Raw genomic sequence first — 72,049 nt, forward strand, 5'->3', positions numbered from 1 at the left:
ACAACATTGACGAATACGCTGATTCGGTGAGCGAGTTCATTAGCAAGTGCATCGGCGATGTCGTACCCACAGCAACTATTAAAACATTCCCCAACCAGAAACCGTGGATTGATGGCAGCATTTGCGCGAAACTGAAAGTGCGAACCGCTTTTAACCAGGGCAAGGTGACTGGAAACATGACCGAATACAAACAGTGTAGCTATTCCCTCCGCAAGGCAATCAAACAAGCTAAGCGTCAGTATAGAAACAAAGTAGAGTCGCAATTCAACGGCTCAGACACAAGAGGTATGTGGCAGGGTCTACAGTTAATCACGGATTACAAAAAGAAAACCAGCCCCGTCGCGGACCAGGATGTCTTGCTCCCAGACAGACTAAACAACTTCTTTGCTCGCTTTGAGGACAATACAGTGCCACTGACACGGCCCGCTACCAAAACCTGCAGACTCTCCTTCACTACAGCCGACGTGAGTAAAACATTTAAACGTGTTAACCCTCGCAAGGCTGCAGGCCCACACACTGGCTGGTGTGTTTACGGACATATTCAATCAATCCTTATTCCGGTCTGCTGTTCCCACATGCTTCAAGAGGGCCACCATTGTTCCTGTTCCCAAGAAAGCTAAGGTAACGGAGTAAACGACTACCGCCCTGTAGCACTCACTTCCGTCATCATGAAGTGCTTTGAGAGACTAGTCAAGGACCATATCACCGCCACCCTACCTGACACCCTAGACCCACTCCAATTTGCTTACCGCCCCAATAGGTCCACAGATGACGCAATCGCAACCACACTGCACACTGCCCTAACCCATCTGGACAAGAGGAATACCTATGTGAGAATGCTGTTCATCGACTACAGCTCAGCATTTAACACCATAGTACCCTCCAAACTCGTCATCAAGCTCGAGACCCTGGGTCTCGACCCTGCCCTGTGCAACTGGGTACTAGACTTTCTGACGGGCCGCCCCCAGGTGGTGAGAGTAAGTAAACGCATCTCCACTTTGCTGATCCTCAACACTGGGGCCCCACAAGGGTGCGTTCTGAGCCCTCTCCTGTACTCCCTGTTCACCTTCGACTGCGTGGCCATGCACGCCTCCAACTCAATCATCAAGTTTGCAGACGACACTACAGTGGTAGGCTTGATTACCAACAACGACGGGACGGCCTACAGGGAGGAGGTGAGGGCCCTCGGAGTGTGGTGTCAGGAAAATAACCTCACACTCAACGTCAACAAAACAAAGGAGATGATCGTGGACTTCAGGAAACAGCAGAGGGAGCACCACCCTATCCACATCGACTAGACAGTAGTGGAGAGGGTAGAAAGTTCCTCAGCGTACACATCACGGACAAACTGAATTGGTCCACCCACACAGACAGCATGGTGAAGAAGGCGCAGCAGCGCCTCTTCAACCTCAGGAGGCTGAAGAAATTCGGCTTGTCACCAAAAGCATTCACAAACTTTTACAGATGCACAATCGAGAGCATCCTGTCGGGCTGTATCACCGCCTGGTACGGAAACTGCTCCGCCCACAACCGTAAGGCTCTCCAGAGGGTAGTGAGGTTTGCACAATGCATCACCGGGGGCAAACTACCTGCCCTCCAGGACACCTACACCACCCGATGTCACAGGAAGGCCATAAAGATAATCAAGGACAACAACCACCCGAGCCACTGCCTGTTCACCCCGCTATCATCCAGAAGGCGAGGTCAGTACAGGTGCATCAAAGCAGGGACCGAGAGACTGAAAAACAACTTCTATCTCAAGGCCATCAGACTGTTAAACAGCCACCACTAACATTGAGTGGCTGCTGCCATTCATGTAAAAAATGTAAATTCATGTAAATTCTTGGGACGACTATCTTCTATGTATACATCAATGATGTCGCTCTCGCTGCTGGTGATTCGTTGATCCACCCCTACGCAGACGACACCATTCTGTATACATCTGGCCCTTCTTTGGACACTCTGTTAACCTCTACTTCCTCAGAAACCCGGGTCCGGGAGCACCCCCACCAGTAAAAAAGCTGACTAGCATAGCCAAGCATAGCGTCACAAGTAAATAGTAGCATCTAAATATCATTAAATCACAAGTCCAAGACACCAGATGAAAGATACACTTCTTGTGAATCCAGCAATCATTTCTGATTTTTAAAATGTTTTACAGGGAAGACACAATATGTAAATCTATTAGCTAACCACGTTAGCAAAAGACCCCATTTTTCTTACTCCACCATTTTTAACTCCATCAGTAGCTATCACCAATTCGACCAAATAAATATATAAATAGCCACTAACCAAGAAAAAACTTCATCAGATGACAGTCTGATAACATATTTATTGTATAGCATATGTTTTGTTAGAAAAATGTGCATATTTCAGGTATAAATCATAGTTTACCATTGCAGCCACCATTACAACTCGACTAGAATAACTACAGAGAGCAACGTGTATTACCTAATTACTCATCATAAAACATTTCTTAAAAATACACAGCGTACAGCAATTGAAAGACACAGATCTTGTGAATCCAGACCATATTTCAGATTTTCATAGTGTTTTACAGCGAAAACACAATATAGCGTTATATTAGCTTAGCACAGTAGCAAACCAAACAACAGCATTGATTCCAGCCAAAAATAGCTATAACGTATAAACCACCAAAATATATTAATTTTTTCACTAACCTTCTCAGAATTCTTCAGATGACAGTCCTGTAACATCATATTACACAACGCATATAGAGTTTGTTCGAAAATGTGCATATTTAGCGGCACAAATCGTGCTTATACAATGAGAATAGTTGCCAAGCTGCCCAGAAAATGTCGGGCGCCATCTTGGAGAGTCACCTAGTCTAATCAATAAATAATCATAAACTTGACTAAAAAATACAGGGTGGACAGCAATTGAAAGACAAATTAGTTCTTAATGCAATCGCTGAATTACATTTTTAAAATTAACCTTACTGCGCAATACAGGGTGCAATACAGGGTGCGATAACACAATGCTACACGGCAAATAATGGCGTCTTATGCATTTTACTTTTTCAACAGAACAACGAATTATCAGCATAAATAGTTCTTACTATTAGCTGAACTCCCATCAGAATCTTGGGAAAGGTGTCCTTTGTCCAAAAGAATCGTTGATAGGTTGGAGAACGTTGTCTTCAGAGTTGCAATTAGCACTAAACATTAGCACGAAAGAGAGAAATACCCAAGTTCCTACAGCGCCAAGGAAATAAATACCCGAAAATCGCAATATACTGACATAAACTGGTATAATTCGGTTCAAAATAACAAGATTATGATGTCTTTAAAGCCTATATCGAATAAAAACATGACCGGAATTATATAAGTAGCTAAAACCAGAGCTTCTACAAGGACATGGCAAGCTCCTCTTTGCGCCCAGTTGAAGATCCAAAAGAACGTACACCGTGGTTCCAATCAATTTATAACCTCTGGGAACTACGTAGAAACTCCATTTCAAGTCTCCCTATTTGCTGACACCCAGGGGAAGGCGTATGCAGTGCATCTCAACCAATAGAGGACAGGCATATTAATACACAGATCTCAGAACAGTTTTGGAAAAATCAGCATTCTCAACTCTACATAGGGAAATTGCTCTAAGTCCAGTTCTGTTTCACTTACAGACATAATTCAAACGGTTTTAGAAACTAGAGAGTGTTTTCTATCCAATAGTAATAATAATATGCATATTGTACGAGCAAGAATTGAGTACGAGGCAGTTTAATTTGGAAACACCAGGAAAAAAATAATGCTAACAGCTCCCCCTATTGACAAGAAGTTTAACTAACCTCCAGATGAGCTTCAATGCCATACAACTCTCCTTCCTTGGCCTCCAACTGCTCTTAACTCTACGGACCACCCATCCCGGATCCGGGATCATTCTCATCAGAAACGCTGACTAGATTAGCCTAGCCTAGCGCCACAGGGATATAATATAATATAATTTCATGAAATCACAAGTCCAATACAGCAAATCAAAGATAAAGATATTGTGAATCCAGCCAACATGTCCGATTTTTAAAATGTTTTACAGCGAAAACACAACATATATTTATGTTAGCTCACCACAATATCCAAAAACACACCGCCATTTTTTCACAGAAAAGATAGCTTTCACAAAACCCACAAATAGAGATAAAATTAATCACTAACCTTTGAACAACTTCATCAGATGACAGTCATATGACATCATGTTATACAATACATTTATGTTTTGTTCGATTATGTGCATATTTATAGCCACAAATCGTGGTTTACATTGGCGCCATGTTCAGAAATGGCTCCAAAATAGCGAAAGTAATTACAGATAGCAACGTGAAATACAGAAATACTCATCATAAACTTTGATGAAAGATACATGTTTAACATATAATTAAAGATACACTGGTTCTTAATGCAACCGCTGTGTTAGATTAAAAAAATTACTTTAGTAAAAAGCACAGCATGCAATAATCTGAGACAGCGCTCAGCCATTCTCCGCCATTTTGGAGTCAACAGAAATACGAAATTACATCATAAATATTCCCTTACCTTTGATGATCTTTCATCAGAATGCAGTGCCAGGAATCCTAGTTCCACAATAAATCGTTGTTTTGTTTTATAATGTCCATTACTTCTGTCGAATTAGCAACTTTGGCTAGCATGTGTAGTACACGTGTCCAAACACTTGCGCAATTGCACGAAAACGTTGAACGAAAACTTCAAAAAGTGGTATTACAAGTCGAATAAACTGGTCAAACTCAGTTGAGAATCAATCTTCAGGATGTTGTTGTCATATATATCCAATAACGTCCCAAACGGAGCATTTCTTCATGTCTATCTAACGCAGTGCAGACAAAGACATCACATGCCCTCTGTGCGTGGCCAAGAACTGGCAATCTGCCTGACCTGTCACTCCAAAGGCTCTCATCCGGTCCCACATGAAGCTATATGCTTCATTCCACGTTCTACTGCCTGTTGACATCTAGTGGAAGGCGTATGAAGTGCATACAGATCCATAAATATAAGGCAATTGAATAGGCGATGCCTTTCACAGCGACCCATTTCAGAATTTTCACTTCCTGTTTGGAAGTTTGCCTGCCATATGAGTTCTGTTTTACTCACAGATATAATTCAAACAGTTTTAGAAACTTCAGAGTGTTTTCTATCCAATATTAATAATAATATGCATATCATATGATCTAGGACAGAGTACGAGGCCGTTTAATTTGGGCACAAATTCATCCAAAAGTGAAAATGTCGCCCCCTCTCCCTATGAAATGCAAGTAAAACTAAATGCATGCTCTTCAACCGATTGCTGCCCGCACCTGCCCGCCCGTCCAGCATCACTACTCTGGACGGTTCTGACTTAGAATATGTGGACAACTACAAATACCTACAGTGGGGCAAAAAAGTATTTAGTCAGCCACCAATTGTGCAAGTTCTCCCACTTAAAAGGATGAGAGAGGCCTGTAATTTTCATCATAGGTACACTTCAACTATGACAGACAAAATGAGAAAAAAAAATCCAGAAAATCACATTGTAGGATTTTTAATGAATTTATTTGCAAATTATGGTGGAAAATAAGTATTTGGTCAATAACAAAAGTTTATCTCAATACTTTGTTATATACCCTTTGTTGGCAATGACAGAGGTCAAACGTTTTCTGTAAGTCTTCACAAGGTTTTCACACACTGTTGCTGGTGTTTTGGCCCATTCCTCCATGCAGATCTCCTCTAGAGCAGTGATGTTTTGGGGCTGTTGCTGGGCAACACGGACTTTCAACTCCCTCCAAAGATTTTCTATGGGGTTGAGATCTGGAGACTGGCTAGGCCACTCCAGGACCTTGAAATGCTTCTTACGAAGCCACTCCTTCGTTGCCCGGGCGGTGTGTTTGGGATCATTGTCATGCTGAAAGACCCAGCCACGTTTCATCTTCAATGCCCTTGCTGATGGAAGGAGGTTTTCACTCAAAATTTCACGATACATGGCCCCATTCATTCTGTCCTTTACACGGATCAGTCGTCCTGGTCCCTTTGCAGAAAAACAGCCCCAAAGCATGATGTTTCCACCCCCATGCTTGACAGTAGGTATGGTGTTCTTTGGATGCAACTCAGCATTCTTTGTCCTCCAAACAAGACGAGTTGAGTTTTTACCAAAAAGTTCTATTTTGGTTTCATCTGACCATATGACATTCTCCCAATCTTCTTCTGGATCATCCAAATGCTCTCTAGCAAACTTCAGACGGGCCTGGACATGTACTGGCTTAAGCAGGGGGACACGTCTGGCACTGCAGGATTTGAGTCCCTGGCGGCGTAGTGTGTTACTGATGGTAGAATTTTGTTACTTTGGTCCCAGCTCTCTGCAGGTCATTCACTAGGTCCCCCCGTGTGGTTCTGGGATTTTTGCTCACCGTTCTTGTGATCATTTTGACCCCACGGGGTGAGATCTTGCGTGGAGCCCCAGATCGAGGGAGATTATCAGTGGTCTTGTATGTCTTCCATATCCTAATAATTGCTCCCACAGTTGATTTCTTCAAACCAAGCTGCTTACCTATTGCAGATTCAGTCTTCCCAGCCTGGTGCAGGTCTACAATTTTGTTTCTGGTGTCCTTTGACAGCTCTTTGGTCTTGGCCATAGTGGAGTTTGGAGTGTGACTGTTTGAGGTTGTGGACAGGTGTCTTTTATACTGATAACAAGTTCAAACAGGTGCCATTAATACAGGTAACGAGTGGAGGACAGAGGAGCCTCTTAAAGAAGAAGTTACAGGTCAGTGAGAGCCAGAAATCTTGCTTGTTTGTAGGTGACCAAATACTTATTTTCCACCATAATTTGCAAATAAATTCATTAAAAATCCTACAATGTGATTTTCTGGATTTTTTTTTCTCATTTTGTCTGTCATAGTTGAAGTGTACCTATGATGAAAATTACAGGCCTCTCTCATATTTTTAAGTGGGAGAACTTGCACAATTGGTGGCTGACTAAATACTTTTTTGCCCCACTGTAGGTGTCTGGTTAGACTGTAAACTCTCCTTCCAGACTCACATTAAACATCTCCAATCCAAAATGAAATCTAGAATCAGCTTCCTATTTCGCAAACAAGCATCCTTCACTCATGCTGCCAGACATAACCTCGTAAAACTGACCATCCTACCGATCCTCGACTTCGGCGATGTCATTTACAAAATAGCCTCCAACACTCTACTCAACAAATTGGATGCAGTCTATCACAGTGCCATCCGTTTTGTCACCAAAGCCCCATATACTACCCACCACTGCGACCTGTATGCTCTCATTGGCTGGCCCTCGATTCATACTCGTCGCCAAACCCACTGGCTCCAGGTCATCTACAAGTCTCTGCTAGGTAGAGCCCTGCCTTATCTCAGCTTACCGGTCACCATAGCAGCACCCACCCATAGCACGCGCTCCAGCAGGTATATCTCACTGGTCACCCCCAAAGCCAATTCCTCCTTTTGGCCGCCTCTCCTTCCAGTTCTCTTCTGCCAATGACTGGAACGAACTGCAAAAATCACTGAAGCTGGAAACTCATATCTCCCTCACTAGCTTTAAGCACCAGCTGTCAGAGCAGCTCACAGATCACTGCACCTGTACATAGCTTATCTGTAACTTATTGTCAATAGGGGGGCGCTGTTTTCACTGTGGAAAAAATCGTGCCCAAATGAAACGGCCTCGTACTCTTTTCTAGATCATACAATATGCATATTATTATTACTATTGGATAGAAAACACTCAGACGTTTTTAAAACTGTTTGAATTATGTCTGTGAGTAAAACAGAACTCATTTTGCAGGGCAATTTTCAGAAAAATCTGAAAACGAGGTTCTGTTTCAGGGCCTGCCTATTCAATTGCCTCATATTTATCGATATGCATGCACTTCATACGCCTTCCACTAGATGTCAATAGGCAGTGGAAGGTGGAATGGGGTGTCTAGCTTGATCTGAGGCCGAACAAGAGCTTTTGGAGTGGCAGGTCAGGAATTTTCTTTGTCTACCAAGGCGCGCCGGGGACCTCGACATTGCCTTCTGAAAAGCGTTCGGTTTACACGGCGAATATCTCCGGCTCTGAGTTTATTTGATACATGTGATAATAACATCATAAAGTAGGTTTTTTCAACCGAGTTTTATCAGTTTATTCAACGTTTATTGGGACTTTTGGAATTTTCCGTTCTTTGCGCCAAGAGTTGATGGGTATGTTCGCGCCACATGGCTAGCTAAGGTTGCTAATTCGACAGAAGAAATGGACATTCTAAAACCAAACAACGATTTATTCTGGACCAAGGACTCCTTGTACAACATTCTGATGGAAGCTCAACAAAAGTAAGAAAACATTTATGATGTTATTTCGTATTTCTGTGTAAAATGTTGAGTCCTATTCTCCGCCGTTTTGGTGAGCGCTGTCTCGCTATAATGCAAGCTGTATGGTTATGGTAAAGTTATTTGTAAAAATCTAACATGGCGGTTGCATTAACCTGTCTCGCCCCCCCGTTCCGCTAGCGGAACTCCTCCCACATTCCACTGAAAAGGCAGAGCGCGAAATTCAAAAAATATTTTTTTTAGAAATATTTAACTTTCACACATTAACAAGTCCAATACAGCTAATGAAAGATACTCATCTTGTGAATCCAGCCAACATGTCCGATTTTTTAAATGTTTTACAGGGAAAACACAATATATATTTATGTTAGCTCACCAACAAATAGAAAAAAGCACAGACATTTTTCACAGCACAGGTAGCAAAATCAAAATCAACCAAACTAACCTAGAACAAACCAAAGAAACCAAGAAACAACTTAATCAGATGACAGTCTTATAACATGTTATACAATAAATCTATGTTTTGTTCGAAAAAGGTGCATATTTGAGCTATAAATCAGTTTTACATTACTACTACCATCATAGCTACAGTCAGAAATAGCACGGGAGTAGCCAGAGTAAATACAGACACCAACGTCAACTACCTAATTACACATCATAAAACATTTCAGAAAAATATATGGTGGATAGCAAATGAAAGACAAAGATCTTGTGAATATAGCCAATATTTCCGATTTTTAAAATGTTTTACAGCGAAAACACCACGTATATTTATGTTAGCTCACCACCAAATACAAAAGACAGACAGACATTTTTCACAGCACCGGTAGCATGCAGGTAGCATGCACAAAGCCAACCTAACTAATCTAGAACCAACCTAACTAACCTAGAAACAACTCCCTCAGATGACAGTCCTATAACATGTTACACAATAAATCTATGTTTTGTTCAAAAAATGTGCATATTTGAGCTATAAATCAGTTTTACATTACTGCTACCATCATAGCTACAGTCAGAAATAGCACGGGAGTAGCCAGAGTAAATACAGACACCAACGTCAACTACCTAATTACTCATCATAAAACATTTCAGAGAAATATATGGTGGATAGCAAATGAAAGACAAAGATCTTGTGAATACAGCCAATATTTCCGATTTTTGAAGTGTTTTACAGCGAAAACACAATATATCGTTATATTAGCTTACTACAATAGCTATCACACAACAGCATTGATTCAAGGCAAACGGTAGCGATAGCACAGTTCGACAGATATATGAAATAACATCCCAAATTGGGTCCTTATCTTTGTTGATCTTCCATCAGAATGTTGTACAAGGGGTCCTTTGTTCAGAACCGTCTTTGTTTGGATCCAGAACGAACTATTTCCCTCTTGAATTAGCAAGCACACTGGCCGTGCGGCGCTAACCTCTCCTTCTTGAACAAATTCCTCCAACGCATCACGTCTAAAGTCCCGAATAAATTTCAATAATATAATTAAACTATATTGAAAAAACATACTTTAGGATGATATTGTGACATGTATCAAATAAAATCGAAGCCGGAGATCATATTCACCTATAACGACGGTTTTCCAGGAGGCGATTCCAGGTCCAACTTCGCGCCTTCCAAAAAAAAATAATGGCGGACCTCTCACTCCAAGAGGTTGTATTCAATCCCAGAACGAGATAATCAAGTCATTTCTGCTCTCACTTCCGCATGACACCCAGGGGAAGGTGTATGACGTGTTTCTACAGTCATAAGTGACATGCCCTTTTATAGACAAGCTCTTGAAGAGAGACCTCGCTTTTGGAAATCTCACTTCCGGATAGGAAATGGGCTGTAAAAAGAGTTCTGTTTCACTTAGAGAAATAATTAGAACGGTTTTAGAAACTAGAGAGTGTTTTCTATCCAATATTAATAATAATATGCATATTGTACGAGCAAGAATTGAGTACGAGGCCGTTTAAATTGGATACGATTTTCCCCAAAAGTGAAAACAGCACCCCCTGTCCTTAAGAAGTTTTAAGAACCAGTGTATCTTTCATTTGCCATACAACAAGTATTTTTATGTAAAGTTTATGATGAGTTCTTTGGTCAGATTAGGTGAGTGTCCAAAATATCTCCGGACATTCTGGGGAATCGATGCTACGTATTCACAATGTATAATCAGGATTTGTAGCTCTAAATATGCACATTTTCTAACAAAACATAATTGTATTGTATAACATGATGTTATAAGACTGTCATCTGATGAATTTGTTCAAGGTTAGTGATTAATTTTATCTCTATTTTGTCGGTTTTGTGCAAGCTATTTTTGCGGGGAGTAAATTGCGTTGTGTGTTTGGCTACTGTAGTGAGCTAATAGAAATATATATTGTGTTTTCGTTGTAAAACACTTAAAAAATCGGAAATATTGGCTGGATTCACAAGATGTTTATCTTTCATTTGCTGTACACCATGTATTTTTCATAAATGTTTTATGATGAGTATTTAGGTATTTCACGTTGCTCTCTGTAATTATTCTGGCTGCTTTGGTGATATTTTTGATGGTAGCTGCAATGTAAAACTATGATTTATACCTCAAATATGCACATTTTCGAACAAAACATAAATGTATTGTATAACATGTTATAAGACTGTCATCTGATGAAGTTGTTTCTTGGTTAGTGACTAATTTTATCTCAATTTGGTCGGTTTTGTGATAGCTACCTATGCAGTAGAAACATGGTGAAAATATGCGGTTGAGTCTTTAGCTATTGTGGTTAGCTAATAGAAATACATATTGTGTTTTCGCTGTAAAACATTTAAAAAATCGGAAATGATGGCTGGATTCACAAGCTGTTTATCTTTCATTTGCTGTATTGGACTTGTGATTTCATGAAAATTATATTATATGATATCCCTGTCACGTTAGGCTAGGCTATGCTAGTCAGCTTTTTTGATGAGGATGCTCCCGGATCCGGGATGGGTATTAAGTAAAGGTTATCTGTAAATAGCCCATCCAATCTACCTCATCCCCATACTGTATTTTTTTCTTGATCTTGTTCCTTTGCACCCCAGTATCTCTACTTGCACATTCATCTTCTGCACATCCTACCATTCCAGTGTTTAATTGCTTTAATGTAATTACTTCGCCACCATGGCCTATTTATTGCCTTATCTCTCTTATCCTACCTCATTTGCACATGCTGTATATAGATTTTTCTACTGTATTATTGATTGCATGTTTGTTTATTCCATGTGTAACTGTGTTGTTGTATGTATCGAACTGCTTTGCTTTATCTTGGCCAGGTCGCAGTTGCAAATGAGAACTTGTTCTCAACTAGCCTACCTGGTTAAATAAAGGTGAAATTTCAATTTCAATTTCAGCGCAACTGAACAGGACGTTTGATTCAATAAATCTTTTCAATCACGTGGTGTTGTTGTTACTCGACTGTGTTGAGTTAATTTCCGTTAATTCTCTGAGTGAAAAAGACGTGGTAGGGCGACATTATCATACCTCCCAACATGCTTTCTAGCAGGTTGGTTTTTAGAATAGTTGGTTTTAATATCTCATGCACATTGATTGATTATTTTATCTCATACTATACTAAGATAAATAACTTATGCCAGCTGAGTCATCCTCGGTAGACTCGGCAACGGACACATGACAGGCCAACCGGGTCTTGTAAACTCGTCAAGCCAGCTGAGGCATGGAAGCCTGACGAGCCAGCTGAGGCGTCCCCGGATGCTCCAGTAGCGACACCTGGACCCGCGTCACCCATACTAACAAAAAAAAACACTCCCTGATGCTTCGCTTTGGTGAGGCGTTATTCTGTAACCTTTACACTGGGAGTCGGGAAGCAAGTTCAGGGAGTGTATTTAGTAAATACATTTACATAGAACAAAACAAGAAACACGGGGCTATTCGATGCTAATGCAATACGCCGCAGGATGTTTTTGTGCTGGTCAAGGACAGTCAGGTCTGGAGTGAACCAAGGGCTATATCTGTTCCCGTTTCAATTTTTTTTAAATGGGACATGCTTTTTTAACCTGTTTGGGCTGCAGCCCGACACCGGTACACTTATGACAACATCCAGCTCAAGTGCAGGGCGCGAAATTCAAAAGATATTTTTTTTAAATATTTAACTTTCACACATTAACAAGTCCAAGACACCAGATGAAAGGTACACATCTTGTGAATCAAGCCAACATGTCCGATTTTTAAAATGTTTTACAGGGAAGACACAATATGTAAATCTATTAGCTAACCACGTTAGCAAAAGACACCACTATTCTTACTCCATCAGTTTATTACTCCATCAGTAGCTATCACAAATTCGACCAAATAAAGATATAAATAGCCACTAACCAAGAAACAACTTCATCAGATGACAGTCTGATAACATATTTATTGTATAGCATATGTTTTGTTCGAAAAATTTGCATATTTCAGGTATAAATCATAGTTTACATTTCAGCTACAATCAGAAATTGCACCGAAAGCAGCCATAATATTTACAGACACCAACGTCAAATACCTAATTACTCATCATAAAACATTTCTGAAAAATACATAGTGTACAGCAATTGAAAGACAGGCATCTTGTGATTCCAGACAATATTTCCGATTTATTAAATGTTTTACAGCGAAAACAAAATGTAGCGCTATATTAGCGTAGCCACAATAGCCAGAAACACTTGGGCGCCCACGACCAGTTCACATGCACGACAGATATTAGAAATAGCATCATAAAATGTTTCTTACTTTTGGTGATCTTCCGTCAGAATGTTGGACAAGGTGTCCTTTGTCCAGAACAGTCGTTGTTTTGATCTGAAACGGCAAATATCCCTCTTCATTTAGCATGGGCACTTGCCAAGTGGCACGGATCACTCTAACGTCAACAAAGTCAGAGAACGGAACACGGCAAAACTCCCGAAAAAATTTCAATAATCTGATTAAACTATATTGAAAAAACATACGTTACGATGATATGGTCACATGTATCAAATAAAATCCGAGCCGGAGATAGTTGTCGTCCATAACGGCAGCAAAACAGAAGGCAATCCCACTGTCCAAGTCGCGCGCTTCAGAGTACCGGAAATGACGGTCACGTCATACAAAGAGCTTGTATTCCAATTCAGATGAAGATAAACACAAAATTTCTTCTCTCACAGCCTCTTGACAACCAGAGGAAGGCGTATGAAGTGTACGTAGACTCTTACGTATCATGACCATGTATAGGCAGGAAGTTGAACAGAGCATATATTTCTGACATTCCACTTCCTGGTCAGGAAAAGTGCTGCAGAATGAGTTCTGTTTCACTCAGAGAAATAATTCAAACGGTTTTAGAAACTAGAGAGTGTTTTCTATCAAATAGTAATAATAATATGCATATTGTACGAGCAAGAATTGAGTACGAGGCCGTTTGAAATGGGCACTATTTAACTGGCTACTCAATACTGCCCCTTGCAGCCATAACAGGTTTTAAGATAGTGAGGAAAGCACTTTTAAAGAATAACCAGGCATCCTCTACTGACGGGATGAGTGCAATATCTTTCCAGGATACCCGGGCCAGGTTGATTAGAAAGGCCTGCTCGCTGAAGTGTTTTAGGGAGCATTTGACAGTGATGAGGGGTGGTCATTTCACCGCGGACCCATTACGGACGCAAGCAATGAGGCAGTGATCGCTGAGATCCTGGTTGAAGACAGCAGAGGTGTATTTAGAGGGCAGGTTGGTCAGGATGATATCTATGAGGGTGCCCGAGTTTACGGATTTGGAGTTGTACCTGGTGGTTCCATGATAATTTGGGTGAGATTGAGGGCATCTTGCTTAGATTGTAGAACGGCCGGGGTGTTAAGCATATACCAGTTTAGGTCACCTAACAGTACAAACTCTGAAGATAAATGCAGGGCAATTAATTCACATATGGTGTCCAGGGTGCAGCTGAGGGCTGAGGGGGGTCTGTAACAAAAGTCAACAGTGAGAGACTTATTTCTGGAAAGGTGGATTTTTAAAAGTAGAAGCTCAAACTGTTTGGGCACAGACCTGGATAGCATAACAGAACTCTGCAGGCTGTCTCTGCAGTAGATTGCAACTCCATCCCTTTTGGCAGTTCTATCTTGGCGGAAAATGTTATAGTTGGGGATGGAAATTTCAGAATTTTTGGTGGCCTTACTAAGCCAGGATTCAGACACAGCTAGGACATCAGGGTTGGTGGAGTGTGCTAAAGCAGTGAAAAAAAACTACTTTAGGGAGGAGGCTTCTGATATTAACATGCATGAAACCAAGGCTTTTACGGTTACTGAAGTCAACAAATGACTGTACCTGGGGAATAGGAGTGGAACTGGGGGCTACAGGGCCTGGGTTAACCTCTACATCACCAGAGGAACAGAGGAAGAGTAGGATAAGGGTACGGCTAAAGGCTAGCAAAACTGGTCGTCTAGTGCGTTGGGGACAGAGAATAAAAGGAGCAGATTTCTGGGTGTGGTAGAATAGATTCAAGGCATAATGTACAGACAAGGGCATGGTAGGATGTGAGTACAGTGGAGGTAAACCTATGTGTTGCGTGATGATAAGAGAGGTTTTGTCTCTGGAGGCATCAATTAACATAGGTGAGGTCTCCTCATGTGTGTGGGGTGGGACGAAAGAGCTATCTAAGGCAATTTGTGCATGTCACGCCCTGACCTTAGAGATCCTTTTAATTCTCTATTTTGGTTAGATCAGGGTGTGACTAAGGTGGGCAATCTAGTTTTCCTATTTCTTTGTTTGGCCTTGTATGGTTCCCAATCAGAGGCAGCTATCTATAGTTGTCTCTGATTGGGGATCATACTTAGGCAGCCTTTTTCCCACCTTAGTTTGTGAGATCTTGATTTTGTATAGTTGCTGTGTAGCCTGCAGAACTTTACGTTCGTTTTGTATTTTGTTGTTTTTTGGTGTTCATTTTAATAAAAGTAAGATGTTCGCCTACCACGCTGCACCTTAATCTCCTCATTCAAACGACGAGCGTAACAGAAGATCCCACCACAAACGGACCAAGCAGCGTGGCCAGGAGGAGCAGACATCCTGGACATGGGAGGATATCTTGGACGGTAAGGGATCCTGGACATGGGAGTAGATCCAGGCCGAAAGGGATCGCCTTCCATGGGAGCAGACGGAGGCAGCGAGGGAGGAACAACGACGACACCGGGTTTCGCGACCACGAAGGAAGCCCGAGAGGCAGCCCCCAAATTTTTGGGATGGGGGGCACACGGGGTGGTTGGCGGAGCCAGGTTTCAGACCAGAGCCAACTCCCCGCGCTCGCTTTAAGGAGCGTGTGACCGTCGTTCAGGCACCATGTTATGCGGTGATACGCACTGTGTCTCCAGTGCGCATTCACAGCCCGGTGCGCTCGGTGCCAGCTCCCCGCACTTGCCGTGCGAAAATGAGCATCCAGCCAGGACGGGTTGTGCCGGCTCAGCGCTCCTGGTCTCCAGTACGCCTCCTTGGACCAGGATATCCTGCGCCGGCTCTACGCACTGTGTTTCCAGTGCGCCTTCACAGCCCAGTGCGTCCTGTGCCAGCGCCCCGCACTTGCCGGGCTATAGTGAGCATCCAGCCAGAACGGGTTGTGCCAGCTCTGCGTTCCCGGCCTCCAGTGCGTCTCCCCAGCCTGGTACGCTCTGTGCCGGCTCCATGCACCAGGCCTCCAGTGCGCCTCCGCAGTCCGGAGCCTCCTGTGAGGGTTCCCAGTCCGAAGCCTCCAGTGATGATCCATGACCCGAAGCCTCCAGTGATGATCCATGACCCGAAGCCTCCAGTGATGATCCATGGCCCGAAGCCTCCAGTGATGATCCATGGCCCGAAGCCTCCAGTGATGATCCATGGCCCGAAGCCTCCAGTGATGATCCATGGCCCGAAGCCTCCAGCGACGGTCCCCAGTCCGGAGCCTCCAGCGACGGTCCCCAGTCTGGAGCCTCCAGCGATGGTCCCCAGTCCGGAGCCTCCAGCGGGGGTTCCCGGTCCGGAGTCCCCGGCAACGATCCATGGTTCGATTCCTCCGGCGATGATTCACGGCCCGGAGCTTCCGGCGATGATCTCCGCACCAGAGGCGCCACCGGAGTTGACGGCGCCACAAGCAGAGCGGGGTCTGCGTTCCGCACCGGAGCCGCCACCAAGGGTAGATGCCCACCCGGACCCTCCCCTATAGGTTCAGGTTTGCGGCCGGAGTTCGCACATTTGGGAGGGGGTACTGTCACACCCTGACCTTAGAGATCATGTTAATTCTCTATTTTGGTTAGTTTAGGGTGTGACTAGGGTGGGCAATCTAGTTTTCCTATTTCTTTGTTTGGCCTGGTATGGTTCCCAATCAGAGGTAGCTGTCTATTGTCTCTGATTGAGGATCATACTTAGGCAGCCTTTTCCCCACCTTAGTTCGTGGGATCTTGATTTTGTATAGTTGCTGTGTAGCCTGCAGAACTTTACGATCGTTTTGTATTTTTTTGTTTTTCGGTGTTCATTTTAATAAAAGTAAGATGTTCGCCTACCACGCTGCACCTTGGTCTCCTCATTCAAACGACGAGCGTAACAGAGCGGGACTGAGGGCTCTACAGTGAAATAAAACAATATAAACTAGCCAAAACAGCAGTAGACAAGGCATATTGACATTAGAGAGAGGCATAAAGCAATCACAGGTGTTGATCAGGAGAGCTAAGACAACAACGGGTAAATGGCGAAGAAAGGGCAGAGCTGGTCAGTTAGATACATACAGGACCTGAGTTCGAGGCTGGGGCCGACAGGTAAACAAAATGAGGTACCGTGTTATTGAAACAGTCCAGGGGGCATCAGCTGTGTAGCCAAGTGATCATAGGGTCAAAAGAGTAGCAATGGGTTAGATAGGGTGCTATACGGTATTCACTACTACACTGGGCGAGCAGGGGACACAGCATTCAGAAAAAGCTAACGGGCCAGGGCTAGTGGATGGTTCTGCGGCGATCACGTCGGCAGTCCAATCATGATGGATTGGCGGGGCTCCATGTTGACAATAAAGAGTCCAGGCCAATTGGCAAAGGAGGTAATTGTAGCCCTAGAATTAGTTGGTATATGGGCCTAGCTCTAGGCTAGCTGGTGCTTACTTCGGGACAGAGGCGTTAGCTAACAGTAGCCACTCGTTTTCCAGCTAGCTAGCTAGCTAGCAGCTAGCTAGGAGTAATGATCCAGTGTAATGATCCAGAGCGGCAGGAATCCGGTGATATGGTAGAGAGAAGCGGTCCGATATGCTCAGGGTTGATATCGCGCTGTGCAGACTGGCAGGTGATTGTCCGAGCTAAGGCTGGCTGATTCCGGGGAAAAAAGGCGAGGACAGCTAGCCGTGGCTAACAAAGACTAGTAGCTAGTTAGCTGGCTAGCTCCTGATGGAAGTTCCAGTTATAAGGAATAAAAATAGAAGATCCGTACCACATTGGGTGAGGCAGGTTGCAGGAAAGTATATTTAGTTCGTAAATATCAAATTAGTGGATTCAGCTATTTCAGCCACACCCGTTGCTGAGAAGTGTATAAAATCAGGCACACAGCTATGCAATCTCCATAGACAAACATTGGTAGTAGAATGACCTTACTGAAGAGCATAGTGATTTTCAACGTGGCACCTTTATAGGATGCCACATTTTCAACAAGTCAGTTCGTAATTTCTGCCCTGCTACAGTACAGCTGCCCCAGTCAACTGTAAGTGCTGTTATTGTGAAGTGGAAATGTCTAGGAGCAACAACAGCTCAGACGCGAAGTGGAAGTTAACACAAACTCACAGAACGGGACCACCGAGTGTAGAAGCACGTAGCGTGTAAAAATTGACTGTCCCCGGTTGCAACACTCACTACCGAGTTCCAAACTGCCTATGAAAGCACAATAACTGTTTGTCGGGATCTTCATGAAATTGGTTTCCATGGCCGAGCAGCCGCACATAAGCGTAAAATCACAATGCGCAATGCCAGGCGTCAGCTGGAGTAGTGTAATGCTCGCTGCCATTGGACTCTGGAACAGTGGAAACGCATTCTCTGGAGTGATGAATCACGCTTCACCATCTGGCAGTCCGACAGATTACTCTGAGTTTCGTGGATGCTAGGAGAATGCTACCTGCTCGAATGCATAGTGTCAACTGTAAAGTTTGGTGGATGAGGAATAATTGTCTGAGGCTGTTGTTCATGGTTTGGGCGAGGCCCCTTAGTTCCCTGACCTTGACTGCGAGCCAGGCATAATCGCCAAACATCAGTGCCCGACCTCACTAATGCTCTTGTGGCTGAATCGAAGCAAGTCCCCACAGCAATGTTCCAACATCTAGAGGAAAGCCTTCCCAGAAGAGTGGAGGCTGTTTTAGCAGCAAAGGGTGGCCACCTCCATATTAATGCCCATGGTTTTGGAATGAGATGTTAAACGAGCAGGTGTCCACATACCTTTGGAAATATAGTGTATTTGAACAATCTATAAATCTTGGTATTCCAGACATGACTCAGTTCCTAATTGTTAAGCTCTCATTAAGTGACTCATACCTGTCTCACCCACGCTGCCCCATTTATATTTGAGTCATTTAGCAGACGCTCTTATCCAGAGCGACTTACAGTTAGATGAATTGCTCAAGGGCACATCGACAGATTTCCCCCCTGGAACAGGCTAATACTAATGTCAACACTTGCTACAGTGGTCACTAAGAGTAAGCCAGGCCTGGAGTTCCACCCTAGTACCCATGCCCCCCTCTGGCCAGCAGAGCCCAGACATTTTGTCTGTGAAGGGCTGGGTGTGTCTGCCTTGAGGTCTGAAGCCATAGTGAGGAGGATGTGGAGGGCCGTTATATGATTTACCGGGTACCATCTTCTTCTGCTTGGGCACTGGAGGACGCCACAAAGGAGCAGCTGGGTAGATCACCTGATATGTGTGGAGATTTTAGGGGAAGGTAGGGGGAGGACGGGTTTCCCTGAGGCCACTATACTCATCTGAGGATGAACCGGAGTGGTAGTCAGAAGTCACCCTCTCCACAGTGCTGGTCACCTTCTTAGTCACATCCTCATCACCAAAGAAACTGGCCACCTTGAAAGGATGGTTCTTCTCTCCATACATGCAACACACTTCCCCTGAGCAGGCCAAGGTTCTTGTACTGAACCCCACTCTCCTGGCAAGCTCGCTGCAGCTCTGGATCCTCCCTCTGCAACCTGTTCAGCCTATTACACCTGAAGTCCTTTGCTGGGGTTGTCAGGGTACCAATGCACCCTGAATTCTCCTGCAGGGCAACAGTCAACCGCTCCACAAACATGTCCACTTTCTAGGTCTCCAACTTTTTTACCTTCTTGATCAGTCTTTTCAGGAAAAACACCACTGCTGCAATCTCCTTTTCCATCATGTTTCACTGATGTGCTGTAATGATGGTCCAAATTCGTAATTGCTGCTCATCAACATTTGGACAACTATAAATCAGCTCAGACTGATGCAACCCAAGCCAAGGGCTTGTGACCACTAAAACAACCTCATAGCTAGTTCTCTGTCTTGTGCAACTCATGCTGAATCATTTCTAAACAGGAAACGCTGGGACTTATTCTTTGCTAATGGCCTTCATCATGCATGTATTACTCTCATTAAAATGTTGGCTTGGCCTTAAGCATGCGCTAAGCCTGCGCCAGTAACCCCTAAGGATACAAGTGGCTCTGTGGCTGTTCTGCAGGCTGTGACATAGCATCCTACAGTAGCACCTGTGTACCTACCCAATGCCTGAAATGCTAAAAAGAGAGAAACCATGGTTTTATGGGGAGGCATCATCTGATGGAACAGTTCCAATGCCTCCCATCGAACATGCCTCCCCTATAGATATGCACCTGCGCAAATGTCATTTGGTTCAGAAAATACTGCACATTTTGTATGACATACAGTGTAATGAATAAATACTAGATAGAAAACATAAGACTTTATAAAAAACAGACACAACTGAGCGAAGCAGCAGGCTTGAGCGAAATAAGCTTTTTGTGCTTTTGGAACATTTCTGGGAACTTTTATTTAAGATAATAAAACTTGGGACCAACACATGTTGCGTTTATATTTTTGTACAGTTTACATAAGTTTGCTTTCTGACCCTTCACCCTATTTGGGTAAAAATATTTGTATTGTCCCCCACGATGAAGGGGAGAGGACTTTGGATCTTTCTCCGTCCATTAGTACGTTAGTCACATGATATCTCAGACAGTACTGGCCCGATTTTGACTAAACTTGAGTGAATTATGCGTCTTGCCATAGAGATCCGGCATTTACAAAATTACACTGATTGGCCCAAGGTAGGAGATATAGTGATTAACTGAAATCTGTTAGTGTACGCGATATCTCAATTGGCACAAGGGGGTTGCTGCGTCATTCGTGAGGGACGACATGTTTACTGTTGCCTTGTTTAACCTTTAATTATCCAGGTTAGTCTGTTTCATTGAAATAACATCTCTGTTGCAAGAGAGAACGGGGATGAATGTGAACCTTAGAACAAAACCAATAAATAGCGAGCAGAGACATAGAATCATAAGATGTAATTTATTGTACTGTATGTACCAGGTTTCTATGTGAGGAAACTATTCTATCTACACCATGTTGTTTCCAGCTCTTAGATTACATATTAACTGAAACACGACGTGCAAAGGTAGCACACGTCCAGAGCTCTGCCCAGTGATACTACCGTCTCAGAGCAGGGAGTGTTTATTACACAGGAAGAATGGCTCAGGGACTTCAGATTGATTACCACTACCGAAAACTTCACTGGGGTTTTAGATTTTTTTTTTAACCTAATTTCCACACATTTGTATACCTTCTACAGTACATGCATTGGTACTTGCTCAACTAAATACAGGGACAAAACTGAGATGCACAAGATACATGATCAAATCTAATTTAAATCAATTCTTGTATTTTGTGGTTTTGTCTTGAGTATATTTGCATTTAATTCATATTTTTCACTATCTAATGTGTTAGATCATTCTAATCTTGTATTCTCGCAGCCCAAGAAGAATGTTCTCAGTCATTGAACCCAGAAACTCTTTTGATAGCAAAAGGCCCATAGAATTCACAAAACTAAGAGTAATAATAATATATTTATTTTATATAGCACTTTTCATAATAAAATAATCTCAAAGAAGCTTAAAAACAAAAAACTAAATGACATGTAGTTCTTGGGCTGGACAATAGTCTTCGGCAGAGTGTTAATCTGATAAAATCCCTATCTATGAAAACAAACAATCTACTGTAATTATTGAGGCAGGAAATACACACATTTCCTAAAAACACTAGAAAACCTGCTGGGAAAATGGGATAGTGATTGTGTGTGTTTAGTGTTGAACAGCGTGTTGATTCGATGAGAAGGAGCTGGTACAGATTAGCTATGTTGTAATTCTTTGGTGGAACAGATTTGTTCTGACTTGCCTCAAGAGTCCAAACTGTAAAAACGTCCATATCTGTTCTGTGAACCTTTTTTAATTAGGTTTGTAGTAGAAAATAATAATTACATTTCATATATTTTTTGTCACCCAGTGCATTTTTCAGACTTGTCTGATCAGACTCTAACGGCATGGTGACTCAAAGGAAAGACTAATTGTAATGTTTTTTGGGAGATTAATCCTTGCATTAAGTGTTTGACTCTTGGATAACGCATACTCCTGACCAACACACACAGTTTGTTTGCCCTGGACATTAGTGCCTTCCATGCTCTGTGGGAATTCCACATCAGTTTGCAGTTTCATGTCAACACAACTGCCAGACATCATTATACTCCTACATACTCACATGACAGTGAGTCAATATTGCCTAGCCTATGTACTACACATTTTACAAGTGAGACAAAGAAGAGAGGTGTCTTAGTAAAGCTTTCAAACAATCAAAAACAACCTTCTACAATCTTCCTCTTACAAATTAATATTTTGGCTTGGGGCTGTTCGCTCTTACTCCTCAAACACTTTGATTGAACGTAGTACTTTACAGTACATCTTGAATGTTGTTCACTAGGTCATTCGGGTAAATATGCTGTCTCTTTATTGGCAGTAAACCAACAGTGACGTAGCTCACTACTACTATCTGACACATCTCAAAAGTACATGACCCAACACCTGTATCTCTGACTAGTTACGATTATGCTCCATCATGATAAGATATATAAAACTGGTGGCAGACATGGTATCAAAACCATGAATCATTCATGGGTGTTTCTTTACTGATCAGTATTTTTCCACTGTATTCATGACTAAACAAGCATAGCATGCTACTGTAGAAGTGTTGGGTGTGTTGTAAACCTGAGATTTCTTTCTGTTAACACTGCCACCCTGATCTTAGATTATGAATAACATAACTCTGAGCATCAATTGGTAAAGGTTTTAACATTTACCAACTAAACAAACTAAATATATAGTCAATTGTGATTCTGTCATCCAGAATCATCAGATTGAGTATTTTTGTAAAACTACAGTAGGTTCTGGCTATCGATTAGATAACAGATTACATAAAACAAAAGACATATGTTAATTTATTATGTAGCTATAATGGTAGATTGGAACATATCATTTAATCAGACAAGACAGGTTATGAATGATTATTACATGGCCTATCGCATCATCCAAAAAAAGCTATTTTCACCGGCTTTATCACTTTATCACAGTAGACAAGTGTTCCTAAAACACACAGGTGATTTTATTTAAGCAGTTTAGATTGATCGTGAACATCAAGGTCACTAGAAACAAGGCGCCCTTATCAGTAATAACCATCCACCTTCCAACTTTTACAAGCAGTGATTTAAGGTCATTAAATACATTGTAATTTCTAAATGACTACTTATCTCTCCTTCATATGGTGCTGCTGAACATTTAAACATTATTGTAACCTAATCTGAGGTTTGAGAACAAAAACCATGCGAATGTAACCCTAATTAAAACAGTGATATGCATGTGTCACAATATCTGAGCATGTAGCAGTTCAGGTACTCCATAAGGTTCATGGGTTCTTGTATCACACTCTGTATCCACTTCATATCTGTGTTGTTCCATTACTTAAGAGAATAATACAGTATATTATTCCCATACATAAGTACATTACATTTTCACATTTGAAGATCAAAGTCACATGAAGTTTCACATAGCCACATCCCCAAAATGCTGCATTGTACGCTACAGTATTTCCACAATATGTTTACATTTGTGACCCGTAAGAGTTAAACAAATAAAACTGGAGGGTGTTTAGCAGGCAAACCTTTCACAGGACAGGATCCTTTGGCAAATGAACATAACCTGAAACTGAAATATGGCAATCCATGCCATCTAGTGGCCATTAGAAAAGATATGCATGAACTGAACGGTACAGTAGATACTAACAGGTTCAAAAGTGTCATCCTTCAGGCAAATGTGTGTAATTTAAATGATGATAATATGATCATTGATCATATAATAATTTAAATATTGCAGACATGCAGATGCCTGTATTCATTGCTAAGACAAAGTATAGATATCAATTGACAAATCCATCCAAAAACAAACCACTCCAAATTATTTAGTCAGGGTCAGTGGTCAGTCAAAACACTATTTTCTCATCCCTCATTCCTTGCTTTGATAGCAACACCAAAGCTTGTGCAGATATACACTACCATTCAAAAGTTTGGGGTCACTTAGAAATGTCCTTGTTTTTGAAAGAAAAAAAAAAAAAATTGTAGATTAAAATAACATCAAATTGATCAGAAATACAGTGTAGACATATCTGTGTAGTTCCTCTGTCCTCTGTCCAGTGTCTGTGTTCCTTTGCCCATCTTAATCTTTTATTTTTATTGGCCAGTCTGAGATATGGCTTTTTCTTTGCAACCCTGCCTAGAAGGCCAGCATCCCATAATCGCCTCTTCACTGTTGACGTTGAGACTGTTGTTTGCGGGTACTATTTAATGAAGCTGCCAGTTGGGGACTTGTGAGGCATCTGTTTCTCAAACTAGACACTCTAATGTACTTGTCCTCTTGCTCAGTTGTGCACCAGGGCCTCCCATTACTCTTTCTATTCTGGTTAGAGCCAGTTTCCACTGTTCTGTGAAGGGAGTAGTACACAGCGTTGTACGAGATCTTCAGTTTCCTGGCAATTTCTCACATGGAATAGCCTTCATTTCTCAGAACAAGAATAGACTAACGATTTTCAGAAGAAAGTTCTTTGTTTCTGGCCATTTTGAACCTGTAATTGAACCCACAAATGCTGATGCTCCAGATACTCAACTAGTCTAAAAAAGGCCAGTTGTATTGCTTCTTTAATCAGGACAACAGTTTTCAGCTGTGCTAACATAATTGCAAAATCGTTTTCTAATGATCAATTAGCCTTTTTAAAATTATAAATTTGGATTAGCTAACACAACGTGCCATTGGAACACAGGAGTGATGGTTGCTGATAATGGGCCTCTGTACGCCTATGTATATTCCATAAAAAATCTGCTGTTTCCAGCTACAATAGTAATTTACAACATTAACAATGTCTACACTGTATTTCTGATCAATTTGATGTTATTTTAATGGACAAAAAATGTGCTTTCCTTTCAAAAACAAGGAAATTTCTAAGTGACCCCAAACTTTTGAACGGTAGTGTATGTATTTTCGGTAAGCCTTTATGATATCTTGCGTTGTGAAATGCACTTTTTTTGTAATACTACACATGAAAATAATGACCCTGTGGAATTCCCACTATGATATAAATGGTACTGAATTTTGTGCAGTGGAACAATCCTTAGATGAAATTGTATCATATCCCTTTGATTTGTTAATAATATTAAAGTAAATCATCAAAAACACAATCTCAGAGCAACTTCAGATTTTGCAATGCAGATCCACACTTGGCATACATCAAATATATATCCAATTGAAGTCAGAGTTTTCCTGTGTGACCAATCCCTTGCAGAGGACAGAAATGGACAAGATAATTGATATTAAACCTTTTCCTGTGTCTCTGTTTCAGTCCCGTCTGTGACCAACACACTGCATCATCTAGACCAGATTCCCTCAGAGGAGGATGGATGGGTAACAAACAGTTCCCTGGTCTAAACACAACCATGACATACAGCCAGATAATGCCGACAACCTGACGTTATTATGGTTTGTGAATATGCTAAGGTGTTATATTGAATGTTATAATAGATACACCAGTATGATTTATATATATATATTTTTGCGGTATCCATATTCCAGGAAATATGTTAGAGTAAATTGAAACAAAATGTCACTACAACATCACCAACAAAATCTAATAATCTACTATATTGTGATAGATGAAAGAGAAAAATCATATAATTCCATGTAAACTCTCAATGCTATACTGTACTTGGCAAATCGTCACAGTGCAGAACCAAAGGGTCCCCGGAGTGGTAGGTTGGGGTGTAGCCTGCCTGCCCTCTGGTAGTGGGGTGCATATGTCCCATAGACAGCAGACTGGCAGGTCAGGTCAGGTTGGCAGACTGGCAGGTCAGGTCTCTGTGCTGATGCCTGTTGAATGGCAGTCACCATCCTTCATGGTCCCCTGTCACTCAGCTAGTCTTTTGTGCCTCAATGTGCAACATGGGCCACACTCCACATAGGAACTGATTGAACACATTGTAGACCAGTGTTAAGTTAGTGTTGGTATTGTGGTGCCAAATACACAAGCATAGGACTGGGATGTGTTGATGAACTGGGAGGAGAGAACGCTTACCTTTACTTTTGGTCTGTGTTTGAGAAAGGTTGACCTTATCTGGAGGCTACGTGACAACAGAACATTTTCGATTTTTTTAGTGATACATTGTTGTAGGAATCATCTAATCAGTCATTACACTTAAATCATAAACTAAACTACGCAAGATACCAGTCAATTTTTCATCCAACAATGACGATGTTCTTGAAGCAGCATAAATCAATTTAAGTGGGAACAAATACAAAGAGCAGATCCTATATAAAGCCTATAGATCTATTCATGGCTTACCTGAAGAGTATGTGTAGGTAGGAGCCCAGGCCTGTGAGGATGTGCCACCAGGCATGGAACTGTGTCACCGCCCCAACAACAGGGGGCAGTCTCTGCCTGGTGGATCTAAAAGGAGAGTGGCGAGCAAAGAGAGAGACTTTTACATTTTGATTCTGTCTACAAATGGATGTCCATATTCTGTTGGCAGCGTTTGTCATTTGGTTGTACATTTACCTGAGTGAGTCACAGGCCAGATTATCAATGTTCCACAACAGGAACCCCAGCAAAAAGACACTCAGGGAGATGTAACACACAGGTTTGAGCCAGGGGTACACCCTGCAATGGAAACACATGGAGTCCGATGAGATGTATAAACACTGTTATAATATAGCCCTACTTTGTACTGTAGTTTCTGAAAATGTCATCCAGAATCACAAATATCAGGATACCAGCAGCATCCAGTGAGTGAGTGGTTATTAAACAATTGATATACATTGTAAGGATGATAAATGTACTCTTGACCTCTCAGTTAATTTCCCAAACTACTGGGCCACATTTCTGCTGCCACACTGCCACTTACCATGTAACTATGAAGATAGAGCGCATCACCAAGCATGCTACAAGTGCACCATACATGACCTGAGGGGTGAGGACACACAAAGAACACGCTTTGAAAAGCAACCAAATCTAGACCTGTCATATTTTACAGTAGCATAAACCTGGTGTTTTCAGAACAGAGGTGAAATGAAGTGTGAGGTGTATAATGCACATGTTTTCAACCAGTCTGCTCAACACTAAACCTTGATAGACAACACTACTGTACAGCATGTACATGTTCCAACCACCAGGTTGTGCTAAATCCATGCTCAAATAAAGACTGCTATTTTGTGACGGTTAATGGGACGTATAAATGGTCACCGTTGTTGTATTGTATCTAAATGGGTACACTGTAGCAAATAAAATACTTGCATCAGTTTGGTAAGAATCCGTTTAAATAATATGCTGACATATGCTGATATAGAGCTCATGACCACCTGCCATCTAACTGTCTCCAAGGACCACAATGGAAATAAGCCTTTGGGCTTTAATGTGTTTTTATCCTCAATCATTTTTTATGTATGTAATGTTGTCTACGGCTGGAGCAGACTACTTCTTTTAATTATCTAATAAATCAATTCCATGTCCGCTAAAACTGACTGTTGTGGGCATGTTTATGGCTAAATGTGTGCCACCATGGAGCGGTGGGGTTTAGTAAGCAGAGAGGGCTCTGAAGTGTAAACAAAGGTTGCTTTGTCACTTTGTTTCTGTTGTTGTGGAGCAACACAGACGCTTCTCTAGACTCTCAATATCCACAGCCTCACTGACTATTGTGAGGTATGCTAGGGAGGAGTTATAATACAACTGTAACCTGGAGTTGTAAGATCAGACTGAGCCATAGTCAAAAGGTGTTGTGCGAGATTGTCAATAACCCAAAGTGATAATGCTGCAAATATTAGATTCCTGAACAGAGACATTTGAACGGACATGCCACAATAGCAATCTAACTGGATCTAACAGGACCTCATGTCCGGCTGTTTCCACAGTTAGCCAGGGGCAATATGTACTAATGAAACAGTAAACTCTAAAAGCAAACAAAGAGCATGCTCACTGAAGAGCGAAAATGTACTCTCTTTCTTACCTGGTGAAAGACTGGCTCTTTCCATTGTAAGTACACCTGGGAAAAAGAGAATTGAGATAGTGACATTAATCATTGACATATAGTCATGGGATGAAAAGGGACAAAACAGTTATGTGGGAAATATAAGACACTCACCACACTGACTGAGACACTGAAGATGAATAACAACATGATAGGGAATACACCCAGAGTGTTTTTTTGCTTGAAGCATTCATATCTGCAACAGAAAAAATGAATTAATTTCTCATTCCTCTAATGAAACACATATTTGTAATTATAGACATACTGTATACAGTAAGGCTTTTGAGAGGGATGGAGAGCAAGATGATGAAAGATGACCCAGTTAAAATGGGGGAAGTGCAAGTGGCACTGAATCAATAGACATCAGCTCTGTTACATGTCATCAATAGCCATGAAAAATGTGTGTTTTCTTGGGATAAATCAATTGTAGGATTGGATTAACTTTTAATTGAACACATGTATACTGCCCTCAAATTACTTTCAGTGGGCTTTGGGCCTGGGCTGCTCAATGGCAATGGCACTGTGAAAGTTGGAGTGTAAATTCATTATGTTGGGTACTTACAGACAGTAGACAAAGACACAGGTGCTGTAGATCATTGGCAGCTCATCCAGCAACTGTGGGGGACAGACAGCAGAGACACAGATAGTGATGTATAATGGGATGGTCGGCGCAAACCTTACTTATAAGGAGAGTTGAAAAACAGTTTCATGAGCATTCTGCAGGAAACGATGAGGTGACAATTTTTATGTCCTTAACAGCTGAAAAAGTCCATGCAATTATGAGAACACAGTGATCTATGGTGGATGCATACAGTATGCTGACAAATCATGATTTATTTTTAGATACTAAAAGTCAGCTCACCTGCATCTCATATTGCAGCGTCATATGGAAGCACCAGGAACCAATGCCAACAGCTGGAACAAAAGAAGAGATCACATCAAACAACCAGCAAGAAGCACAGACATTCAAACCCATCTTTCAAATAAAGGAAAGCATCTTGATAATGCAATTTCAGTCTAAAAAAACTCTCACTTTAAAAGACATTAGGGACAAGACTAACTTTTCCAAATCCTTGTGACTGTAAGGTTATACTATAGGTCATATGGGTCAAAGATGAGACGTGTAAATTTGGTGTCCGAAGGCCATTCATTTAACATAAAAAGATAAATATGTATGAATATTATATTAAATCACTCAACTCTTACCCTTCTTTGGACCCAGAAATATTTGTTTTGCAAACTATTAAATTAAGTTATTGAGCTCTAAAGCGTCAAAAGCGTCAAAATTTTCTTGCAGTGTAACTGTCCGGGTTAAAATTCTAATGACAAAGGTGTTTTTAAAATGTAGAAATTCATCCTAAAAATATAAATGAACACCCATGGCATAATTGTGTTAGTGTTTGCAACAATATATAAACCCTGTCTTTCAAAGATAACTCGTAAAAATCCAAATAACTTCACAGATCTTTATTGTAAAGGGTTTAAACACTGTTTCCCATGCTTGTTCAATGAACCATAAACAATTAATGAGCATGCACCTGTGGAACAGTCATTAAGACACAGTTATTAAGACACAGTTATGAAAACTTAGGACACTAAAGAGGTCTTTCTACTGACTCTGAAAAACACCAAAAGAAAGATGCCCAGGGTCCCTGCTCATCTGCGTGAACGTGCCTTATAGGCTGACCACACCGCTCGCGCTATGTTATTCAATTATTGCACCCACACTGCTCTCGCGCGCCAACGAGCGTCTACGTTGCCAAGTGCTGAAATAGAAATCAGTTATATTTCTGATGCAGATCGCGCTGCAAGTCCTGCATCTCCCATCTCCTCATTGGTTTGTAGAAGCAGGTACCCACGTGCCATCTCCTCATTGGTTATACCCACGTGGGTGACTGAAGACGAACGAGGTCAGTGGCGGTGATGCACCTAATTTATGAAAGTTGCCAATCGCAATATAACGTCAAGAAGAAAATAAAAAGTCTGGAAGGAAGAGAGATGACTAGAAACGATTCGGTTGACCGTTTTATGTGTGGATTAATTGGTGGAGTAGAGGACCTTGGGCATTTCAGGTAAAATAACAACTCAATGTTTATATCCCAGGACAAATTAGCTAGCAACAGCAAGCTAGCTAAATAGGACAAATTAGCTAGCAAGAGCAAGCTAGCTAGCTAAATGGCCATAAATATGTAATGCTTTTCGACCTGTTCCCAAATTAATGTAATTGGTTCAGAGTTTGTTTTGATATTTTAACCTGCGTGTCGTGATCACGTTTGGTGTTGGGGGACCAAATACATTTATGCACGATGGCGCACAATGGCGCATGCGCGCAGCCGGTGTGGGTTCCGTGTTAGGCATGCTGCAAGGAGGCATGGAGACTGCAGATGTGGCCAGGGCAATAAATTGCAATGTCCGTACTGTGAGATGCCTAAGACAGGGAGACAGGACAGACAGCTGATCGTCCTCGCAGTGGCAGACCACGTGTAACAACACCTGCACAGGATCGGTACATCCGAACAGCACACCTGCAGGACAGATATAGGATGGCCACAACAACTGCCCGAGTTACACCAGGAACGCACAATCCCTCCATCAGTGCTCAGACCGTCCGCAATAGGCTGAGAGAGGCTGGACTGAGGGCTTGTAGGCCTGTTGTAAGGCAGGTCCTCACCAGACATCACTGGCAGCAACGTCGCCTATGGGCCAGACAGGACTGGCAAAAAGTGCTCTTCACTGACGAGTCGCGGTTTTGTCTCACCAGGGGTGATGGTCGGATTCGCGTTTATCGTCAAAGGAATGAGTGTTAAACCGAGGCCTGTACTCTGGAGCGGGATCGATTTGGAGGTGGAGTGTCCGTCATGGTCTGGGGGCGGTGTGTCACAGCATCATCAGACTGAGCTTGTTGTCATTGCAGGCAATCTCAACGCTGTGCATTACAGGGAAGACATCCTCCTCCCTCATGTGGTACCCTTCCTGCAAGCTCATCCTGACATGACCCTCCAGCATGACAATGCCACCAGCCATACTGCACGTTCTGTGCGTGATTTCCTGCATTTTTCCGCTGGCCATGTCAGTGTTCTGCCATGGCCAGCGAAGAGCCCGGATCTCAATCCCATTGAGCACGCCTGGGACCTGTTGGATCGGAGGGTGAGGGCTAGGTCCATTCCCCCCAGAAATGTATGGGAACTTGTAGGTGCCTTGGTGGAAGAGTGGGGTAACATCTCACAGCAAGAACTGGCAAATCTGGTACAGTCCATGAGGAGGAGATGCACTGCAGTACTTAATGCAGCTGGTGGCCACACCAGATACTGACTGTTACTTTTGATTTTGACCCCCACTTTGTTCAGGTACACATTATTCCATTTCTGTTAGTCACATGTCTGTGGAACTTGTTCAGTTTATGTCTCAGTTCTGGAATCTTGTTATGTTCATACAAATATTTACATGTTAAGTTTGCTGAAAATAAACGCAGTTGACAGTGAGAGGACGTTTCTTTTTTTACTGAATTTAGAATAATGGGCGACATACTGTATCTAAAAAAATATTTTAAAACTTGAATAACCTTCGTCCGGACTTTTGCGCTTCATCAATGTCATTCAGTATAACAAAGGTAAAAATACATTTTAAAGCATATCACATGATGGTAATCATGTGACAGTGTGTGACATCACAAAGAAGACACATTGAATACCCTCTATCAATGTGATTAGGTGAGTAAATCTCTGAAATATTTGATGATTTCACCTTTTCACCCTCTAGTAACCTTTGTAACAAAAACACATATCCTTCAGTACAATACAGAAAAAAAGCTATATATTAAATATGAAAAGGATCATCTTTATTGGTCAAGGTCATTACTTTATATAGATGGCCAAGGAACTGCCTGTTAAATATGTTTATGTATGAAATACGTCCTTCAGTATCACGCTTTTGTCCTTCAGCACAACAAAAGTTTAATGTTATACCACAATGTCACCCGTTATACTGAATGACAGTTACTTTGTTATCCCATGTTTTCACTAGTTTACAACATTTAATCATGCAATTCATATTTACTTGTTGTATAAATACTGAATATTATCATTTTAAACTATTTCATGGCATTTTTAGGTATTTCAAGGCACATTATCTTTATAATGTAGATGCCGTTGTCTAATAAGGAGAGGGCTGCACGGCACAGACAAAATGTTAACGCAGAACCAGTTACTAGGGAGGAAAGACTAGCCAGGAGACAAGCAAGGTATTGTTTTCATGGTTTCATGCTACTGTCAGCAACAGAATAGGATAATAGGATGTAACATTAAGTTGCGCTTAACATTAAGTTGCACTATTACACTGTAGTTAATGTTTAATTGCACTGCAATTAAGGTATAACTGATGGATTATATCAGTTAATAACAATGCATAATTACAACATTAACTATCTTGTAATAATTGTGTAATAATGCAACTTAACGCAACATAAAGTGTTGCCGCAGGCTCAAATTATAGTAAAGTGATTATTATTAACATTAGCAATGAAATAGTAACAAAACATCTTTGAGAGAGAATGGGAGAGGGAGTTGATTTAACTTTTAAACTTTGATTAAGTGTTATCATTGTTTAGCCTACAATTAATAGACTACTAATAACATTTAATGGATGCGAATCCTACTCTGTGCCAGTGTCATAACTATTACATTTTCATTTTTTAGCTATCAGAGAAGAAAGAAGGATGTCAATCCTGATCATCCACCGATCCATGCAAAGACACAATCTGATGCTGAAAAAAGAGGGGGAAATGGAGATTAAATCAGAGGCACTGTGGAAAAAATCAAACAAATGAATGTGGTGATGAACTTAACTCCAGTATCCACTGAATGAAACTCTTTTGAGCAGCCCCCTGAACAATTTGTACTAGTACAACATTAATCCTGCTTGAATTAAATTGTACCTCATGTGTCAGTTGAACTATGTTGCATAGTAAAACCCATGTTCTTTATGTGTGTGGCGTATGGGTCATTTCTCTCTCTCTCTCTAGTATGGAAGCGATCTAAGTTCAGCTAGCCTGCACATTTTAAACATCTTATCCTGTTTTTTATACAGTTTTATAACTTCAAAAATAGTTAAAAGAAAATACTATTGCTGCTACTCATAATAGTTCATATGATCATTATTGTTATTGCTGAAGGAATCACTTTTAATCAATATTCGTGGGCCGTAGTGATATGTGTCATTCAGGATAACAAAATATTGTCATACAGTATAACAGCAGTATTTTATATTAAAATACAATAACTTTGTTTTGTTGACTCAGAGTGACCAAAACAAATCTCAAAGGATGAAGTGAACGATATTTTCATAGACTTTAGCATTTTCTTCAGTGTAAGGCAGGACATTTTTGTAAAAACCTTCAACAAACTTTGAGTTGTACCCGTGACACATCAAATATGTGGTATTCAAAATAAAATAATGTAATTTTGTTCTGGGTAGGTTTATTTCTGCCAGTCTAAGCATTTATATATAACCTTGTGATTATGAAAAATGGGCATAAAATTCTTTTTTAAACACTTTGTGTTATACTGAATTACATTTTACTAAGGTACATTCATATGAATCACAAAAAAAAAGTATTGGCTTTATTCTATATCTAATGTAAGGGCATAGGTGATACTCCAATGAACATAAAAAAGCATTTTAGGGAATTGTAATTGCTGTTTTATTTTTTTGCTACTTTGAAAACCTTATACGTCTTTGACCCATATATGTATTATCAGATATGAGTAAATCATGCTAATAATTCCAGATGCCTATGGAACACTTAAATCTGGAGGCAAAAGAAACCTGTTTAGGCAAGGGGCTGGCTAGCGGAGTAGAACACTTGAAAAAGAAAAGGAGAGCCGTACACTAGGAGCTCAGATGAAATAATTTAACAACCAACGTCTTGACAGACAAGCTGTCTTCATCAAGGTACAATGACAAACACTGCATGTCACTAGTTTATATAGTTTCAAAGGACACACAGGTGTCTGTAATCATGGCCGGGTGTGGCTTGATTTCATTGGTTAATTTACAGATATAAATAGAACATATAAAAAGCATGAATGGATAACATACGATCATAGATACAAATAGGTTACATAGGCCTACAAATTGTAAATGTTTGTAGGCCTATGTAGCGAAATTTGATCTACGATTGTATGTTATCCATTCATGCTTTTTATATGTTCTATTTATATCTGTAAATTAACCAATGAAATCAAGCCACACCCGGCCATGATTACATACAGACACCTGTAATTATACCCTGATGAAACATTGGTTATTAAATTATTGCAACTGAGATCCTAGCGTGTGCGGCTTTCCTTGTCTATGGAACACTTACCTGCCAGTCCAAGGAAGGAGTAGACGTAGCGGTACTCTAGGCCGTCTTTATATGTCTGGATGGCACCGTAGATAGGAGGCAGGATCATAATCAGGTTACTGACAGTGTTCCCTGTACAACAAGATAACAGACAGAGCAACTGTCAGCGGAAGACAACACAACATGTACTGTATGACAGCAAACAACAAACACAGTCATTTGGTGTATATGAGTAGTGTCTCTTAGCAGACAGAAAACAAGGTTTTAGAGAAATAATTGTTTTTACATTCTGTAAGCAAGATTTAGACTGGTAGAATTAGTTTAATTTAGTCATTAATTTGAAGATTTCACCACACCCAGTGATGGTTAGTGATCAAGTTAGGAACAATCAAACCATTTAACACATAGACTGATGGGAAATGGACATGCTAATGATTAGAATGGTGCTTAACTTTTTATGGCTGCAGGGGCAGTATTGAGTAGCTTGGATGAAAGGTGCACAGAGGTGCACAGAGGTGCCAAGAGTAAACAGCCATAGTTGCTAATATATGCATAATATAGTCATAGTTGCTAATATATGCATATTATTATTAGTATTGGATAGAAAACACTCTGAAGTTTCTAAAACTGTTTGAATTATGTCTGTGAGTATAACAGAACTCATATGGCACGCAAAAACTTGAGAGAAAAAAATCCAAATTCTGAGGCTGGTCGATTTTCAACCAAGATCCTATTGAAATCACAGCGAGATATGGATGAGTTTGCACTTCCTACGGCTTCCACTAGATGTCAACAGTCTGTAGAACCTTGTCTGACGCCTCTACTGTAAAGGGGGGCCGAATGAGAGGGGAATTAGTCAGGTCTGCCATGACCTGACCATTCTTTGACCATGCGCGTTCACATGAGAGGGAGGTCTGTTCCATCACTCATCTGAAGTCAATGTAATTCTCCGGTTGGAACGTTATTCAAGATTTATGTTAAAAACATTCTATAGATTGATTCAATATATCGTTTGACATGTTTCTACTGACTGTTACGGAACTTTTGGACATTTCGTCAGCTTTTAGTGAACGCGCTTCCTGACGTTGGATTTGTTTACCAAACACGCTTCAAAAATAGCTATTTGGACATAAATTATGGACATTACCGAACAAAATGAACATTTCTTGTGGAAGTGGGAGTCCTGGGAGTGCATTCCGACAAAGATCAGCAAAGGTAAGTGAAGATTTATAATGCTTTTAATGAGTTTTGTTGACTGCACAATTTGGGCGGGTAACTGTATGGCTTGCTTTTGTGGCTGAACGCTGTTTTCAGATGATTGAATATTGGGTTTTGCCGTAAAGCTTTTTGAAATCTGAGACAGCGGTAGCATTAAGAACAAGTCTATCTTTAATTCTATGTAAAACATGTATGTTTCATCAAAGTTTATGATGAGTATTTCTGTTATTTGACGTGGCTCTCTGCAATTTCTCCGGATATTTTGGAGGCATTTCTGAACATGGCGCCAATGTAAACTGAGGTTTTTGGATATAAATATGAACTTAATCGAACAAGACATATATGTATTGTGTAACATGAAGTCCTATGAGTGTCATCTGATGAAGTTCATCAAAGGTTAGTGATTAATTTTATCTCTATTTGTGCTTTTTGTGACTCCTCTCTTTGGCTGGAAAAATGGCAGAATTTTTCTGTGAGTTGGTGGTGACCTAACATAATCGTTTGTGGTGCTTTCGCTGAAAAGCCTATTTGAAATCGGACACGTTGGTGCGATTAAAAACAAGATTACCTTTAAAATGGTGTAAGATACATGTATGTTTGAGGAATTTTAATTATGAGATTTCTGTTGTTTGAATTTGGCGCCCTGCACTTTCACTGGCTGTTGTCATATCATCCCGTTAACGGGATTGCAGCCATAAGAAGTTAATGGGGCTTATACAGCATGCAAGAGGTAAAACAGTAAAAGAGCTCCCTGGCTAACTCAGTTCTTTGTTCCTCCTGCATCCAGAGCTTGAAGCCTAGTCTCGGAAATCTCAGACGTGGCGCATTGTTTACATTGTGGGAGGCAATCCGTCTGCCAACACTCTTAGAAAAAAAGAGTTCCAAAAGAGTTCTTCGGCTGTCCCCATAGGATAACCCTTTTTTAGTTTCAGGTAGAACCCTTTTAGGTTTCAGGTAGAACTCTTGGGTTCCATGTAGAACACTCTGGGAAAGGGTTCTACATGGAACCCAATAAGGTTCTACCTGGAACTAAACGGGATCTTCAAAGGGTTCTCCTATGGGGACAGCAAAATAACCCTTTTAGGTTCTGGATAGAACCTTTAAGGGAGCTTTGCTGCTGTATTGTATGTGTTGCTTGCGCTGCTGGATACAAAAGAAAAGGATTCTTAAAATAATATTCTTACAAATCTAGGTACAAGAATCAGAAATGTACAGTTGAAGTCGGAAGTTAACATACACTTATGTTGGAGTCATTAAAACTCGTTTTTCAACCATTCCACAAATTTCTTGTTAACAAACTATAGTTTTGGCAAGTCGGTTAGGACATCTACTTTGTGCGTGACACAAGTAATTTTTCCAACTATTGTTTACAGACAGATTATTTCACTTATAATTCACTGTATCACAATTCCATTGGGTCAGAAGTTTACATACACTAGGTTGACTGTCCCTTTAAACAGCTTGGAAAATTCCAGAAAATTATGTCATGGCTTTAGAAGCTTCTGATAGGCTAATTGACATCCTTTGAGACAATTGGAGGTGTACCTGTGGATGTATTTCAAGGCCTACCATCAAACTCAGTACCCTTTTTGCTTGACATCATGGAAAAATCAAAAGAAATCAGCCAAGACCTCAGAAAAAAAATTGTAGACCTCCACAAGTCTGGTTCATCCTTGGGAGCAATTTCCAAACACCTGAAGGTACCATGTTCACCTGTACAAACAATAGTACGCAAGTATAAACACCACACCATGCAGACATCATACCGCTCAGGAAGAAGACGCATTCTGTCTCCTAGAGATGAACGTACTTTGGTGCGAAAAGTGCAAATCAATCCAAGAACAACAGCAAAGGACCTTGTGGAGATGCTGGAGGAAACAGGTACAAAAGTATCTATATCCACAGTAAAATTTGTCCTATATCGACATAACCTGAAAGAACGCTCAGCAAGGAAGAAGCCACTGCTCCAAAACTGCCATAAAAAAGCCAGACTACAGTTTGCAACTGCACATGGGGACAAAGATTGTATTTCTTGGACAAATATCCTCTGATCTGATGAAACAAAAATAGAACTGTTTGGCCATAATGACCATCATTATGTTTGGAGGAAAAAAGGGGAGGCTTGCAAGCCAAAGAACACCATCCCAACCATGAAGCACGGGGGTTGCAGCATCATGTTGTGGGGGTGCTTTGCTGCAGGAGGGACTAGTGCACTTCACAAAATAGATGGCATCATGAGGCGGGAAAATTATGTGGATATATTGAAGCAACATCTCAAGACATCAGTCAGGAAGTTAAAGCTTGGTCGCAAATGGGTCTTCCAAATTGACAATAACCCCAAGCATACTTCCAAAGTTGTGGCAAAATGGCTTAAGGACAACAAAGTCAAGGTATTGGAGTGGCCATCACAAAGCCCTGACCTCAATCCTATAGAAAATGTATGGGCAGAACTTAAAAAGTGCGAGCAAGGAGGCCTACAAACCTGACTCAGTTACACCAGCTCTGTCAGGAGGAATGGGCCAAAATTCACCCAACTTATTGTGGAAAGCTACCCGAAACGTTTGACCCAAGTTAAACAATTTAAAGGCAGTGCTACCAAATACTAATTCAGTGTATGTGATCAAAGAAATAAAAGCTGAAATAAATCATTTTCTACTATTATTCTGATATTTCACATTCTTAAAATAAAGTGGTGATCCTGACTGACCTAAGACAGGGAATCTTTACTAGGATTAAATGTCAGGAATTGTGAAAAACTGATTTTAAATGTATTTGGCTAAGGTGTATGTAAACTTCCAACTTCAACTGTAGGTTGGATGTCTGTTGTACATGATTTATGTTTTACATTAGGCTGGTGTTGTACATTACATACACACCTGTATATGTATGTGTATGTATGTATGTCTTTCAAAGTCAAATTTCGGTTGGACCTTGTGTGTAATTGACCAATAAAGTGATCGTAATCTTAATCTTGTGTTGTACATTAGGCTGACTGACTTCCGATCAAATAACAGCAGGCATGCCCCAAGGTGCTGTATTCAGTCAAATGCCAGGAACATTCCTGTTTAACGTTTCCGTACGTTGAATTTAGCAAACATGAGGAGAATCTCCTGTTTAACATACTCTGACCTACCTTGATGTGCAAGCAGCACTACTATTGTTCTCCTCTGCTGAGGTTTTGAAATCTGAGCTCTAGCACACACACAATAGCACAAGAATTTTGGTTGCCTCTTTCTTTGTCTGTCTTCCACATAAAACTTACTGAACATTGCACATTCTAGGCCTTTTATTCTACAATTTGGGACCCATTTAAAAGCCAAACCAACCATTGCCTAAAGCTCGACTAGTCGTGTGGACAGCCTGGTCTCATAGACTAGACGTAACATAGATGTAAATCCGGGACACGCAAATTAGTATGATATGTTACATTTTTTTATTTAACCTTTATTTAACTAGGCATTTGGTATGGTAACGTAAGACAAACGGCTACTTAAGGCAAAAAAACGAAAGTAGGGTAGTTGGCCGGGGCGGACGGATGGGCGTATAATGCAAACATCTAGAAACCCAAAGGTTGCGAGTTCGAATCTCATCACAGACAACTTTAGCATTTTAGCTCATTATCAACTTTTCAAATGCTTACAATTGTTTTTCTACTTTGCAACTACTTAGCATGTTAGCTAACCCTTCCCCTAACCCAAACCTTAACCATTTGAGATAACCCTTCCCCTAACCCCTAGCCAACGTTAGCCAGCTAGCTAATGTTAGCCACCTAGCTAGAATTTATAACATATCATACATAACATATAGTAAGTTTTGCAAATTATTAACATATTGTTAGTTTTGAAAATGTGTAACATATCATCCGAAATGAGTGCTGGACATCCAAAATAATACATACCATCATAATACATACCTGCTCTTTAATAACTTGTTTTTTTTCTTATTCTTATCTATATATTTTTTTAATTGAATTGGTGGTTAGGGGCTCGTAAGTAAGCATATCACTGTAAGGGCTACACCTGTTGTATTCGGCGCATGTGACTAATGTGACTATTGTGACTAATACAATTTGATTTGAAAGGTAACGTCATACTAAATGGAGTATCTCGGGTTTACGTATAGAATAATAAAAAATGCTCTGAGACCAGGTTGCAGTGGACTGTGGAGTATCAGTAACACTTGAAAAAAATATATTTCACCATTATTTAAGCAGGTAGGCCAGTTGAGAACAAGTTCTCATTTACAACTGTGACCTGGCCAAGATAAAGCAAAGCAGTGCGACAAAAACAACAACAGAGTTACACATAAACAAACGTACAGTCAATAACACAATAGAAAAATCTATGTACAGTGTGTGCAAATGTAGAGAGGTAAGGCAATAAATAGGCCATAGAGGCGAAATAATTACAATTTAGCATTAACACTGGAGTGATAGATGTGCAGATGGTGATGTGCAAGTAGAGATACTGGGGTGCAAAAGAGCAAGAGGATAAATAACAATATGGGGATGAGGTAGTTGGGTGTGCTATTTACAGATTGGCTGTGTACAGGTACAGTGATCGGTAAGCTGCTCTGACAGCTGACACTTAAAGGTAGAGAGGGAGATATGAGTCTCCAGCTTCGTGATTTTTGCAATTCGTTCCAGTCATTGGCAGCAGAGAACTGGAAGGAAAGGCGGCCAAAGGAAGTGTTGTCTCTGGGGATGACCAGTGAAATATACCTGCTGGAGCGAGTGCTACGGGTGGGTGTTGCTATGGTGACCAGTGAGCTGAGATAAGGTGGGGCTTTACCTAGCAAAGACTTATAGATGACCTGGAGCCAGTGGGTTTGGCGACAAATATGTAGTGAGGGCCAGTCAACGAGAGCATACAGGTCGCAGTGGTGGGTAATATATGGGGCTTTGGTGACAAAACAGATAGCCCTGTGATAGACTACATCCAGTTTGATGAGTAGAGTGTTGGAGGCTATTTTGTAAATTACATTGCCGAAGTCAAGGATCGGTAGGATAGTCAGTTTTACGAGGGTATGTTTGGCAGCATGAGTGAAGGAGGCTTTGTTGCGAAATAGGAAGCCGATTATAGATTTAATTTTGGATTGGAGATGCTTAATGTGAGTCTTTAAGGAGAGTTTACAGTCTAACCATACACCTAGCTATTTGTAGTTGTCCACATATTCTAAGTCAGAACCGTCCAGAGTAGTGACGCTAGTCAGGAGGGTGGGTGCGGGCAACAATCGGTTGAAGAGCATGCATTTAGTTTTACTAGCATTTAAGAGCAGTTGGAGGCCACGGAAGGAGTGTTGTATGGCATTGAAGCTCGTTTGGAGGTTTGTTAACACAGTGTCCAAAGAAGGGCCAGATGTATACAGAATGGTGTCGTCTGCGTAGAGGTGGATCAGATAATCACCAGCAGCAAGAGTGACATCGTCGATGTATACAGAGAAGAGAGTCGGCCTGAGGATTGAACCCTGTGGCACCCCCAAAGAGACTGCCAGAGGTCCGGACAACAGGCCCTCCGATTTGACACACTGAACTCTATCGGAGAAGTAGTTGGTGAACCAGGCGAGGCAATCATTTGAGAAACTAAGACTATTGAGTCTGCCGATAAGGATGCGGTGATTGACCGAGTCGAAAGCCTTGGCCAGGTCGATGAAGACGGCTGCACAGTACTGTCTTTTATCGATGGCGGTTATGATATCGTTTAGGACCTTGAGCGTGGCTGAGGTGCACCCATGACCAGCTCGGAAACCATAGCGGAGAAGGTACGGTGGGATTCGAAATGGTCGGTGATCTGTTTGTTAACTTGGCTTTTGAAGATTTTAGAAAGGCAGGGCAGGATGGATATAGGTCTATAACAGTTTGGGTCTAGAGTGTCACCTCCTTTGAAGAGGGGGATGACCGTGACAGCTTTCCAATCTTTGGGGATCTCAGGCGATACGAAAGAGAGGTTGAACAGGCTAGTAATAGAGGTTGCAACAATTTCAGCAGATCATTTTAGAAAGAGAGGGTCCAGATTGTCTAGCCCAGCTGATATGTAGGGATCCAGATTTTGCAGCTCTTTCAGAACATCAGCTGTTAATAAGATTTAAAAAAAATAATTTAAAAGATTTAAAAAGGAGAAGCGGGGGGGGGGGGGGGGCTTTGGCAGGTTGCTGCAGGGGGTGCAGAGCTGTTGGCCGGGGTAGGGGTACCAAGGTGGAAAGCATAGCCAGCCGTTGAAAATTGCTTATTGAAATTATCGATTATCGTAGATTTATCAGTGGTGACAGTGTTTCCTTGCCTCAGTGCAGTGGGCAGCTGGGAGGATGTGCTCTTATTCTCCATGGACTTTACAGTGTCCCAAAACTTTTTGGAATTAGTGCTACAGGATGCAAATTTCTGTTTGAAAAAGCTAGCCTTGGCTCATTTACATGGTCACTTTAGTAATACTGTGTTACTACACATTTATAAGAACAATGTAAGTGTTCTGTTATCAGTTCCCAGTTCTATGCCTTTTTTCTTCATATGATGCATCATGCATGTAAATAGTCATTCAACCCAGTGTTTTCACCTTCCCGTGGTCATGAAGGAGAGAAGACAAGGAGTGTTGGGTCACTCAGTGTAATCTGAGTCACGTGTGAGTCAGAGAGAGAAAGGTAAAAGAGCAGTAGGCCAACACAATTAACTATGACCCACTTGACATAGTTCCACTTTAAATACAATGTTGCATCATGAAGTGCCATTTGTAGCCAGATCAGACCTTCGTGCATTTGGACAGCTGTTAACAAGTCAATGGGCGTTGTATCCTCAGAAAGCCTAGTGCCTGCTGCACTCATCATTTTTTATCGCTCTCATGTATCATTCAGAAAGGTATGCAAAAGAAAATCACGAAAGCCGAGTAGCTAGTTTTTATCTTGGAATGGAACTCTTAGTCTTCAGGTTAATTATCATTAATATAAAAAATGTTGCGGGTGTCTATGTGAGAGGCTGTGCTGTCCCAGAATGAAGCTGCAGCTGTCTTGTAGCGACTTTAATGTGGGTAAATTTTACGCACCAGTGAATCAATGTATAGCTAGCTCATTGATATAACGTTAGCTAGATAGCCTATTACAGTAATAGCAACGGTACTTGAAAGGGCGGTGCTGCGCAAGTGAAGTTCTGAGTCATTAGCAGGTCTGCGTCGTGGCATCGCACACGCAACTTACTTACCGGTATAAAACATCACCGATAAAATTGATCGGTTATAGTTATAGGTCTATTAAGATCAAATATAAAAGCACCTTGATCTACTGACGCGAGCGTAAGGGAATGTCGTTGTCACCACCAGGCTCATTGTCATGATGTTTACCTATTCCGAGACGGCCTTCTGCAAGGATCCACATCCGTGTTTATTGCATTCGTTTTCGTGTCCTAAAACTCCAGTTCAGCTATACGCATGGTGTCAGATGTACTTACAGAATTCTGCGATGTAGAAAGAGACGACATAATTCTCCTCACACCAATCCAGCGTTGAGGTTGGTCGCCCCCAATATCCCAGTCTGTCTGCTGAGGGAGCCATGATGGAAAAAACGAACGGGAGCGCTGTGTGTGAGGGAGGAGTACAGAATCTTTAGTAGACTACTAATGGATTAATGACTGAGAGGCTCCCTCCATTTCCTCAATTACAGTTAACCTGAGCACAGTTGAGGTTTGGTTTGGCAGGTTACTGCAGAAACATGGCTACAGGCACAACAGTATTTCCCTTACTGCATATTTAGTTGGAAAATAAATGTATCACAGGAATAGCCCACTTTCTGGTACTCATACTGGCAAATGGTGCAAAATTGTACATTTTAAATGTATTAATATGTTTATACTGTGTAATTATAATTTTACAATGTATTTTAAAAAATCTGGTGATTTATATACCATAATACATTTTGGGACTTTTAAATGAATAATATAAACCCATAGATTCTTGAAGAATATAACTTATACATTCCTCAAGGTCAACTGTCATACCCCATCAGAAGCCAAAATATGCTTGTTTTACTTTGTTAGTAAACAATGCAGGCCTTACTGTAAACACACACTGTAAAGCCTCGAAACATGGTTAAAACTATAATTTTTATATTATTGACGGTCCGTCCTTGCATCCATAGCTCTGTCTATGAATTTTAAAGTGGTTACATTTCTCCACCCTCATCCCTTCATCAAAATAGTTGCTGGGTAACGCCTTGTTATTGTTTGGACTGCAGATTGCCCCTTTGAGTGTATTTGATTTATTTATTGGGAAATATACAGTGCTTTGTTCCTGACAAAGGTTTAGAGGACCAGTACAAATAGAGGACGCAGGAAGCTGTGACATACTAGCCAGTAATAACAGTTTACAGATAGTTTATTACATTGAGATGACGAGGATAGCCACATTGTTTTGTGTGGTAAGGCATCTAGCTATTCTGTAAACAGAAAGCCATTGACATTTGTTTCAGCCTACTTGTCAATGAAGACGATACGTTTCAAGTAGCGTACAAACAGCAAAAACTAATTGTGTGTGATTACCAGTTATACCAATAAAAGCCTAAGCATTCATCTGGAAACAAAATAGTTAAAATCTCTAAGATCATTATAACACACTTTGCCAGTGCTCATAGTGTCACTGACACAATGTCTCATATTTTACTGAGGATATTGTTTTGCTTATGCAAATGTGTTTACATGATGCATAATCTAATGTTTAGTTCAACTGCTATGTTTAGCCAAACATGTTCAATAATTATTATTTCTTCTGCTTTCAATGAAACACCAGGATATGACAAAATCCCTCTGACATGTCTAGTCTCCATCTGTAAATCTGTTCACTGCTGTGGCCTGAAGAGAGAAAGCCACGAAGTTGCTCAGTGTCACATCCTGTGCGTTAGTGCCTGTGCTGCTTTCCCCCCTACTCCTCTGAAAACACTGAAACCAGACCTCTGATTTACTCATTGGAGTCCCACATATAAAGATAAAAGAAAATCAGATATCAATGTGAAGAGTTTATGTCGAAAACCGTGTATCCACACATTTTTCACATTTGTGTTTTCATCAGAAATTATTGCTTATGAGTACCTTCATATGTGTGTAAAATATTATTATTAATCGATTTTTTATTATTGTAATTTTCTTTGCAAAACGCAATATAAACTCAGCAAAAAAGAAACAGCCCTTTTTCAGGACCCTGTCTTTCAAAGATAATTCGTAAAAATCCAAATATCTTCACAGATTTTAACTGTAAAGGGTTTAAACACGGTTTCCCATGCTAAGGTCACAGTTATGAAAACTTAGCACACTAAAGAGGCCTTTCTACTGACTCTGAAAAACACCAAAAGAAAGATGCCCATGGTCCCTGCTCATCTGCGTGAACGTGCCTTAGGCATGCTCAAGGAGGCATGAGGACTGCAGATGTGGCCAGGGCAATAAATTGCAATGTCCGTACTGTGAGACGCCTAAGACAGCGCTACAGGGAGACAGGACGGACAGCTGATCATCCTCGCAGTGGCAGACCACGTGTAAAAACACCTGCACAGGATTGGCACATCCGAAAATCACACCAGCAGGACAGATACAGGATGGCAACAACTGTCCAGGTTACACCAGGAATGCACAATCCCTCCATCAGTGCTCAGACTGTCTGCAATAGGCTGAGAGAGGCTGGACTGAGGGCTTGTAGGCCTGTTGTAAGGCAGGTCCTCACCAGACATCACCAGCAACAACGTCGCACAAACCCACCGTCGCTGGACCAGACAGGACTGGCAAAAAGTGCCCTTCTCTGACGAGTCGTGGTTTTGTCTCACCAGGGGTGATGGTCGGATTCACATTTTTCATCGAAGGAACGAGCGTTACACCGAGGCCTGTACTCTGGAGCGGGATCGATTTGGAGGTGGAGGGTCCGTCATGGTCTGGGGTGGTATTATTCAATTTATGTTAGAAACATGTCTGTGGAACTTGTTCAGTTCATGTCTCAGTTGTTGAATCTTGTTATGTTCATACAAATATTTACACATGTTAAGTTTGCTGAAAATAAATACAGTTGACAGTGAGAGGACATTTATTTTTTTGCTGAGTTTATAGCCATTGTTTAACTGGAATGGAATGTTTGTATCTTGTATATTTGACTGTGCTATGTGGTTATCTCATCTAGCTATCTTAAGGTGAATGCACTTACTGCAAATCGCTCTGGATAAGGCCATCTGCTAAATTACTAAAATCTCAAATGTAAATGTTTTACATACACATACAGTATACAGTGCATTCGGAAAGTATTCAGACCACCTGACTTTTCCACATTTTGTTACGTTGCAGCCTTGATGATATGTTTTCCCCCTGATCAATCAACACACAATACCTCATAATGTAAAAGGAAACATATTAAAAAGAAAAAACAGAAATATAACATTTACATAAGTAATCAGACCCTTTAGTCAGTACTTTGTTGAAGCACCTTTGGCAGCGTTTACAGGCTCGAGTCTTCTTGGGTATGACTGAAAACTGAAATGCCACTGCATTTAACCATGGCAAGGTGATTGGGAATATGGCCGAATACAAACAGTGTAGTTATTCCCTCCATAAGGCAATCAAACAGGCAAAATGTCAGTACAGAGACAAAGTGGAGTTGCAATTCAACGGCTCAGACACGAGACGTATGTGGCAGGGTCTACAGACGATCACGGACTACAAAGGGTAAACCAGCCACGTCGCGGACATCGACGTCTTGCTTCCGGATAAGCTAAACACCTTTTTTGCCCGCTTTGAGGATAACACAGTGCCACCTATGCGGCCAGCTACCAAGGACTGTGGGCTCTTGTTCTCCGTGGCTGACGTGAGTAAGACATTTAAACGTGTTAACCCTCGAAAGGCTGCCGGCCCAGACGGCATCCCTAGCCGCGTCCTCAGAGCATGCGCAGACCAACTGGCTGGAGTGTTTATGTACATATTCAATCTCTCCCTATGTAACAGTTTTGCTTCCGTCCCTGTCCTCGCCCCTCTGGGCTCGAACCAGGGACCCTCTGCACACATCAACAACTGACACCTTCGAAGCATCGTTACCTATGGGAACAACAACTTCAAGGCTATTAGCGCACACCCCGCTAACTAGCTAGCCATTTCACACCGGTTACACCTATCCCAGTATGCTGACCCCACATGCTTCAAGATGTCCACCATTGTTCCTGTACCCAAGGATGCAAAGGTAACTGAACTAAATGATTATCGCCCCGTAGCACTCACGAACGTCATCATGAAGCGCTTTGAGAGACTAGTCAAGGATCATATCACCTCTACCTTACCTGACACCTTAGACCCACTTCAATTTGCTTACCGCCCCAATAGATCCACAGACAATGCAATTGTCAACGCACTGCACACTGCCCAATCCCATCTGGACAAGAGGAATACCTATGTAAGAATGCTGTTCATTGACTATAGCTCAGCATTCAACACCATAGTACCCTCCAAGCTCATCATTCAGCTCGGGGCCCTGTGTCTTAACCCCGCCCTGTGCAACTGGGTCCCGGACTTCCTGACAGGCCGCCCCCCAGGTTGTAAAGGTAGGCAACAACACCTCCACTTCACTGATTCTCAACACAGGGGCCCCACAAGGGTGTGTGCTCAGCCCCCTCCTGTAGTCCCTGTTCACCCATGACTGCGTGGGCACGAACGCCTCCAACTCAATGATCAAGTTTGCAGACGAACCTCAGGAGGCTGAAGAAATTTGTCTTGACACCTAAAACCCTCACAAACTTTTACAGATGCACAATTGAGAGCATCCTGTTGGGCTGTATCACCGCCTGGTACGGCAACTGCACCACCCGCAACCGCTGGGCACTCCAGAGGGTGGTGCAGTCTGCACAACGCATCACCGGGGGCAAACTACCTTCCCTCCAGGACCTCTACAGCACCCAATGTCACAAGAATGCCAAAAAGATCATCAAGGACAACAACCACCCGAGCCACTGCCTGTTCACCCCGCTATCATCCAGAAAGCAAGGTCAGTAGAGGTGCATCAAAGCTGGGACCGAGAGACTGAAAAACAGCTTCTATCTCAAGGCCATCATACTGTTAAATAGTCATCACTATCACCTTAGAGGCTGCTGCCCTATATACATAGACTTGAAATCACTAATCACTTTAATAATGTTTACATATTTTGCATTACTCATTTGCATGTGTATGTACGGTATTCTATTCTACTTCACAGTATTTTAAGTCTATGCTGCTCCGACATTGCTAATTGTCTACGGACCTTTGACCTCGTGGCTTGGTTTTTGCTCTGACATGTACTGTCAATTGTGGGACCTTATATAGACATCCAAATCATGTCCAATCAATTTCATTTACCACAGGTGGACTCCAATCAAGTTGTCGCGACATCTCAAGGATGATCAATGGAAACAGGATGCACCTGAGATTAATTTCGAGTGTCCTAGCAAAGGGTCTGAATACTTATGTAAATATTGTGTGGTGATTGATGAGGAACATTTTTTATTTAATACATTTTATAATAATGCTGTAACGTAACAAAATGTTGAAAAAGTCAAGGGGTCTGAATACTTTCCGAATGCACTGTATATATTTATTTCTACATTTAAATGTTGATGTCACAAACATAGCATTTGTACAGTTGTTTATTAAAATTTTAGTTATTTGTTACATTAACTGTGTAAAATCTGCTATGAATAGATTGTGTTTTTTCCACTCTCTCTTTCATTATTTCCTTAAACAATAAAAGCTAATTTACCAACATTTCTGAAAATGGATATATGGTGTTTTGGAATGAAACTCTTCATTCATCTCTACAACTAAGGGGATGTATCAAAATGATTGTCAAACATGGCCAGCTTGCCTGTTTCCATTAGCCAAAGGCCAAATAGTGAAGATGATGCAACATTTCATTTGAGATTGGACTGTGGCAAGTGGGTCAGAGTTTATTTGAACCTAAACTATTTCAACCTTTCCTCTGATTTGCACAAAGAACAGGTAATAGCAAGAATAAGCTTGTTCGTCTTTTTTTCTTAACCGTCTCACTATTACATTTCCTCGTTGTCCACTTCCCGCATTAGTGGAACTGCATTTGAGGCTTGAGCCCAAATTTCATCCTAAAACTAGGTCTATCACATGTGCTTAACAAAATCTGAAGACAGACACAACACATCCAGTGACTAAACCACAGCAGTGAGAAGAGCTGAACTGTGTGACATCATTACATGACAGTGCAATTAAAATGTGAAAACACCTCCTCAGTGACCACACAACAGCTCGCTGGTGAGTCGCTCCTCAACTCTGTAAACGGTGACAAGACTCTCTTACGTTCACATTTTTTACATGGTGCTATTGACTGTACAGAATGAAACAAACCTTATTATGTGAACTAGTCAGTCATAGACTGGACCTTGTGTTGCGGGACCAGAAAAGGGTGTGGAACAAATTGTGTTGCATCCATTTTATTGAAAATACATGTCTCTGTTTCAGTCATTAACAATAGTTGACAGACTTCATATACACAACATATGTCCAAGGCAATACTGTAGAAAATGTTGCAAATACATATTTCTAATGTTATAAAAAATTGTCAAGTAATCAAAAGGTATTATCTGCCAGCAGAAATTGTTGTAATGTTTAACAATATGACGCCCTCTAAAACGGTTTATTACATTATTAGTCGGACATTAATGCGTCATAACACTGTATGAGTTGTCATTATTTAGTTCAGTTGAATTAATTCAAAAATAGAAAAGGGATTGAAAACTACAAAACAAGTGCAGGTAATCATTTCTGACTTTGTCCTTGTAAATCTTCACGCGTCGTCATGTTATCAAGATGGTTAGTTCAGTTGCCAGCATAATTTATTAGCCCATGGCCACTGTTCTACACTGTTATTTTATTGCACACTCCCTTGAAGCAGTGGAACAAAAGCTATATTTTGAAAATGAGTGCAACCCTTGATGATGATGCACAAATCTGAGGACTGAATTTTGAAATATAGTGATTACTGTATAAACTGGTTTCACTGTGAGGCTCTCACTGCTTCTCCACCTTCTTCATTTTGACCAACCTGTTAAGGCCGGCAGACTCATAAAACAATTCCTATGACATCACAGGTCAATTCCTCCCCCCTTGTTGACTGTCCTATCTGTCTGTGGAACTGCACCTGTCTATGGGTCTTCCAACAGTTTACCTTCTCCCTGAGAACGATGCTTTTGATGCTGGGCAGGAGGTGGAGAATGTTGCTGGGCAGAGACACCACCCCTGAGTTGGACAGGTTGAGCTCCTGTAAGGCAGCCAGTCCGCTAAACACCTCAGGGTTAAGTGGTCTCAGCATGCTGTTGTGGGACAGGTCCAGGACCTGCAGGCTGCTCAGCTCACTGAAACTTTGGAGCTGGATGGAGGTGAGCTCAGACAACCCACTGAGAGACAGGTAAGCCAGATCCCTTAGCCCTGTGAAGCTGTGCCTTTCGATGCTGAGGATGGGGTTGCCGTCCAGGCTCAGAGACCTCAGAGGGAGGCCCTGCAGCTTGGGCACGGCCCTCAGACGATTCCCTGCCAGACTGAGGCTCTGAATGTTAGGAGGGCTTAGCACCTGTGGATCCCTAGTTGTGACAGTGTTCAGCAGGTTGTTAGACAGGTCCACATTGAGAGGTCCTGCACCGTGGCCCTTGTTGGAAAAGACCTCCAGGCTGACCTCCTGGAGCCTGTTGCCGCTCAGGTCCACCTCGGCCAGGGGCAAGCCAGAGAAGCAGCCGGGGGCTAGCTCCTCCAGGGTGTTGTGGCTCAGGTCCAAGGTCTCCAGGTAGCGCAGCCTGGAGAAGATGCTGCTGTTGAGCCTGGAGAGGAGGTTGTTGCTGAGGTCCAGGCTGGCCAGCGTGGTGTAGCCCGGCCCAGAGAGCATGGAGTCAGCGATGGTGTGGATGGCGCTGGAGGACAGGTCCAGGGAGGAGGTGTCCAGGGGGATGGAGATGGGGACCACCAGGCCATGACCACGGCCCACCCCACTACAGTCGACCCTGGTCAGGCTGAAGCTGTCGAACAGGCCGAAGCTCTCGACTTCACAGCGACAACCCGGGTGGCAGTCCATCACTGCAGCCACATAGTGAAGGACGAGCAAGAACCAAACACTCACACCCAGGAAACTGGACATAGCAAATCCTGAGGAAGACGCAACATGTTTGATTAAATTATGTTTTCATTTCATGAATTCATTACATTCCTATTCAAGAATTTGGTTATTTAGAAGACCTACATTATTACCGTCTTCAAATAAGAACTTTTTTCCTCTTAGAATTAATGTAATGTCCCTCAGGACAAGTTCAATCATACGCTCAAATGCACAGAGAACAACATTAACACTTTTACTATTTCTGTTGTCAAGGGAGATGAGAAATACTGAGGAAAGTACTGTATATTTTCAGTATAAATTGCGATATGGTTTTTGGTCAGGGTAAATAACTTTCTCTGTGGGTGAAGCATTGGCTTGACTGTTGTAAATCATACAACCGTCTCTGTGTTCATTCATCCACCATGTATGCACCTATCATAATCTCACATGGAGGGACCACATTTAGAGCCACTTAATATTTAAAAAAAACACATATTAGTCAAAAATCATCATTAATGACCCTTTCCCTTCAATTAACAAAAGCAAACCGTACTGATTTGACCTAGTTTTTTGGCTTGCTCCTCAAGAAATGCTGGCGCCCATGACAGAAGCCAAACGTGAGTTGGCTTGGGGGTGTGGTTTGATGTGTGTGTTTCTTGGGTGTGTCCTTCACACCACCAAGACACACCCATCTGTCAGAACATTTCCCACACCCATCTGTCAGAATCAATCCCCACAAACAAACCTCCTGCAGGTTGAGTTCAATAATATACATGCAGATGTATGGTGATATGCCGGAGGAAGCTTTGAATAGGTCAGTAGCCTACAGAGCAATATGAGAAGAATGCAATTGCTGAATTTATGTAGATATTCTAAACTTAGTGTTTTGATCATTTTTTTAATGTAGTAACAGGTCCATGTAGAATAAACAACCCTTTACAAATACCATTGAAGCAGGTAGCTGCAGTTGTTATACCAGAGATGTTCTGCAAATATAACAAGGTGCACCTCTCACCTTTCATTGTCATACCCAGCCATTGCAGATACTGTACCTATCTGCATTTTGTGAGGTGGTAATGAGGCTACCTTTTCTAACATGTCAGAGTGGTCATACCTCCGTGTGTGGTGTATCGAATATAACAGGAGTTCCTTTCCTGATCCTGGTGCAGAATACACAGGGTTTCTCCCTCCCCATATTGACTGATAACATTCAATAATAATAAAAAGACAATACAAGTAAAAGTTGTGTCTATTAACATTTTAATGCCGAGTGCCAGGTCTCTCCATTTAGAGACATCAGTGTCAAGCCCGTCTGTCAGTCTCGACTTCATCACATAATCTTGCAAGTGTATGTGCTGGCTCCATACATGTTTCTGTGAACACATAGTCACTGTTTTATTACCAATTACAGATAGGATAGGTAATATCTGACACACAAACTGGTACTATGTTAAAGTTTGAACAGGTCAGATAATACCTACCCAATTATGGTCTCCCCATCAAATGACCGAGGCTGGCGACTGGCAAACACATCTACAGTCCTCTCCATCTGTAGAACTATGCAGAGTTGAGGCAAAGTTCATCAGTGACGTATGGAATGAAAAGGGTGTTGCAAATACTGGACATTTCTGCTGTACTGTATTATTAGTAATTACCTTCAGTCCCACATTGATGGGCATGGCAGCATAGATCAGATCCTGGCCCCGCATCAAAGATACTGGTCAGTCACACACAGACACTGATTAGATTATCAATGGTGGTTATGATTAGTATGGTGGAACCAACCTTATCGATGCATTCACCTTTCTATTTCACTTTAGATATCATGATCTGTGAAGTGAAATAGAATGGTAAATGCAGCGATCAGGCTGGTCCCACCAGTCTAGGTTACGAAGGTGAATTGGGACAAACCTCAAAACTGTTTTGACCTTTGACCAGGTCAAATGTCACCAACCTAATTCAAGTGTTCTCCCTGTTCCATTTATAGGAAGGCTCACAGCGAGGGATGTCTGCGTGAGTCTGAGGGTCCCCTAGCTGACCTTCTCTATGATGCATGTTCGGCTGCAAACTGGACATCTCTTGAACAACTGCAGCTAACTACATAACCAGCAATAGCGTTATCTAACGTTGTTAGCTAGCTAAATTATACCAGAGATGTATATTCCAGTATCTCTGGTTATACTCACCAGGCATGGTCAATCCGTATAAGGATTTTCAGTCTGACGTCCTTTGAACGCGTTGGGGGGCGATGAAACAACGGAGCCCCATTCAATGAAGGGAAGCGGAGTGGGCGGAGGGGCAATTTGCACGTGGCGCTTGGCAAAAGGGGCCATGATTAGTTTATATAATTGTAATCCAAACCCAACCTTCATTTACTCACTGATACACTGAGGTTCCAAACTCTGCTTTAGACAAGACTGACTTTATGACCCAAATTATCCTATTTACACTCTGATGTCAATTTTGACACTAGAATAACTAGTTTCTGACTCATATCGATGCCACATAGGCCGTTTTCAAAGCGATTATTTGCTTTTCAGGGGCAGTCGCTCTTTAAGTACAATAAACGGCTACAGCACACCATAACAACCATCTTCCTTTTCTCTCAGAAGCTACATTTGCACATTGGACATGTTGCAGATGAATCCTAGGCCTATGAGTTTATTCAGTATTCACAGAACATTCTTGTGCTCTGTAGTAAATCACACTGCTCAGATGTGTCGTGCCAACCGGAGGGGTCACACCTGTCCCCACCTCTGCTCCGGGGAGGGATCAGTTGTGCAGTGTGTTTGTGTGTGTGTGCCCGCACAATGGAGTTATGGTGAAATACCTGCCAAGGGGGAGCATTGAGCTCCAGGTGTGCAGTATAAAGCACGGCTCACCCTATCTGAACTCTGGAACTTGAATGAGCTCTATCTGTATTCACCTAGTATTTTGCATTGGCAATACAACTATTTTGAGTATTATTAGGTTCCATATTAGATCAACAGAACAGTAAAAGTAAAAGGTACCTTATTAGAAAATGACTCAAGTAAAAGTCAACCAGAAAATCCTACTTGAGTATCCTACTCAAATTCCTTATATTAAGCAAACCAGATGGCACCATTTTATTTTTTATTTACGGATAGCTAGAGGAACGCTCCAACACTCAGACATATTTTACAAACGAAGCATGTGTTTAGTGAGCCCGCCAGCTCAGAGGCAGTAGGGATGACCAGGGAATGTTCTCTTAATAAGTGTGTGAATTAGACAATTTTCCTGTCCTGCTAAGCATTCAAAATGTAACGAGTACTTTTGGGTGTCAGGGAAACTGTATGGAGTAAAAAGTACATAATTTTCTTTAGGAATGTAGTGAAGTAAAAGTTGTCAAAAATATGTATAGTAAAGTAGAGTACAGATACCCCCAAAAACTACTTAATTAGTACTTTCAATTATTTTTACTTAAGTACTTTACACCACTGTCTTTGAAGTTGTTTTTAATTAACTAATTAATAGACTTATTTGAAACTGAGTGCATATACTGCGTGTATTTCCTGTCCTGACAACATTTCTCCTCTCACAGCCTCTATAGATAGATGTGGAGTTGGCCAATAATTCACCAAAATAGATGAGACCTGTTATTATCACCTCATCTACAATTATCACATCTACAATTACGGCATCCCTTTCCTTTCTCTGCTCTCATTCTCTCACCACCACCCTTTTGCTTTCACTGTTCAAAGCATCACTAACTAAAACTACATCCTTTATCCTTTCTTTGAAGAGCAAAAGGTGTGTAAAGGCCATTGTATTATTATCTTGACAGATGGATGTTACTTTTTGGTCATAAAATAAAAGGGAAGTTTGTGGATTCTGAATAAAAGTATTTACTTGATACGAAACAAATCTAAATTCTTTATTGCATGATTGGACTTATGTAAGCCATGTATGCTTTTGAATCTCTCATGTTCAGATAATTAGCCTATACTACAACAGGGCATCACATAGCAGACTAAACTCCACTCCATGGTGAAGAAAGTTTGAGGAACTTCATCAGAATCTTCCTTCACCAAGTTTAGTCCGCCAGGAATCACATAGACAGCAATGTTATCGGTGCGATCCGTTACAATGTTTCAAAAGTCAACAACAATTGTACTTTCCTCCAGACATAATAGCCTCAGAAAAAAGTTAACTGTCTTTTTAAAAGTTCAGGACACATTCTATGGGTGATTTGAATGCAATGTAAAGTGCTCACCTTTCTTGGAGAATTGTACCACGTTTGTGGCACTTCTTCAGTCGATATCTTAAGATAGATCCCTTTGCGATGGCAAGAGACAGTATTATGTTAAAACAGACTGTCGTTTACATTTTTCCCTCTTTGTCTGCTTCCCCCATCTGCCGTATAACTTTTCACCAGTACATTCCATGTAACGACTTTCACGCAAGCAGAAGTGTGCAGCCCATTTTAACCAATTTCTAACCTCGGTCTTCTCAGATTACTTTTGCGGAAACGCTCGTGCCATAGCTCACGATGCAAAACCCACTGCGGTCAAGCTATCCGCGCTGTAGAATATGAATGCGCCCATGCACTGAACATTATGGTATCACGAGGAATAGCCTATGCTTGACAGGGAAGACGATCCGATCACTGAACCTCTTCAGATTTAGTGTCGCCAGTGAATTGTGTGACGATTATGTAATATGTTTATACCCAGTAACTTCATTTAATAATTGAGGCAAATTATACTGACTTTATTCACACTTTTTTGTTTCGGTTTCGGTAACAACATGCATCACACGCGGAAGCACATGCCTCCTAGGCAGTAGTTCGGTTAGATCCTATTCAGTGATTGGGATTCCACAGAACTAGGATTGTGTTTGGATCTCTTGAAATAGGTCAGAAATACGGTCTCGAAGCAAAGAAACAGCACTTTATGAAAGCACAAATTTGATCAAAATCATTTTCTGATTAATAAAGCTATGATTGGATTTTTTTAATGATCATAACCTATTGTCAAATATGATAATGTATAAGATTTGGATGGTCATGATTTTATTTGAAGAGCTAATTCAAATAGATTGCCAATACAAGTAATTACTGGGTTAGTTTAATCTCATATTCCAAAAAATATATATCCCATATTGGAGACTCAATGAAAGTTTAACATACTGTTTCAAATATGTATCATTTAGAAAATACACATACACGGCATACTTAATAAATAAGCAATAAGACCCGGGGGGGTGTGGTATATGGCTAATACACCCTGGTTAAGGCCTGTTCTTAGGCACGACGTGAAGTGAAGTGCCTGAATACAGCCCTTAGCCATGGCACAGTATATTGGCCATATAACACAAACCCCCGAGGTGCCTTATTGCTATTATGAACTGATTATCAACATGAATAGAATAGTAAACAAGTATTTTTGCATCATTCCCGTGGTGTATTGTCTGATATACCACGGCTTTCAGCCAATCAGCATCCAGGACCCAAACTACCCGGTTTATAATGGCATTTATCCCATGTTGGAGACTCAATGAATGGACCTTTTCAAATACAGTGCATTCGGAAAGTATTCAGACCCCTTCCCTTTTTCCATATTTTGTTACGTTACAGCCTTATTCTAAAATGGATTTAAAAAATGAAAAAATCCTCATCAATCTACACACAATACCTCATAATGTCAAAGTGAAACAGTTAATTTTTTTATTTTTGCAAATGTATTTATAAAAAAAAACAGAAACACCTTATTTACATAAATATTCAGACCATTTGCTATGAGACTCGAAATTGAGCTCAGGTGCATCCTGTTTCCATTGATCATCCTTGAGATCTTTCTACAACTTGAAGGGAGTCCACCTGTGGTAAATTCAATTGATTGGACATGATTTGGAAAGGCACACACCTGTCTATATAAGGTCCCACAGTTGACAGTGCATGTCAGAGCAAAAGCCAAGCCATGATGTCAAAACTATTTTCCGTAGAGCTCCGAGACAAGATTGTGTCAAGGCAAAGATCTGGGGAAGGGTACAAAAAAACTTCTGCAGCATTGAAGGTCCACAAGAACACATTGGCCTCCATCATTCTTAAATGGAAGAAGTTTGGAACCACCAAGACTCTTCCTAGAGTTGGCCGCCCGGCCAAACTGAGCAATCGGAGGAGAGGGGCCTTGGTCATGGAGGTGACCAAGAACTCGATGGTCACGCTGACAGAGCTCCAGAGTTCCTCTGTGAGTGGCCAGACAGAAGCCATTCCTCAGTAAATAGCACATGACAGGCCACTTGGAGTTTGTCAAAATGCACCTAAAGGACTCAGAACATGAGAAACAAGATTCTCTGATCTGATGAAACCAAGATTGAGCTATTTGGCCTGAATACCAAGTGTTACATCTGTAGGAAACCTGGCACCATCCCTACTTTTCAACCTGGAACAGTCCTAATCATACGTCATCCGAGTGCGCAGCTGAACAACGTATGCTGGAAACACTCGATTTGTTATTTTAACTAAAACATAACCAATTTGTTAAACGTAAATACCAAACCTGTTTTTGCATGGATTTCGCAGCGCAGTTAGCTTTTAACCGCTAGGACCGCTATTTATTATCCCGGAATCCCGCTTAACTGACAGGTTAAAGTCTGCTTGAAAGAGCCGCTAAGCTGCTAATGTTAGCCATCAAGCTAACGAAGTTAGTCCCAGATTAGTTTTCCAATGGAACCCTCTTTGGAGAAGTAAATGAACGGTTCCAGCCCTGTAGGAGCTGTATCTACTACGCTTTGTTTCAGTGCAAACTGGATCACTCAGAGTTCCAATGCGGCAAATTGTTTGCTTGCCGAGGATCTTAGGCTTGAGGTGGCTTCCTTCATCACACAGGTAGCCAGCCTACGTAAGAAACTGGGGAAAATGCAGAGTGGAATGTTTACCTTTTCTATGACGGTGGCTGGACGGTGTTTGCGCATGTTGGATGCATCTCCGTCTTGTCATTTGTTGTTATCCGACTGGCCGGTGTTGCCCGGAGTCCGTTCACCAGGGGAGCCATCTCCTGCCTCTCCTCCCCCATCTGATAGCGGAATCAAAAGAGCACAGCAAGAGGAGCATGGCAATCAACAATGGTTACATGTCACAAGCCGTGGAAGCCGAAGACAGCGGCCTACAGCAAAGCAGTTTACACTCCCAACGAGAGGCCCGGAGTGGATACAAACAACGACTAGTTTCACCGTCCTAGAGCCTGATCTTCCTACACCTTCGTCGCTGGGGGTACCGGTGTCTGTGGCCGCTGTGCCTACTCCTACTCCTTCCCCTACCATTTCAAAGTCGACATTGGCAAACTTCCGTCCCTGCTCTGAATCGAGCGGGCTTTCTCCATCTGTCGGAGACCTCCACCATCCTGTGAAGCGTGGGAGTGGGTGGATTTCCTCATCCTTCTCGCCAGCTGTGATTTTGGGCAGCTCCATGGTAAGAAATGTGACTGTTCCTGGTTCAAAAACAATGTCCGATCCTGGAGCTTGAGTAAATTACATTACTAAGCTGCTCCTGAATGTACTACACCAGGACATGGACATTGATTCTATCATAGTCCATGTGGACATTAGGAAGGGCAGCTCTGAACAGTTGAAACTGGATTTCAAAGAGCTGATTGACTCTCTGCTATACACTAATTAAAGACTCATCATATCTGGCCTTGTTCCCTCTCTGAATCGTGTAATTCTTCACAACTGGCTATGTGATTATTGCAGCTCAAAGGGTGTAACTTTTGTTGACAATTTTGATGCTTTTTGGAAACAAAACACATTTTATTAAGAGGATGGGATCCACCCAAATCATTTGGGTTCCTGGATCCTTTCACAGCATTATAAGGCTGTGTTGAGACAATGTCTTATCAATGACCCAAGCCCAGCTCAGTTAATCCCTATCATTGTGTCACTGAGTCATCATAATGCTTATAACAGGGGCATTGGTAGACAAATTATACCAGGGGCATTGGTAGACCCAATGTAAGTAACCTAATTTATGTCCCTCCAACTGCCCCGAATGCCTCTACTGATTCTATAGCTATTGCATGCAGCAATCATGTGCCAATGAACCGGATGTATGCTGTTAACACTGAGGTGGTGAACCCTAGTATGAAGTCCACTGTGTGCAGCTCATCCTGCACTAACATAAATAACATGAGAGTATCTACTTCTGCTAAGCTTCCCAGTAAAGCAATGAAAACAAGCAAGCGTCACAGAAAAGTGCTGAAAATAGCCCACGTTAACATATGTAGCTTAAGAAACACGGTTCATGAAATTAATAACTTGTTAGTAACAGATTACATTCATATTCTCTGAAACTCACTTAGACAATACCTTTGATGATACAGTGGGATAACATTTCCAGAAAAGACAGAAATGCCAGTGGTGGAGGTGTTGCTGTTTACATTCAGAACCACATTGCTGTAAAGATTAGAGAGAATCTCATGTTAAGTACTGTTGAAGTAATATGGCTACAGGTTCAATTGCCTCTCCTAAAGCCCATTATTGTTGTCATGCCCTGATCTGTTTCACCTATCCTTGTGATTGTCTCCACCCCCTCCTGGTGTCGCTTGTTTATCCCTGTGTTTCCTGTCTCTCTGTGCCAGTTTGTCTTGTCAAGTCAACCAGCGTGTTTTTCCCCGTGCTCCTGCTTTTTCTTATCTCTCTTTTTCTAGTCCTCCCGGTTTTGACTCTTTCCTGCCCTGACTGTACTTGCCTGCCTGACTATTCTGCCTGACCTAACCTCGAGCCTGCCTGCCACCCTGTACCTCCTAGACTCTGACCTTGTTATGAACTTTTTGCCTGTTCACGACCATTTTCTTGCCTGCCCCTTGGATACTAATAAATATAAGAGACACAAACCATCTGTCTCCCGTGTCTGCATCTGGGTCTCGCCCTGTGCCCTTGTAATTGTGGGAAGCTGCTATAGACCACCAAGTGCTAACAGTCAGTATCTGGATAACATGTGTGAAATGATTGATAATATATGTGATATCAACAGAGAGGTATATTTTCAAGGTGATTTAAATATTGACTGGCTTTCATCAAGCTTCCCAATCAAGAAAAAGCTTCAAACTGTAACCAGTGCCTGCAACCTGGTTCAGGTTGTCAGTCAACCTACCAGGGTAGTTACAAACAGCACAGTAATGAAATCATCAACATGTATTGATCACATCTTTACTAATGCTGCCGAAATGTGGTTGAAAGTAGTATCCAGATCCATCGGATGTAGTGATCACAATATAGTAGCCATATCTAGGAAAACCAAAGTTCCAAAAGCTAGGCATAATATAGTGTATAAGAGGTCATACAATAAGTTTTGTAGTGATTCCTGTGTTGTTGATGTAAAGAGTATTTGTTGGTCCGTGGTGTGTAATGAGGAGCAAACAGATGTTGCACTTGACACATTTATGAAATTGCTTATCCCAGTTACTAATAAGCATGCACCCATTAAGAAAATTACTGTAAAAAAATGTTTAATCCCCGTAGATTGATAAGAAATTGAAGAATTGTATGGTTGAGAGGGATGAGGCAAAAGAAATGGAAAATAAGTCCACCTGCACAACCGATTGGCAAACGTACTGCAAATTGAGAAATTATGTGACTAATCTGAATTTAAAAAAGAAGAAGAAACTACACTATGAAACCAAGATAAATTACATAAAGAATGATAGTAAAAAGCTTTGGAGCACCTTCAATTACATTTGGGAAAAAAAGTCAAACTCAGTTCCATCATTCATTGAATAAGATGGCTCATTCATCACAAAACCCACTGATATTGCCAACTACTTTGATTATTTTTTAATTGGTAAGATTAGCAAACATAGGCATGACATGCCAGCAACTAACGCTGACACTACACATCCAAATATATCTGACCAAATTATGAAAGACAAGAATTGTAATTTAGAATGCCGCAAAGTGAGAGTGTATTGTTATTGTTGTTATCTATCAACAATCACAAGCCACCGGGGTCTGACAACTTGGATGGTGTCACGAATACCACCGAAGGTGGCTCCCCTTCCTGTTCGGGTGGCGCTCGGCGGTTGTCGTCCTCAGTGGTCTACTAGCTGCCACCGATCCTTTTTTCCTTTTTGTTTGTTTTTGTCTAATTGTTTTCACCTGTTCCTTGTTGGGGTTTTGGGATGGGTGTTATTTAAGTTCCTTTAGCCCGCTGGTGTTTGTGCGGGCTTGTTGTTATTTTGACGTATGTGGTGTTTGTGTTCTTTTGGGTTTTCGCTGTCCGGGTTTTTTAGTAACTATGGTTTTGGGTTTTGTTGCACCTGTGTTTTGGGCTTCACCCATGATTTTAACTGGTTACTAGCCGAAAGGACATTAAAGCGTTTTTCCCGTCTACCTTCTGCTCTCTGCGTCTGACTCCACACCCATCACTCTCCAGACGTTACAGATGGAAAATTATTGCCACTCCTATATGCCATATCTTCAATTTAAGCCTACTAGAAAGTGTGTGCCCTCAGGCCTGGAGGGAAGCAAAAGTTATTATGCTACCTAAGAATAATAAAGCCCCCCTCAAATAGCCGACCAGTCAGCCTGTTACCAACCCTTAAAAAGTTTTTGAAAAAATTGTAATTGACCAGATACAATGCTATTTTTACAGTACACAAATTGAGGCTTTCAGCAGGCTTATAGGGAAGGACATTCCACAAGCACAGCACTTACACAAATGACTGATGATTGGCTGAGAGAAATTGATGATAAAAATATTGCAGGCGCTGTTTTGTTAGACTTCAGTGCAGCTTTTTACATTATCGATCATTGTCTGCTGTTGGAAAAACGTATGTGTTATGGCTTTTACACCCCCTGCTATATTGTGGATAAAGAGTTACCTATCTAACAGAACACAAGGGTGTTCTTTAATGGAAGCCTCTGTGTTGTTGTTTTTGTCGCACTGCTTTGCTTTATCTTGGCCAGGCCGCAGTTGTAAATGAGAACTTGTTCTCAAAAAAAACTAACATAATACAGATAGAATCAGGAATTCCTCAGGGCAGCTTTTTAGGCCCCTTACTTTTTTCAATCTTTACTTTGAGTAAAGCCAGTGTGTCTATGTATATGGATGACTCAACACTATACACGTCAGCTACTACAGTGACTGAAATGACTGCATCCCTTAACAAAGAGCTGCAGATAGTTTCAGAATGGGTGGCAAGGAATAAGGTAGTCCTAAATATTTCAAAAACTAAAAGCATTGTATTTGGGACAAATCATTCACTAAACCTCAACTAAATATTGTAATAAATCATGTGGAAATTGAGCAAGTTGAGGTGCCTAAACTACTTGGAGTAACCCTGGATTGCAAACTGTCATGGTCAAAACATATTGATACAACAGCAGCTAAGATGGGGAGAAGTCTGTCCATAATAAAGCGCTGCTCTACCTTCTTAACAGCACTTACAACAAGGCAGGTCCTTCAGGCTCTAGTTTTGTCGCACCTGGACTGCACCACGACTGTTCAGTCGTGTGGTCAGGTGCCATAAAGAGGGACTTAGGAAAATTGCAATTGGCTCAGAACAGGGCAGCACGGCTGGAAAAAGGGGTCTGAATACTTTCCGAATGCACTGTATATAGTCAGCAAACTCAATGATTAATAAAGAACAACTACTCATCTATCTGTGTTATGGATTAGAAGCATTCTTACTGTACCATTTTGAAAATGCAACCCTCCAACCCTACTTAAATCGCATACTTAATAATGGCATTTATCCCACATTAAAGACTAAATTAAAGGATTGTTCAGTAGCTGTGCGTGGGTAAAAATACTGGGGAAGCCAGAAAAAAAGGCATAATATAACTTATGTGCAGTGATAATTGCGTTGCTCTATAACCTGTTAGTTCATATGCCTTGCAACCGTGATATATAGGCCTGAAGGCCGAGACAATATGAAGACACAGTGGCAGAATAAATCACAAAACCGGAGAACAACTTCTGTACGGTGAAGTCCACAAAAGCATATGGCATGTAACAGACAGTTACATGACCTATAGTATGGTCAAGCAAGTTAATGTTTCCGACATTTTCGGGCCACTAAACAACTATTGATTGAGAACCACGGAGAGTTACAGCAAGTCGCAAAGACACCAGGAGCTGCCTCTACTATTCCAGCATCCTTTCAACATCATCAAATCACCTATGCTTAGTTTAATACAGTGACAACAAAAATATACCAAAAACAATTTAGTGTGTGTGTGCGTGCGTGTGCATTTGTGCAAGTAGAAAAAAACATGTTAACTCACCCGACTCACCCTAATGCCGTCCTCCTCTCTTTCATGTTGATTAAACGGTCTATCACTCTGTCATACAATACACGCTTACATTTTTTCATTGTCCTAGGCTACCTGGCTAAAATGCTTGCTTGCTAGCCTAACTTCCATTCATAGGCAACATTAGCCAGTTAACATTAGCCTTCTACATCTAGCTACATATTGAACTTCCATCCTCTAGGCCAGGGGCACAACAATATATTTATTAATGGTTGGATCAGAATCGCAGTTATATTCATTGGCCAGTATGGAGAATTAAGTCCAAATCCCTATCTCCATCCATGGCTAATTCAGTAAAGGGATCATTTCAGCTAGCTAGCTAGCCACAACAACACAACGATATGCAACAGTTCAAGTTGTTTCTGTCAATGATGTATGCTCTCAATGCAATTTGATAGGAGAGACGCCAAATCCAAGCTGGCTTCCCTTGAAACTTTTTTTGGTGCGCCAGGACCATTCACAGTTGAGCTCACTCAGTTTAGCTCAACACTGATTGGCTATAATTTTATGTTTTTTTCTCAAGGGAGGCCAAATGCTCGCTGGCTTTCCTTGCATTCCATGCTACGGGCGGCAACAATGTCATACACGTTTGGACCAGACAGCATCAGATGGATGTCTACACATAGAGAGACAGACGGGCGCTTTCTCCGGTGAGATACATTCAGCCTCTTGCACCCCTCCAAACCTACTTACATCACATAATGTGAAAATGGAATTTATCCCAATTAAAGGACTGTTTAAAATACTTTGTCAGCAAATTCAATGGATTAATGTAGTACAACTACTCCACTATCTATGTTATGTATTAGAAGCATTTATACTGTACCATTTTGAAAATGCAGTCCTCCAAACTACTTACATCACATTTGCGATAACGGGATTTATCCTATATTGGAGACTCAATTAAAGGACCGTTTCAAATATGTAATCACCAAACTTAATGGATTAATACAGAAAAGCAAACCTACACTTAACAAAAATATAAACGCAACATGCAACAATTTCAAAGATTTTACTGAGTTACAGTTCATATAAGGAAATCAGTGAATTGAAATAAATGAACTAGGCCCTAATCTATGGATTTCACATGACTGGGAATACAGATATACGTATATATATATTTTTTTTTACCTTTATTTAACTAGGCAAGTCAGTTAAAACTTCTTGTCAATAGGGGGGCGCTGTTTTCACTTTGGAAAAAATCGTGCCCAAATTAAACTGCCTCGTACTCTATTCTAGATCGTACAATATGCATATTATTATTACTATTGGATAGAAAACACTCTCAAGTTTCTAAAACTGTTTGAATTATATCTGTGAGTAAAACAGAACTCATTTTGCAGCAAACTTCCTGACAGGAAGTGAAAAATCTGATAACGATGCTCTGTTCCAGGGCCTGCCTATTCAATTGCCTAATATTTATCGATATGCATGCACTTCATACGCCTTCCACTAGATGTCAACAGGCAGTGGAAGGTGGAATGGGGTGTCTAGCTTGATCTGAGGCCGAACAAGAGCTTTTGGAGTGACAGGTCTGGAAATTTCTTTGTCTTCTCTGGCGCACGAAGTACGTCGACATTGGCTTCTGAAAAGCGTTCGGTATACACGGCGGATATCTCCGGCTCTGATTTTATTTGATACATGTGATAATAACATCATAAAGTAGTTTTTTTCAACCGAGTTGTATCAGTTTATTCAACGTTTATTGGGACTTTTGGAATTTTCTGTTCTTTGCGTCAAGAGAAGATGGGCATGTTCGCGCCACATGGCTAGCTAAGGTTGCTAATTCGACAGGAGAAAAGGACATTCTAAAACCAAACAACGATTTATTCTGGACCTAGGACTCCTTGTACAAGATTCTGATGGAAGCTCAACAAAAGTAAGAACAATTTATGATGTTATTTCGTATTTCTGTGGAAAATGTAGATTCCTATTCTCTGCCGTTTTGGCGGGCGCTGTCTCGCAATAACGCAAGCTGTTTGTTATGGTAAAGTTATTTTTAAAAATCTAACACGGCGGTTGCATTAAGAACCAGTGTATCTTTCATTTGCCATACAACAAGTATTTTTATGTAAAGTTTATGAGTTCTTTGGTCAGATTAGGTGAGTGTCCAAAATAGCTCCGGACATTCTGGTGAATCGATGCTACATATTCACAATGTATAACCATGGTTTGCAGCTCTAAATATGCACATTTTCGAACAAAACATAAGTGTATTGTATAACCTGATGTTATAAGACTGTCATCTGATGAAGTTGGTCAAGGTTAGTGATTAATTTTATATCTTTTGCTGATTTTTGCGAATGCTATCTATGCGGTGAATAAATGCGGTTGTGTGTTTGGCTATTGTGGTAAGCTAATATAATGCTATATTGTGTTTTCGCTGTAAAACACTTAAAAAATCGGAAATATTGGCTGGATTCACAAGATGTTTATCTTTCATTTGCTGTACACCATGTATTTTTCATAAATGTTTTATGATGAGTATTTAGGTATTTCACGTTGCTCTCTGTAATTATTCTGGCTGCTTTGGTGATATTTTTTATGGTAGCTGCAATGTAAAACTATGATTTATACCTCAAATATGCACATTTTCGAACAAAACATAAATGTATTGTATAACATGTTATAAGACTGTCATCTGATGAAGTTGTTTCTTGGTTAGTGACTAATTATATCTATATTTGGTCGGTTTTGTGATAGCTACCTATGCGGTAGAAACATGGTGAAAATATGCGGTTGAGTCTTTGGCTATTGTGGTTAGCTAATAGAAATACATATTGTGTTTTCGCTGTAAAACATTTAAAAAATCGGAAATGATGGCTGGATTCACAAGATGTTTATCTTTTATTTGCTGTATTGGACTTGTGATTTCATGATATTTATATGCTATTATTTACTTGTGGCGCTATGCTAGGCTATGCTAGTCAGCTTTTACTGATGAGGATGCTCCCGGATCCGGGATGGGTGTTAAGTAAAGGTTAAGAACAAATTCTTATTTACAATGACAGCCTACCGGGGAACAGTGGGTTAACTGCCTTGTTCAGCGGCAGAACGACAGATTTTTACCTTGTCGGCTCAGGGATTCGATCCAGCAACCTTTTGGTTACTGGCCCAACACTCTAACCACTAGGCTACCTGCCACCCCAAAATTCCATGATATGCATATATAACAGATATGCATCTGTTCGTCACAGATACCTTAAAAAAGGTAGGGGTGTGAATCAGAAAACCAGTCATTATCTGGTGTGACCACCATTTGCCTCATGCTTCATTTGCCTCCTTCATATAGAGTTGATCAGGCTGTTGATTGTGGCCTGCGGAATGTTGTCCCATTCCTCTTCAATGGCTGTGCAAAGTTGCTGGATATTGGCGGGAACTAGAACACACTGTCGTACACGTCGATCCAGAGCATCCCAAACAGTGGAAGCTCCACAGAGGAGGAAAGGGAGGACCATCCTCCTCAGTGAATTTCATACAAATAAAATTGTAAAACATTTCAAAGTTATCCTTTTTAGATAAAACTTTACTAAATATAATCATATGTCACCAAATAATTAATTAAAACACACTATTTTGCAAAAAAGGTCTACAGTAGCCTCAGCAGCACTCTGTAGGGTAGCACCATGGTGTAGCCGGAGGACAGCTAGCTTCTGTCCTTCACTGGGTACATTGACTTCAATACAAAACCTAGGATGCGCATGGTTCTCATTCCCTTCCATAGACTTATACAGTAATTATGACAACTTCCCGAGGACGTCCTCCAACCTATCAGCATGAACTGACATGTTGTCCACCCAAAGGATCAGATAATTAATCTAGTACTGAAAGCATAAGCTACAGCTAGCTAGCACTGCAGTGCATAACATGTGGTGAGTAGTTGACTCAAAGAGAGAGAAAGACAATAGTTGAACAATTTTGAACAAATTCATTTCTTCCTAAATGAAGGAGAAGCAAGATAGAAATAGAGAGAGAGAGAGTGTGATTTTTTTTCACTTTCAGTTTCACTTACTTAACTAGCAAATGCAGCTAGCTAGTTTAGCCTACTGTTCAAATAGAGGGATGTTATGTTAGCTAGCTGGCTATGACTATCCAACACAAGACTGGAACTCTTCCAAATCAAGGTAAGCTTTTGATTTTACAAATGTATTGCCACCGTGGCCCGCTGGTGTAACTGCTTACATTATACCGTTACTTCCTGATTGTAGTGTGTTTACTAACGCGTTAGTTCTATTAACTATGTTGACTATGACGTTACTTTAGGTAATATGGTGACAACGATGTAGCGGTTTGGCTTGGAAACAGCACTGAACCCCACTGATCCCAAACATCCTCAATGGGTGACATGTCTGGTGAATATGCAGGCCATGGAAGAACTGGGACAATTTCAGCTTCCAGGAATTGTGTACAGATCCTTGCGACATTGGGCTGTGCATTATCATGCTGAAACATGAGGTGATGGCAGCGGATGAATGGCATGACAATGGACCTCAGGATCTCGTCACGGTATCTCTGTGCATTCCAATTGCCATCGATAAAATGAAATTGTGTTCGTTGTCCGTAGCTTATGCCTGCCCATACCATAACCCCACCTACACCATGACGGCACTCTGTTCACAACGTTGACATCACCAAACCGCTCGCCCACACAATGCCACACACAATGTCTGCCATCTGCCGGTACAGTTGAACCCGGGATTCATCCGTGAGAGAGCACACTTCTCCACTGAAGTCGGTTAAAATGCCAAACAGGTCAAGACCCGGGTGAGGATGACGAGCACGCAGATGAGCTTCCCTGAGACATTTTCTGACAGTTTGTGCAGAAATTCTTCAGTTGTGCAAACCAACAGTTTCATCAGCTGTCCAGGTGGTGTGGTTACATGTGGTCTGCAGCTGTGAGGCTGGTTGGACGTACTGCCAAATTCTCTAAAACAACATTGTACCATAAAAAAATGAAAATGTCTTTCTCTGGCAACAGCTCTGGGGGACATTCCTGCAGTCAGCATGCCAATTGCACGCTCCCTTAAAACTTGAGACATCCATGGAATGTGTGACAAAACTGCACATTTTAGAGTGGCCTTTTATTGTCCAGGTGCACCTGTGTAATGATTATGCTGTTGTAATCAGCTTTTGATATGCCACGCCTGTGAAGTGGAAGGATTATCTTGGCAAAGGAGAAATGCTCACTAACAGGGATGTAAACAAATTTGTGCACAATATTTGAGAGAAATAAGCTTTTTGTGCATATGGAATCTTTCTGGGATCTTTTATTTCAGCTCATGAAACATGGGTCCAGCACTTTACGTCTTGCGTTTATATTTTTGTTCAGTGTAAATATAAAAGACAGGACATCACGTTTTAGACTGCACTGGGCCTTTAACAGTTCACACTGCTTGGATGTGTGAGACTAGAATTAAACACCCTGGTGGTCACACTGGCGCATTCACATTTTTCTCTGCAAGACATTAAGTTTATTGGTACCTATGAGATAATAAGCGATAACATATGGAAACATACATGAAAAGATGAGATGTGCTAAACTTGGTTTTCCCTGAGGAGAAGTTTGTTATATAAATACTTTTTACAACGCTTGAAAGAAAGTATAACTAAACTTTAATGACAAGTATTACAACAGATTTATACAAATTAGAAAAACATTACATAAATATGAGTGACAGAAGTACCTCAGTTTGAAATGCTTTAAAATTCTTCTCTTTTTATTACAAAAGTGCAAACATCTTCATACCACCTAAGCTATACCACCGTTCAGAGCCCTATCATGAGATGCAAGTTGTCCTGCAATGCAATGCACCCTTCTGCAGTACAGGGCCGACGGGATATGGCGTCTGCGTTGGAGTGGTGTGACCCTGCCCTGTGTACCACTGTGAAGTCGTACGGCTGAAGCTCCTCCAACCAGCGTGCCACCTGCCCCTCTGGCTCTCTGAAAGACATTAGCCACTGGAGAGCAGAGTGGTCAGTCCTTACAGTAAAGGGCAGGCCACGAAGGTAGAACTTGAATGGTTTGATGGAATCCACAACAGCTAGGAGCTCCCGCCGGGTGACACAGTAGCAGCGCTCATGTTTGTTGAATATTTTGCTGAAGTACGCCACCACTCTCTCCCCTTCTGGCCCCACCTGGGCCAGCACTCCACCGATGCCTACATTGTTCACGTCTGTGTCCAGGATAAAGGGCAAGGTGAGGTCAGGGGGTCAAGCACAGGGGCCTCGCTCAGTGCACGTTTGAGGGTGTTGAAGGCCTCCTCGCACTCCACTGTCTAAGTGAAGGCCTTGTCCTTCAGCAGCAGGCGGTTCAGGGGAGCAGCGACGTTTGAGAAGCCCCGTACAAACCTTCTGTAGTACGAGGCCAGGCCCAGGAAGTTCTTCAGCTGATGCTGGTCGGTGGGGGTGGGCCAGTCTTGGACAGCCCCCACCTTGTCCTCCATGGTGTTGATACACTCCTTCCCCACTTGGTGGCCCTAGAAGGAAACCTCTCTCCTCATGAAGTGGCACTTCTCAGGTTTGAGCTTCAGGCCTGCGGCAGCCACCCTCTCCAGCACATGCCGTAGCGCCCCCAGGGCTGACTGGAAGGTACTGCCATGAGCCAGGATGTTGTCAATGTATACCAGACACTCCTGTCAGGGGGATGTCTTCCAGCACCCTGTCCATCAAATGCTCAAAAGTAGCTGGAGCATTGTACAAGCCGAAGCACAGGACCTTGAACTTCCAGTGTCCTCGGTTAGTGGAGAACACTGTTTTGGCTCCAGCCTCTGGGGAGAGGGGCCCCTGCCAGTAGCCACTGCGGAGGTCTAGTGAGGAGCACCAGGAGGACCCCCTAACCAGGTCCAGCGACTCATCGAAACGTGGAATGGGGTATGAGTCCCTCCTGGTTACCTCATTCAGCCGCCTGTAGTCCGCACAGAACCTCAGCTTGCCCCCCTTCTTAGATACCATGACGACTGGCGCCGCCCAGGGACTGTCTGAGGGCTCGATGAAGTCTGCCCTGCCGCCCCCTGGCGTGCCAGCGGAATACGGCAGGGACACATCTTGATGGGCTGAGCATGACCTGTGTCGATCTCATGCTGCACCAGATGAGTCTGACCCACCTCTTCCTCACTCAGTGCAAACCTGTCTCTGAATTCAAACAGCAACTGCCACAACCGTTCCTGCTGCTCTGGGTTAAGACCAACACAGTTCCTCCCCCATATCTCGCTCACTGTAGACAGTGTCCTCTCCACTCCCGTCTGGGGTAGCTGGGCTGGGGGGGTGCGATCTGGGCTCATGGAGGGATGTGTCGTGGAGGTAGCTGGGGGAATGTAACACACAGCCGTAGGTGACAGAGGGCCTGGGGAAAAGTCACACACAGATGTGGGGGAGGGGGGCAGCCATGATTCTCTGCTGCTTTAACTGTTGGAGTAAAGGGGTTGTTGGGTTGTGTGAATGTAACATTAGAGGGGGCCACGGTGACTGCCAGCCCTCCCTGGAATCTCAGTGTGCCCCCATTTCGGTCTAACTGGCAGCCTGTCCTCCTAAGAAAGTCCAACCCCAGGATACAAGGGTCCTGCACAGCCGCCACCCACACAGGATGACGCACAGTCCTGTCCCCTACTGTCAGAGTCATTATTCCCTTCCCTTTCATGGGTGCCAGCTCACCTGAGTCCAACCTGGCACAATATCCGGCCTCACCAGGGTTACTGTGGACCCAGTGTCCACCAGGGCAGAGCAGGGCACCCCCTCCACAGTGACAGGGACAGGGATAGGGACATGACAAAAGGAACCTGCCCACCACAACAACAGGTTCCATCCGCTTGCCCTCGTCTACTTCTGGGGGCATGTGAGCATATGCCCACAGAGAGAGGCTCTCGATGTCATTAGCTAGCACCCATAGTGGCTCTCCAGGCTGCCTGCGTCTATTACTCAGTTTGGAGCGCAGCAGCCCGGGCTGCACACACTGTCCAAAGCGCCTCGTCAGTGCTCCCACTAAAGCCCCATAATCTTGTCTGTCCTCGGGGCTAATCAATATCAAACAGGACAGAGCATCATCCGGGAGGCACAAAGCCAACTGCAGTGCCTTATCTTCATTTGACCACCCCCCAAAATGAGCTAACAGTTCAAACTGAGCATGAAAAGCTTCCCAATCCTATTTTAATAACAGATACGGATGCAATCGGGAACTGGGCGCCGCCATGTTTGTTTAAATCCTGAGCCCCAGATTCCTCGTCCCGCAGCGTCGACGTCACCCCTTTGGTCCGCCCATCAGAATCCGCACAAAGCACAGTCGATGAAGCACTCATGCCATCATTCTAGCGGTATCCCTCAAGCGTCCTCTGTGCTCCGATGCCCTGGCAATCTCCTCAGCCACATCCTCCGACGTCCATGCACACGCACCTCCTTGGCCATAATCGTCCCCTACCTCCACCTTCACTTTCGGATTCCCTCGATGCATTTTCAACCCCTGTTCTCACGTACGTTAGCTAGCCACGGTATTGAGCTAGGTAGCTGACTAACTTTTATCTACGTTTTTACTTCTGACACCAATGTAATGACCTGGCTAGATCGTAAAGGAACAATTGTCCAGACAGTTGATTGAGTTTACGAATTAACGGTCTATTAACCCAACTCCACACAGGCTACTGTTTGGCTGTAGCCCACGCCAAATAAATGAAAGATACCCATACAAAACAACCGTGGCCTTCTCTTGTGAAGACCAGACGTAAGAGAGAGAACAATGGCTAAACATGGTGTTAACTTGCAATGCTCCAGGAGTTGCACAGGATGGGTAATGATGGTAGGTGGTCGGGTGTGTTAAAGGGGAATTTCAGTGACCCCAGTCATTACTATATTAACAACATTATGTTTTTGTCATAAACATCACAATTATCCAAACCACAAGCTAGAACTAGCACATTTTCATTTCACAGGTAGGATCGGGAAGTTTCGACTCCCTGTGTATTCGTCTGCTCATAGTGAACCACAAAGTCCGACATTCATAGCGAATGCTGATACCACCCGCTAGGTAGAGGGGGCATTCCCACAAACTTGAATAATTGTTTACTTCGAACGACCAACACACAGTAATCTCAAAAGTTATCTGGGCAAAATGTTTTTGAAAACATTTGTTTTTCACTAATGTTTGTTATCATGCCTGTGTAGTGTTCTGTGCTGATTTCAAACGAGCCCAAAAATGAGT

At 41.8% G+C, this 72,049-nt stretch overlaps 2 protein-coding genes, 1 long non-coding RNA gene and 1 pseudogene across 8 annotated transcripts; 1 reads left to right on the forward strand and 3 right to left on the reverse strand.

The window, feature by feature from the left end:
- Positions 1-18,993: 18,993 nt before the first annotated feature.
- Positions 18,994-19,683, reverse strand: LOC120043817 (annotated as a pseudogene).
- Positions 19,684-20,493: 810 nt separating this feature from the next.
- Positions 20,494-32,926, forward strand: LOC120045174. 2 transcript variants are annotated; one of them, XR_005476633.1, is made up of 3 exons: positions 20,494-20,734; positions 25,272-25,408; positions 32,640-32,926. It is a non-coding gene; the product is annotated as an uncharacterized LOC120045174 (long non-coding RNA). The 2 variants fall into 2 exon arrangements; XR_005476632.1 differs by having other exon boundaries at positions 20,494-20,605.
- LOC120045171 (alkaline ceramidase 3-like) lies at positions 24,851-43,043 on the reverse strand. The gene is made up of 11 exons (XM_038990121.1): positions 42,939-43,043; positions 34,310-34,420; positions 28,808-28,860; positions 28,508-28,560; positions 28,060-28,141; positions 27,925-27,960; positions 26,827-26,885; positions 26,481-26,582; positions 26,268-26,372; positions 26,001-26,046; positions 24,851-25,890 (listed from the first exon to the last, which is right to left on the reverse strand). Exons 1-11 carry the CDS (start codon positions 43,039-43,041, stop codon positions 25,837-25,839), a joined length of 804 nt encoding a protein of 267 aa, XP_038846049.1. The 5' UTR covers positions 43,042-43,043; the 3' UTR covers positions 24,851-25,836.
- A 5,863-nt stretch (positions 43,044-48,906) lies between these two features.
- On the reverse strand, positions 48,907-55,100 carry LOC120045175 (tsukushin-like). Of its 5 annotated transcripts, XM_038990125.1 has the most exons (5): positions 54,827-55,100; positions 52,779-52,907; positions 52,248-52,309; positions 52,074-52,149; positions 48,907-50,642 (listed from the first exon to the last, which is right to left on the reverse strand). In XM_038990125.1, exon 5 carries the CDS (start codon positions 50,632-50,634, stop codon positions 49,570-49,572), a length of 1,065 nt encoding a protein of 354 aa, XP_038846053.1. In that variant the 5' UTR covers positions 50,635-50,642; positions 52,074-52,149; positions 52,248-52,309; positions 52,779-52,907; positions 54,827-55,100; the 3' UTR covers positions 48,907-49,569. The 5 variants fall into 5 exon arrangements, 4 of the variants coding, with proteins under 4 accessions (XP_038846053.1, XP_038846051.1, XP_038846054.1 ...); XM_038990123.1 differs by lacking the exon at positions 52,779-52,907; XR_005476634.1 differs by lacking the exons at positions 48,907-50,642; positions 52,779-52,907 and adding an exon at positions 51,731-51,965.
- Between the last annotated feature and the right edge of the window lie 16,949 nt (positions 55,101-72,049).

The sequence above is a fragment of the Salvelinus namaycush genome, chromosome 3 (genome assembly GCF_016432855.1).
Source record: "Salvelinus namaycush isolate Seneca chromosome 3, SaNama_1.0, whole genome shotgun sequence".
Lineage (NCBI taxonomy): Eukaryota > Metazoa > Chordata > Actinopteri > Salmoniformes > Salmonidae > Salvelinus > Salvelinus namaycush.

Bases quoted from the DNA above. Each gene is read 5' to 3' on its own strand.
- LOC120045171 (XM_038990121.1), bottom strand. From the start codon at position 43,041: ATGGCTCCCTCAGCAGACAGACTGGGATATTGGGGGCGACCAACCTCA. The intron at 28,142-28,507 runs GTAAGTACCCAA...TTTCTGTTGCAG, and splicing joins TGTGTCTTTGTCTACTGTCT to ATATGAATGCTTCAAGCAAA. The intron at 26,886-27,924 runs GTAAGAAAGAGA...CTCACCCCTCAG, and splicing joins AAGAGCCAGTCTTTCACCAG to GTCATGTATGGTGCACTTGT.
- LOC120045175 (XM_038990122.1), bottom strand. From the start codon at position 50,634: ATGTCCAGTTTCCTGGGTGTGAGTGTTTGGTTCTTGCTCGTCCTTCAC.